The 72,089-nt window shown below is 40.2% G+C and overlaps 1 long non-coding RNA gene across 1 annotated transcript; it reads right to left on the reverse strand.

Moving 5' to 3' along the window:
• Positions 1–660: 660 nt before the first annotated feature.
• Positions 661–21,200, reverse strand: LOC125361590. Its single transcript, XR_007212964.1, has 5 exons — positions 21,078–21,200; positions 18,851–18,959; positions 18,433–18,496; positions 2,404–3,724; positions 661–2,195 (listed from the first exon to the last, which is right to left on the reverse strand). It is a non-coding gene; the product is annotated as an uncharacterized LOC125361590 (long non-coding RNA).
• Between the last annotated feature and the right edge of the window lie 50,889 nt (positions 21,201–72,089).

Raw genomic sequence — 72,089 nt, forward strand, 5'->3', positions numbered from 1 at the left:
CAGCCAATCTTTTTTTTTAAGTTTTTATTATAAAACTGATGTACAGAGAGGTTACAGTTTCATACGTTAGGCATTGGATACATTTCTTGTACTGTTTTTTACCTTGTCCCTCATACCCCCCTCCCCCCTCCCCCTTTCCCCCCCTGCGGTGTTCAGTTCACTTACACCAGTTTTGCAAGTATTGCTTTTGTTGTTGTTTCTTTTATTTTACCCTTTGTCTCTCAATTTTGGTATTCCCTTTGAATTTCCTAATTCTAATACCAGTACACCCTGTTTCCCATACACTCAGATAAGATTACAGAGATAGTGTAGATACAATCACAAGAAGGTGATACACGAACATCATCAATAGTAGAAACTACAGATACACATGAATCCCAGCCAATCTTGATAGAATCATTCTTTTTTTTCTTTTTTTTTTTTGCCAGTGCTGGGGCTTGGGACTCAGAGTCTGAGCACTGTCCCTGGCTTGTTTTGCTCACGACTAGTATTCTACCATTTGAGCCACAGCGCCACTTCTGACTTTTGAGGAATTGAACCCAGGGCTTCGTGTATGTAAGGCAAGCACTCTACCACTAAGACACATTCCCAGCCCCTAGAATCACTCTTGTTCAGTCAGCTGAGATGGTAAAAGCGTCCTCTTCCCAGATTTGGCAGGATGTGGGGAAGAAAGAAATTTAACAGTAACTTCTGTTTCTGATGCAAAGGATGCAGATGCTAAACAGAAGCAGGGTCACTAGCCAGTACTGAGGGCACAGCTGGCAAATGTCTTTGTCCCCCAATTTACTTTCAGTCACCTTCACTTCACATCAAGGAGGGACTTGTAGGCTACGCTATATCAGGCTTTCCCCAGGCTAATGTAAGTGAGCTCAATTTTTCACCTGGCTGAGCTAGAAAACAAGTCATTCTTTGTCAGACATCAAGTTCTTGCTTTCTTATACACTGAAAGGGAATAAGACAAAGCCTGGGACTTGTCAGTCGACCTATATAGCTCAAGTCTGAAGCTTTATTTGATGGAAATGCTAAAGTATTTATGAGTTTGTAGCTCATTAAATTGTTTTTATGTATGCTATATTTTGATAGAGAATGTTTTATTTGCAGAGTAAATGCACACCTGCTTCTAATAATCCTCACGATAAAAATAAGTCCTTGCCCGTATCCTTCAGCTATGAAAGAACCCATTCTAGTCAGAGAAGCTCAACTGCACATCCAGGAAAAAAGAGGTTGGCTACCTTCACATTTTTCTGAGTTAGTTTACTGATTGTTTATATTCAAAACCCCCAAACTGTGAAAATTACCTTTGTACGGATCCAAGGTTTCTTTTCAAGAGAAAAAAAAAAAAACCCTTGAAAGAATAAGCAGCACTTAAATTTCAAGAAACTTCTAATGAAGGTGAAACCAGCCATTCTGGCATTTAGAGGAAAATGGATTGGAACATTTAGTAACGTCCTTAGAATTGTATAAGTGCAATGAGCCCTGGGGCACTGAGTGACACATTTTGAGGACAACTTCTGACAAATAGTGAAGAAGTTAGAGGGAGTGTACTCCACAGCAACACAAAGATTGCAAGAGCTTGGCACAGACCGGAGTTTGTTTCTCCTGAGGCCCCAATTCACGATTTTGCAGCTCTAAGTGGAAGCTCAGTGGCAGTCTAAAGCCTGCCGCTTCTTCTGCGTTCCTAAGGCAATGTCGCCATCTAGTGGTTTCACCTGAAAATTAACTGAAAGCTTTTATTAAACACACACAGAAAAACTTTGTGAAAATAACAACAATGGAGTTTTCTTGGTTTGCCTGGCAGAGATCTTCCTTCTGAACACACTGAATTCTGCTTCACCATGATTTTGCCATCCACTTTCTCTACTCATGTGAGGTCTCGTATCTAGTGGTTGTCTGGATAAAGAAAAATGTGAGTCCCAATCACCAAAAAGAAAAAAGAAAGCTGAGTGCATACATGTGCAAGTGTACACACGTGTGCATGCACATTGAGTTGGATAGTGGTTTAGTGGTTGAGTAGAAAGAATAATGAATATTGGTAAGAGGAAACATGAGTAAGATCAACTGGAGAATAAATGTATGTTTTTCAATGAACTTGCAAGAAAAAGACAGCTTCTAAGGACCAGGAGAAGAACATGACCAAAAATGAAACAAATCTCATGGGGATATACATATAGTCCTAAACTACTGACCTCAGCTCTCTTTTTTTTTTCTGCCAGTCCTGGGGCTTGGACTCAGGGCCTGAGCACTGTCCCTGGCTTCTTCTTGCTCAAGGCTAGCACTCTGCCACTTGAGCCACAGCGCCACTTCTGGCCATTTTCTGTATATGTGGTGCTGGGGAATCGAACCCAGGGCCTTGTGTATACGAGGCAAGCACTCTTGCCATTAGGCCATATCCCCAGCCCTGACCTCAGCTCTCTTGTTCTTGCCTGCATGTGACTTAGAACAAGTCCTATTCCATTTGAAGTTTGATGGTTTATTCTTGTTTTGTTTGGGGTGGAGTTTTTGTGGAGGGGGTGTGGTACTGGGATTGGAACTCAGAGCCTCATGCTTGCTGTGCTGCCACAGCACACCCCTAAGCCACAGCTCCAGCCCTGATGGCTGTTCATCATTGTATCTTAAAAGGATTTGGGGCTTCCATACCCTTCTGCAGCTCTGATGAGTGCTATGGATTTTGTCTCCCCACTCCCTCCATTTATGTATAACTGCTTACATCATTTTGATGAGTTACGAAGAGCCCCAAACCCATGCTTGATTTTGAAATTCCCTACTGTGTAGGAAACAGCCTGGAGACACTGCATTGATGGCATGGTCCCCCTTCTCCAGTGCTCTTTTGCTTCCACTTTTAAATGATTTCCAATGTCTTCTTAGTGTGTTTGCACACATCATCCAGAGCCACTGGCTTTCTGCTTTCCTTATGTGTTTATTTTTTTTTCTAAATTCTTCCATTATTAATCGGATCTTTTCTCCCCTTCTATCTACACATTCTCTTTACTTGGTGTCTCCTTTCACCCATGCTGAGAACCAAGTTTAATGGAAATCTTTATGCCCAGCAAAAGAACATTTAAAAATAAATTAATTTAATTAAATTTGAAAAAAAAACAAGCATGAAAGAAAGCAGAAGAGTGCCTGTGGTTCAGAAAGAAATGGGAAGAATCCAGGCAGGACAAAATTCAAGGGAAGTAAAGAAAGTAACCAGATGAAAAACTATTTGATTGTAGGGCAGCAGCTGTGAATTTTTTGTGTATTTACACACATTTTCAACTGCTGGAAACATTGGTAACATAAAAGTATTTGGGGCAGAACTTTTTCCCCATAGATAACCAAAACAGTCCCTCTCAGTCCACAAACTTGACTTGGCATTCCACTCACAGAAAGGTAAATCATGTCCTTCCCCTCCCCCCACTTGAATTCACATGATCCATGTCTCATTTATAGCCTACAGATAGCAGCTGAAGTAAATTCCAAAGATAGTCAGAAAGGGTAAAATCCATTTGCCTTGTCCAATAGAAGGCCTGCATGAGGACCTTTAGTTACCACGTAAGCAGTTCAAATGCTCTGAGATCTCCATGTTGTGAGAAAGCCGTACTAGTTCATGGGAGTATACCACAGAGACATGGCCTGATATATATGCAGGAGAAATATGAGGGATATTTGTTGGTCACGAGCTATGGCCATCAGTGTCTAAAAGATTCCAGTACCATCATCAGTCTCTCCTCGCTTTAGTAATCTGCAGCAAACAAGAGAGAAAATAAAACAATTATTGTCACTATCAAATACTTAGATTTGGGACAATTCATTATAAGGAAATAGTTGGAATACAATGAAAGACTTACAAGTTAGGAATCATTAGAACATAAATACATTTTGTCTCCCATTGAAATCTTCCATGATTTCCTTTCCCAGGATTCTTTTGGAGGAGAATAATGGAACGCAGATGAAAGCTTTCACTTGATTCCCCTACCTTCATGTCACTATCGTATTCAGTGCCCTGAAATAGCTCTCTGTCCATCTCAATTCAATGATTCATTTACACATATCTGATAAACTTAATCAGATCTGCTAAACCTGGTGGCTTACTGGAACTCATCTCAGTTTCTCATACTCTTCTGCAAAGAAATGAATCAGGACTTCTTGAAAAAAATGTCTGAGTTGGGATCCGAAAAATACAAGATAAGGTGGGGCATCTTTCAATTCCAGAAAGTAAGAAATTACTAAATATTTAAAAGACTACAATTTAAAAGAGTTTTCAATAGTCCTATCTGAGACAATTTGACCTAAAGTGTACATAAATGTTCATGACTGCCTCTTTCATATATAATAGCTGCACAAAAATGACAGTTAACAATAACTTCTTACATATCTCACTTTCCATATGATGATTCTTCTCTAAACACTTGGTATACATTAGTTTAATTCTTATAGCATCTTATAAGATAGACACTATTATTCTCATTTTACAGATGCAGAACACCAAGTGTGTTGTAACAAGTTACAAAAATAAAAGGATGTCATTTTCACAACACCTCATTGGTACTGGGTGGCCTAAGAAACCTTCAAAGGGCTTGGTGCTGGCCCGTTTCAGTCTTATCCAACTACCCAAGAGTTGAATGTATTAGTGAACTGTTTTAAGGCACAGAAGCTCTGATACTTTCCTCAATATCCCATAATCATGAATCCAAATTTTTCCATCACCAAAATTTGACTTTGGAGCTCTCTCTGACCAAAAGTCTAAATAGTACAGCCCAGCCCTATAAATGGCTATGTTAAAATTATTCAATCATATCAAGTTGCAATATACAGTCTCAGAACTTTAAAGACTTTTTTGATGTCCTGAGAAAAATGTACTTTTAACCAGTTAAGCAAAAAAACAAATCACATACCTACCCAAGCAAGAGACCCAGGAGCAACCAGCTCAATGTAGAGCTACAGCAAAACCTCTGAAGCAGAACTCAGTAACCTGAACTGTTTGTTCCGAGAATTTTAGCTGAGTTCCACTTCTAGGAAAAGAAACGCACGAGGGAACAAGGTGACCTAAAGCTAAAATCACAACAACATCCTGAAGTTCTCTGGGGTCAGAACAAACTCAAAGTCCAGCCTCCCCCGCACCCTCCTGCCACCCATTATTAGAACAAAGATTATTGGCACCATGAGAGAGCAGAGAGACAGTGGACAGCGGCAGAATTTTCACTACCATGCACCTGCTATGTACTAAGAACTGAAGAGACAACCTTCCAGCATCACTTCCACACTTTTTCATATCATTTGAGGGAAGTATTACTCTCTGCCTTTCACAAGGCTCAGAGAGGCAAAAAAACCTATCTAGAGTCACTTAATAAATAACAATGACATTTTACTCTAACTGTGGCTGGCTCCAAAGCCCGTGAATCTTTTTTTTTTTAATTAAAACCATAAACTAAAGTAGTTATGGATGAAGGAAGACCCCTGAGCTCAAGTGAAGGCTGAAGACAGATTAGAAAAGATTTTATGATATCACAGAGCCCTAGTCCATGTTTTTTTGTTATTGTTTTTGCCATTCCTGGGGCTTGAACTCAGGGCCTGAGCCCTGTCCCTGGCTTCTTTTTGCTCAAGGCTAGCACTCTACCACCTGAGCTACAGCACCATTCCAGCTTTTTCCATTTGTGTGGTGCTGAGGAATCAAACTCAGAGCTTCATGCATTCTAGGCAAGTTCTCCCCTTGCAAAGCCACATTTCCAACCCCATACTCCAGTTGGCTTCCATCAAAAAATAAATAAATAAATAAATAGCACATTTTTTCTAAGAAGAGATGAACAAAACAGTAGGAAACTGGTAAATAGAAATACCTCAGGATATCAATCACAGAGGTGTAAGCGATACAGACAAGGCCACTTATGAAGCAGAGAAGCCTTCCTGGGGCTTCCTAAGGAAGAGAATGAGTTTCCCCCAATAATAAGCTAATCTTTATGGAGCTCTGTTATGGTATGAATGTAGCCCCAAAGACTGATGTCTTGGAAACAATTCCTAATACAATTCTGGAGGGTCTTTAGGGAGATGTTTAGGTAATGGAGACCCTCCCCTTATAAATGCATAATGTTGCTGTGAAAAGAGACAGTAATCTTTCTTTCTTCTCCTCTTCTACCATGTGAGGATACATTATTCCTTCCTTCTAGAAGACCCAGCAACAAGTATCGTAGAACCAGAGCCATTTTGTTTCGATGTTTTATTTTGTTGTTATTTGTCAAATAGTCCAAGTTGGCCTCAAATTCAAGGCCTTCCTCCCTCAGCCTCCTATGAGTTGGGATTACAGGTATGCATCACCACATGTGGCTGGGATACCCCCAACCAATATCATGAGACCTCTGGTACACACATTGTTAACACCAAAGCATCTCTGACACTGAAACTCATCTGAAAATCACTAGACCAGGCAACAGTTATGCTCACTAGTTGGCTTTTCATGTGCCAATGCAACAAGGTCCAAAACTACCAGAATAGGTAAGTGTTAGCAGAGAAGAAAGTCCAAGTAACAACAATGGACTGCCCTCTTCGCCCCCTAAGAACCAAATCATTTCGCATTTCCTGAGTAGTCAAAAGTAAGTAAATTCCACAGGCTTAAGAGCCCAGTGCCAGTAATTTTCCACAAATTTGCTTAGGAACTGCTGCTTCTTGAACGTTCTCAACAGGGTTATGTGAAAATATATGATGTCAAATGCCTCTGAATTTTTAAGTATTTAAAAATAACTGAGCCTAAAAGAATTTTTAGTAGTACTGAAAGCAAAATTATTTCACAATTATTATTATACTTATTTTATTATCATTGGTAGCATGCTATGTAATCCATTATATGTGTACTTTGGTATTTTTTAAATGGTCTTTGAAAATTCAAGTCAAAACAACATTGAGATTCCACCTCACCCCAGTAAGAATGGCCATTTATCAAGCAAACTAATAGCAACAGATGCTGGCAGGGATGTGTCCAAAAGGAAACACTACTACACTTGGTTTAGTAACTTGTTCAACCACTCTGGAAAGCAGTGTGGAAGCTCCTCAAAAGGCTAAATATAGAGCTCCCCTATGACCTGACCCAGCAACCCCTCTTTTGGGCATCTACCCAAAGCAAGAACACACTAAACTACCAACACAACTATGTTCAGCAGAGCACAATTTATCATTGCTAAAATATGGGATCAACCCAGATGCTTCTCAGTAGATGAGTGGATCAAGAAAACATGGTATATATACACAATGAAATTCTATGCTTCTGTCAGAAAAAAAATGCCATCACCATACTATTAAGGAAATGGAAAGACTTGGAAAAAAGCATATTAAGTGAAGTGAATCAGAATCAAAGAAACATAGACTCTATGATTTCCCTCGCTAGTAATAATTAAGACATGTCTAGGATAGCCCTAGCAGAAGATCACAATAGCTCAATAGGTAGTACATATGAACACATAACACGATGCTAAGCAAAATGAACTCCAAGTTATGGAAACAAGTGGTTTATCATTGTTGTTATTTTCAATGTACCTCGTGAAATTATGCCTTTTTCTTTTGTCTTTCTTCCCCATGGTTTTACCTCTGATGTCACTGTAATTGATTTTGGTACCCTGGGTATTGTATATACATTTATCAGAACTAGGGAAGGGAGAGGGAACATCAAAATGGAGAGAGAAAGGATAAATGATGAACCAGTGCAACAGCAACACTTTGAAGACAATATGCTGCAAACCAGCTACACAACTGGGGGGAAGAGAATTGGGGAGGTGGGAAGATGGTAGAAAAATGAGGGAGGAGGTAACAAGTTTCATAAGAAATGCACTCACTGTCTTATGTATGAAACTGTAACCCTTCTGTACATTACTTTGACAATAAATAAATAAATAAATAAATAAATAAATAAATAAATAAATAAATAAATTTAAATGGTCTTTGAGAACTCAAACAGTGTAATTCCTTAGAAAGGCAAAGTGTAAGTTCAACAAAACAAGCATTAGGAAGTAGGTACTTGAAAGAGGTAGATTGGGTTCAAGGGGAAAGAGATATATGAATAAAAAGGAGAAGGGAGGGAGAATTCAGTCAAGAATTCAACATATATGCTTCAAAATTAAGAAAAGTGAAGGGAGGGATGTTTTGTGAGGGATAGGCAAGAATATTGAAAGGGGTGACATTGATCATGATGCATTGTATTTGTAAACTGCTTTGTTAAATGGCAACTCTATTGTACAACTATTTAAAGATAATTTTTAATGTTCTTTGAGAAAATATAAAAATCCTAAGTGACAAGAAAATCTGCTTATAGTTTAACTGGAAATCTTTTGTTTTGGTTTTTCATTTCTTCTGAGTGTGTATGAATTAAGGCATATATCTTAAAACAGTGCTGTCTATAAGTAGAATCATTACAGTAGGACAAACTGATTCTCGTGATCTCTCTGATGTTCTGTTCTCCTTCATAGGGCACTTTCCTCTCTCCTTCCAACTGGTTAAATACTACCTGTCTGCTGGCTTTTGACTTAGTTATCACTATTAAGACTGGTTCTTAAACCAGGAATTCATGGCTCATGCCTGTAATCCCTGCTAGTCAGGAGGCTGAGTTCTGATGATCACAGTTCAAAGCCAGCCTGGGTATAAAAGTCCAGGAGACTCTTGTCTCCAATTAGCCAGCAAAAAGCTCAAAGCAGAGGTGTGGCTCAAGTCTTTGAGTTCTAGCCTTGGATACAAAAGCCAAACAAGAGAGCAAGATTCTGTGTTCATCTGTTCAAGCCCCAATATCAGAATGAAAGTAAAAAATAAAAAGGAAGGGGAGAAAGACAAAGAAAGAAGGAAAGAGGGAGAGGGAGAGAGAGGGAGAGAAAGAATGTGTTTCTTCAAATCATGAGTTTCTCCTGCTTTGTACTTACACAACATCCCATATACTCAACTATCATAAAATTACCCTTGACTGTAACTGCTTGTTTAATTTTCTGTCTCCCTCACAGGTGCTCACAGGCTATAAACTCCTTGAAAACAAGGAACTTGTTTGCTTTGATTACATCATGCCTGGCACAGTTGGCTCAGTAAATACCTACTCACCTAGAAATAAATTAATGGAATAAAAGTCTCCAAGGCCTACATATAAATAAGCTCATTCAACTGAAAATGGCAACACATAATAATAATTTTTTTCTTACAGACAAGTCAACTAAAGGTCCCGTGTAATAGTGGTGATATTTCATATTTATTCAGCACTGAATAGGTGTCTATACCATTCGCAGCTTGGTACATGGACATTCTCAATCATTACGTTATTACTAGATCCTGGTTTTTATGAAGTGATGCATCTTAGATACAAACCCAGGCAAATTCTAGAGTCTATAGCTTCACAATCACATCATGGCAGATGCTGATAAGTTAAGTCCAGATAGTTAGCAATAGTAAATCTTAATAGTTATTAGCAGATCATTTGTTAGGAATCTGTTTTCAGCCAGGAGCTGGTGGCTCATGCTTGTAATCCTAGCTTACTCAAGAGGCTGAGATATGAAGACTGCAGTTTGAAGGCGGCCCACGCAAGAAAGCCCATGGGACTCTAATCTCCAATTAACAAGCAAGAAGCCAGAACTGGAGGGTGTGCTTCAAGTAGTATAGTGCTATCCTTGAGTGGAAAAAGTACTCTGCATTCAAGCCCTTTACCAACACACACACACACACACACACACACACACACGTACCTCATTTATCCAAAAGATTACAAATCAGGATACAATAAGGCCAGAGGCACAATCATGTTCATTGCACTACTATTCACCAAAGCCACAGTATAGAATCAGTCCAGATGCCCCTCAGTGAACAATGGATGAAGAAAATATGGTATGTATGCACAATGTAATTTCACTTATCCATTAAGAAGAATGATACTGTAGTTTGGGGGGGGGGTTTTGTGTTGTTTTTATTGTTGTTGGTGGTAGTGGTGGTGGTATTTTTTGGCCAGTCCTGGGCCTTCAACTCAGGGCCTGAGTACTGCCCCTGGCTTCTTTTTGCTCAAGGATAGCACTCTGCCACTTGAGTCACAGTGCCACTTCTGGCCGTTTCCTATATATGTGGTGCTGAGGAATCAAACCCAGGGCTTCGTGTATAGGAGGCAAGCACTCTTGCCACTAGGCCATATTCCCAGTCCGATGCTATAGTTTTGTAAAGAAATGAGAAGACATGGAAAAGATTATGCTAAGTGAAGTAAGTCAGACCTAGAGAGACAAAGGATCCATATTTCCTCTAATATGTGGAAACTAGATTTAACTTACAAACTCATAAGTAAATATGTTGGGTGGTATGCAAATGTATAAAAATATATTAACGGAAAAATTGTAGATTCAAGGGAGAGCTCAATTAGTGAAAAATCCCTTAGAAAAACAAAGTTCAACAAAATAATTATCAAGAATGGAGTACTTGAAAGGGGTGGGTTGGGGTTAAGGGAGAAGGGATAGATGAATAAAGAGAAAAAAAAGAGGAAACTTTTAGTCAAGAATTCAATGTATATCCTACAAAATTAAGAAAAATGAGGAAAGGAGAGGCTAAGAGAGGGATGGTTGAGAATGCTGAGAGGGATGAGACTGATCAAGATGTATTGTATTAATAAACTGCTTTTTAAATGGCACTACTTTGTTCAGCTTCTGAAACATAATTTCTAAAGTTTCAAAAAAAAAAAAAGAGAATGTATTTCCAAGATGATCCAAGACAAAAAAAATAGTTTCATTTGCTGGTTATTGACATAAACAACAACAACAAAAACAAAGCCACGAATAGAATTCAGATCAATATGGTTGAAACAGTACAATCATAGCAATTAAAAAGCCAGTATCTGTATCATCCTAAGTGAATAATTTTACTTCCCTAAGCCTCAATTTCATTACTAATTAAAAAAGATGTGAGGTCATGCAGAAGAAATCTTAAAACCCTTTGATAGTCTCTGTCACTTTGTCACCAAGCAATTAACAGGTACACCAAGTGGGGGGAAAATACCTATGCCAAATATTGAATTTGAGGATGTAACTTAAACTCCAGTGTTTGTTTTACAAAATTCAAATAATGTTTGGCAAGGCAAAGGGCTCTTGATCCTCCACCTAAAAGTATAGGTTTTTGTTGTGTTGGTTTTTTTTCCCAATCCCAGCCATCAACATTTTTCCTTTCACTATGTTGACAGTATTTACCTTTCTGGGGAGAGGGAAGCCCAGACTTGTGTTGACAGAATTTGACTGTTGGAGAAAAGTACATACCTGGAGGGGGAATGGTGTTTAACAAGAAGGAGGCATCAGTCTGCACCTGACTCATTCTGAGCTGGGCCTCCTTCTGCCATTGCTTTGTTCCAACACCAGATCAGAGGCTCATGTGTCAACTTGCTGAAGTCAAACACTACCATAAAAAAAAAAAATAACTCTAGCACAGCTATAGTAGGGAGCAAAACAAGATACTTGCCAGATGAATGAAAGAGTCCAAGCTACAGAGAAGAGCTGGATGATTCCAGGCAGTGATTATCCCAGCCCTTGTCCCTGTTTCTCATTTTCAGAGTCATGGGGCTACTGCAACTATTCTTATTTATCCAAATTTTTGCAGGATTGTTTTTCTAATAGGCGATAGTCCACGTTTTGTCTTCTTGGCTTTGAAGGGACTAAAAGGTATATGTTAGTCCTATTCTGGGCCTCCAAAGCTATTTCCCCCATTGCAAGGCATCACATATTTTCAGTCTTCATGATTGTATTTAGAACTAGATAAAGGTAGGTAATTAGCTCCACTTCTTCAAAGTTAATTCCTCGCATTTGTAAAATGAAAATAATAATCCATGCTTGATGATTCCATAAAGCAACAAGAATATACACCACATGTTCTTCCATGATTCCTTTCATGAAATTCATCTCAAGTTGATCATTTTAGACCTTCAACAACCAACAAATGTCAGGGGGATGTTCTTAATCTAGCACATTGTCTGCAAGATTGATTTTTGTGCATTTTAGAGCAGTTCTTCAAGTAATTAGGATTTTAAAAAGATGTTAATAGATGGATCCTAAACAGACACATTGCAGCCTCAGTGGTGTATGCATTTTATTCAGCAAATGTTTTTAAACACTAGATTTTAAATGTAGTTTTTTAAAAGGCACAGCACTTTTCACAGCACTTTCAATTTCCAGTGTTATTTTTATTCTCATAAACATTCATTTATTTGACAGGAGAGATTAGGAAGAAGATGAATAGTGATAGCTGAGGAGCATAGGCGGAGTCCTCACAGCTGTATCACTTCTCATCTGTGGGAGTGAGGATCATATGAGCAACACAGTGAGCTCTGTAACAGTATAGTCCTTGGTATCCAGCCTGGGTTAGAGACCTGGCTATTTTACCACCTGCATCTTGAGAAAATTACCTTGTCATATCTCATTTTTCTCATCCCTGTTATAGAAATGGTATTTTTATCTCACAGAGTTACTGAAAAGACTAAACTATAGAAGGCCTTATATGGTACATACTACATGTATGAACAGTTAATTTGATATTACAGTTAGTGATCATCAGAATCATTGGCAACTTTAATTAAAATCATAGAGCTTAAAATAAAAGAATAGGGACTAAATCTTTTGTTTACTCACTTCTAGCACAATAGTTTCTATTATTCTAATTGGTTTCAAATGTTTGAAAGCTTACAAATCCCTCTTTAAGGAAGTTGTTTGTTTGTTTATAGACAGGTCTTTTCCATGGATCACAGTAGCCCAAGCTGACAATAAACTTGCTGTACTCTAGGGGTACAGTAGTATATCACCATGCCCACCTAGGAAGCAACATATCAACATGATGCATTAGTACCTAACACAAGAACATGGCTCTTATTCTTGGAGGACCTACAGAGCTCCCTGCTCACCTTGCTTCCCACAGCCACAGAAAAAATGTCTTCCCATATCCTCATTTCCACTTACTACAACTACCATAGCCTGAGATTCACCAGGGACTAGATTTCAACAAGCTAAGAAAATAGTAGGACAACAACACTTCCATTTCTCTTGCTGTTTATGCCTGTTCTACTCATTTTTCCAGGATCCTTAGTTCCAAAAAAAAAATCTATTCGTATTTTGAGCAGTCACCATTTCTGGTTCATAAACTCCATTGAAGTTATCTGTTCCTTCCTGTGGTTTAGAACCTGGTTCACGGAAGTTCACCATACTTCTCATCTACTGCTGCCTGTAGATGAAAAAAAGTCCCAACCCTTCTTGAGGCCGTGCAAATTTCTGCTAGCTCCACCAAAATCTCCCTCCTCTTAAAAATAGTGTTGCTGGGGCTGAGAATATGGCCTAGTGGCAAGAGTGCTTGCCTCATATACATGAAGCCCTGGGTTTGATTCCCTAGCACCACATATTTAGAAAACAGCCAGAAGTGGCACTGTGGCTCAAGTGGCAGAGTGCTAGCCTTGAGCAAAAAGAAGCCAGGGACAGTGCTCAGGCCCTGAGTTCAAGGCCCAGGACTGGCAAAAAATAAAATAAAATAGTGTTGCCGATGTGATCAACGAAAATTATTAATCATTTGTCATGTCACATTTTCTTTAGGGCAAGATCACTGTGTGTTAAAGGTACAAATCCATCTGTTATATAATCTTTCCCCATATGAGCAGGATTCTAAAACCAGGCAAATCCACATCATATTCCCATATACATGCTTGAACAAGGTGGGGTTTTCCTCCCTATACAGTTGAGCTGATTAGAAAGGTTTTGATTCTAGTTCTAAAGTAAGGAGTTAAGATGGCTAGCACCATCTTGGCCATATGTGATGAATTAGAGGATCTGGCATCTTGTCTTCATAGTTCTGCCTGAATTCCTAGAAGAAGCGAAGTCCTACTCCTAGGTGATGGGTATTCCTGAATCCCTGCAGACAGGGTGGGCATTTTGCCTATAGGTTACTGAACCTGTCAGTCTAGTGCCTGAGATTGGGAGCTTCCTGTGACCCTGCCTCCTGACCTGACCCTATTTAGGGTCAGACCAGCTCAGGTGCCATCATACCATGCCGCATGTCTTTTATGCCCTGTCTCCTGACTTGTGTCCAGTCACCATGGCGTCCCACTTCAGCTCTCCATTGGAGCTGAATTGGTTTGTTGGTATTGTTTTTGTTCTATCTTTCCTCTCTGCCATGTTTCCTGACCGTGTTAAGGGTATCTGTGTGCTGAAGGACTTTGTAATAACTGGCTGCCTGCAGACTACTAATGCTCTAATAAAGACTCCAAGATTCCATCCTTCAAAATGTGGTTTCTCTGATAATTTACCTTACAACCATTCTTTCAATTACACTTTTATCTTTAAGTAGTTGTACAAAAGGGCTACCTTTCAACAAATCAGTTTATAAGTACATTGTATCTTGTTTGATATCATCCCTGTCATCTTTCTCCCATGTCCCTCTGAACCCAAACTCTTCCCTTAGTTTTCCTAGTTACATGGGATATGCATTAAAAATACCCAACTCAGTCTTCAGTCTTATTAAAACTTTCCTCAGAATTCTTCACTGGATATTATTGAGCACTCCTAAGTGTATTTAGAGTCTCATTTCACTTCTTATCCTTAACTCTATTCCTTGCTTTTACAGGCTTCTAAACATAAAACATAGGGAAAAATTCCATCTCAGTTCTCAACATTTTTTCAAACTTTCTTCTTTATGGCTGGTTTCCTTTACTATGATCCCAGCTGGTCCCAGGTCACTTGATGTATGGTTAGCTGCTTGTGAACTAGAACACTGAAGAGAGGTCCACAATCCTCGGACCCCTCAAGCACACAAATTCCCCTTGCCTTCGGTTCTCCCACTGTTCTTCAAACCCTGCCATCAATCTTTTCTCCCCTGAAGGCTTCCATTATGACTGATAGGAGCTCATACAGCTCCTAATTTTTCATTCTGTTATGGTGCTTACTTCACTCTGCCTCATATTCCAATAGGTTGTTTAAAGTGTCTCCCATGATAGTGGAAGCAACTTAAATAGAGAGAACTTTGTTTATTCACTGCTGATTCCCCACTACCCTCATAATAACCAGCCTCCAGCATGTTGCTAAGCAAACCATGGTACACCGTAGATGCATTTCTTGGGTTAAATTGTTCAAAGAAGCCAGGAGTAGAGATTCCTAGTGCCTAAGACACCTTGTAGACATTGTGGAAGATGAATGGAAAGCCCTTTGCCACGAGCAGGAATGTTCTCCTCAAAGTACCATTATCTTTGGCCTGCCTGTGAGTTCACTTGTTTTCTTGTTTGCCTCTGTTTTGTTTTCTAGATTTTTTTGCCTCTCATGTTTAATCACAATTGAGATGCCTCATGTGTTGCTTTTTCTGTTACTATGAGCTTTAAGTGTTGATCTGATTATTGAGGTGGGAAGTATTAGTCAGAAAGTCTCCAAGCCTACTGAAAGATCCCAACATTTTTTATCAACAATTGGATTTCAGGACATATTCCTGTTTCTGTCGCAAAAGCTGATGGAGGGCAGTGGGTAGATCAAAAAGAAGGAAGCCTGAAAGTTCCACTCAATTTAGCCAAGCTCATGAGCCCTGGAGCACATTGATGAACTTCTCTGAACCTCAGTTTCCTCATCTGTAAATCGAGACCAGTGAGTCTTGCATGAGTTTATATAAACAGGAAAGAAGAATGTATTGTTTAAGACTTCAAATCTCTGGAAAATAAGGTGCTGTCTCATGAATCAGAAAGCTTGGCCACTAATGAGATAAATTTATCTGTTCCAGGAGAAGAAACATATTCTCTCTGCCAGGTCCCAGTTTTTGGTGCAAGATAAGTAAAGGCTACTAATGAAGACTGGGGAGATTAGCTATGGTCTCCTCCCTCAAAGAGTTCATCACAGACATGAGCACTTGGTGACAAGCATTTATGTGCTCTTATAAATAGGCTTCTGCTTTCTTCGCAGTCTACTCCAAGTCTCTTATTATGAGGTTGGCCAAAAAGATAGAAACTCCAGTTGAAAAGGAGTCCTGTCTCTGGATACTTCTGGAGAGACTGTCATGCCACTAGCTGGGCTGCCCTGCCAAGGATATTGTGTCAAGTTCAGCTAAGGAAGCCCCAGACAATGAGACTGTGTTAGCACCCAGCATCTTCTCCCTTGCCAGATGAAGGCAGGCCCACAGAGCCAGCAGCCAGCAGCTGTGTTTACAGTTTCCCATTGTCCTCATTAATTAATGAATTCATTCTGGGCCTGTTGCTCCCTTGAGTAGGCTTCGGAATCAGAGGATGGCTTAGGGAGAGCCACACTGCTTCTGGGCATTGTCCTTGATTGGGAGCAGTTCAGTCCATGTCCGGGGGATATGAGAAAGAGGGACTATGAAAGTATAAAGTAAGAACTATGCATGAGGCCAGCCTATTCTATAGGCCCTCATCAAGTTCAAAGAGGCTCTCAGTTTTAATATCCATGACCTCGAAGATATTATGTCCCAAATTACCAATGTCTGGCATATGTCAGATCAAATGCCACACAAAGCATCTATGAAGATGCAAATTAAAATCATATCTTCTTCCACTGAATTATTTATTCTCTGAATTACAAAAATGTCCCAATATACCTGATAAAAAGGGCATAAAGAAGCAACTACCATATCTCATGGCAATTCCAAAGGAGAAAAGAAGCCTGTTTTAATTTCTAATATCCTACCTTATAATAGACTTTGTCCTAAGAAAGCTCTGAAATGGGAATCAGATAAATTGGGTTTGGAACAGCTTCAATCTTTATAGCTTTACTCTCTGGAAACAAGTTGTCTGTTTGTTTGATGGCAAATGAATTAGAACCTCAAACCAGAGTGGTCTGAGTGACTGATGTCTCACACAAAAAATAACCTACAGGAAGAAAATCATTATCAAAATGAGTCCTAAAAATTACTTTTATTCTGTTTTTCTAAGAGACTATTCCGGATTTTGGAATTCAGTAGATCTAAACAAAAGTTCTATGGCTACCAAATAAAGAAAAAAACTACAGTTTCTGCAATACAGGATGTTTAGAGAGCATAACAGAACTCAAATTTACATTGTAATTTAAATGCATCTTCAACCAGCTGTGTAACCTTGGCTGTTCTCCTCCCCCTAGTCCTTTTCTCATTTGCAATATGATAATTAGGATAAAAATCTGGCCTCTCTAGTTTCCCAAGGCTGTCAATTTCTAATGGAGGAGGGATGGTAAATTTATAATGAATGATTTATAATGAATGAGAAGGTTAAATACAATGGTGAAGATTACATTCCAGAGTAGAGGTTTTGAAATTTTTATTGTTATTTTTCATCTTATAAAGAGCTCTTTGTTTCAAAGTATACTTTTTAAAAATATGTGCCACTGGGTGTATTTGGGAGGACTGGAGAAAATATTTAAAAGTTCAAGTATGATTTACAAAGATAGTTAAAGAATACTATTTTTCAAAAATGTTAGTTAGGCCAAGCAACATACTGACTCATGTCTATAATCCTAACTACTCAGGAGGCTGAGATCTGAGGGTCATAGTTTGAAGCTATCCCAAGCAGGAAAGTGCATGACAATTAACCATCAAAGTAGAACTATGACTCATGTGGTAGAGCTTTATCCTTGTGCATAAAGCTCAGAGACAGAGTCCCAGCCCTGAGTTCAAGTCCCAGAACAGGCACACACAAAAAATATGTATTTACCAGGAGTTGGTGACTCATAACTATAATTCTAGCTACTCGGGATATAGAGAAATAGGTAGAGAAAATACAAAAACAACTCAGTTGGACACCAGAACAAGTGTCTGGGAATTAAACTCAGTACGAAACTCAGTTCATTCCTAAATAGCATAAACACCATTGAGGAAATATATTGACACAGTCCTAGAATAATTTAGACACAACATTTATGTGAGTAAACGCATACGCTTCCTATAGAGTCACAGAATTTTGCTATGTCCTTCTAGCTAGAAAATGATGAATGAAATATACTATTAAAACTTCAAACCCAGTTAGGAATGGCATTGTACTAAAAGCTAATCTAAACATGTGGCCCACTGTTTGTATGGCTCCATTCATACAATACAGTGATAGATCAGTGGTCAACAGAAGTTAAACATGGGGTACAGATGTCTGTGGAAGGTTTGGTTTGGTGTTCCAGGAATTCAATGAAGGGTCACTGATCTGTGTTGGGGGTCACTGGTTGTGACAGTGGCTATCCAAATATATATGCATGTTAAAACTCAGTGAAATATGCATCTAAAAAATGAGCTCTACTATATGGTAATTTTGAAATAAAATTAACAAAATGGAAAAAAAGAAAATTAATCACACCATTGAATTACATGCAACACATTTCAGTCTTGTTCTCCGAAGTGCCAAAATTATTTCTAGAAACCTGCATGGTACCTAGGACAGATTGGGGAAGGAGACTCAAAGTGAGGAGCACAGGCGATCTGAGTCTCTTACACATCCATGCATTAAAAGGGTTAAATGGGTTCTACAAAAAGACAGAACCTTACCTGGCACACTCCTCAGAGAGCTGGAGTGTTTTTCTATTATTCTCTTTTCTGTATAGTCTATATTCTCCAAAAAAGTTATATCTCGTCAGTAAAAAAAAAAAAAAAAACCAATAATCTTTCAACTGCACTTTTCTAACTTTAGTAGATATACAATCACTTGGAGCTTTCTTTGTAATGATTGTTATTCAATAGACCTGAAGTAAAAACCTGAACTTCTGCACTTCTACAAACCTTCCAGCAATGGCCTTGAAAAGTCCAAGTGCTGCCGGGTAAACCTAAAGTATGGTATTAATCTCATCATTCTCATTACAAATAAACCCTCTTAGAAAACTAGTGTTTGTAGTTTTCCATCTCAAGAACGCTGTGTATCCTGGGGATGGAGGGGAGGAATGCACAGTTAATAAGAGATATATCTTACCTTCCAGCACAGGTACACTGGTCTGTTGTTCTGATTCAGCTTGTAAAGGACTTGAAGGCAGGAACTTCCTTTAGTTACTCTCTTCTTGTTACTTTGAGTTTCTGTTTCTCTAACTATAAGAAAATGACAATAATCCTATCGTCTAAGGTTTTTGTGAGGATTAATAAGATAATAGGTATGAAGGACCAATTCCTTGTGTACAAGAAAACTCAGTAATTGGTAACTATTCTTCCAACAATAACTTGCCAAGCGCCACTCTGGCAGATATTCAATCACTGTTACTCAGAAGAAAGGAACATAATGGACCATGAATCTAATTGGGAACCAAAAAGTCAAAGTCAGAGTATTGGCCTTGTCCCTCCACAATTCTGAACTTTCATTTTCTTCAGCACAATTTTAAAAGTCAGATACACTATTTTTAAAATTAATCTAAGCTTGGACATCCTCAAATACTGATAACATAGATAGCATGCTGTGAAGAAACCCAGCTATATTTAAAAATATAGAGAGAGAGTCCTGAATATTTAGTGGAAGACAAAAGAAAGTAATTGTAATATTTCTGAGGGCCAGTGTAGACATTGTTCTTTGTGATCACCTGCGTTTCTACCTTTCTACCACTGGAGGGCACGGGAGACTTGGTTGTAAAGTTGTCTTTAAGACCTTGGCTCTCTTGCTCATAACTCCAGTTTTTATCAACTGATTCAGACTCAGAGAATGGAAAGTCATCATCTCTACTTAGCAGAGTCAATAAATGAAGAACTGTATATGTGAGAGAAGTGTGTGTCAGTTAGACAAGCAGAGTCAACAAAGAAAATATGACTTCATCTGCCCAATGCCATTTCTACTACCTTTATTTTTTATTATTAGCCCCATTCAGACTTTCATGCCACAGCCTCTCATAAATTGATCTGTCCTTTTTCCCCTACATAGCACTTGTCCAGGTTTTCTTGTCCTTTTCACAAACTTGAAGCAGAAAGCATGGTCTGAAATATCAGATGACTGTTGGCAGGGGAAACAAAATAGGTGTTCTATTCCTGGTAAAGGCTTAAACCAGAGATGCGGCCAAACCATCACAAATGCACAGTACAGGCCTGCACAACACAGAATTGTCCTGCCCAAACTGAAAATAGTTCAAACCCTGTTCTAGAAGATATTCAGTGAAAAATGACTAAATTATAAGTGTGTCTGGCTTCAAGTATGTAAGATAGCATCAAACAGCCAAAGTGACGACACCAATTTAAACCAGTAATATAAATGTATCATTATTCCACATCTTACTTAATTTTTAATACAATACTGGTCAATGTGGTTGAAATAAAATATGTGAACTACAGCACAATGAATAGTACCATTGCCATGTATTTCTTCCCTTCTATGAATTGCCTATTCCCATTGTTCATGTTTCTTCTAGCCATTTTTATTTTCATTTGATTGGCTTGCTTGCATTTTTCTCATAGACTTTTAGGGATAATTCATGTGTTTTGAACACTAATCATAATTACTTAGGTCACAAAAATCTTCTCTCAATTTGAAAATCACCTTTTTTAAAAATGGCACCTTTTAAAGAAGTCCATTTTAATTGTGGTTTGGACTGATTTCTTTTAAATATTTTGTGAGACTTATTGAATAATTTCTTTCCTACCTATATATGTCATATGAATCTTCTTCCTTGTTTTCTTCTACAACTTTCTAAGGTTCTGTCTTTCACGTATAATGCCATCTGGAACTGATAAAGATGATGATCTGAGTTGCCTGGAAGCTTTCAGAGCTGTTCTTAGAGCTCCATTCGTCTAGGAAAATTGAAAGTTCCTTCTCTGGGAAAGAAAAGCCTGTTGACCATGGCCTGACCCTAAGGATATCTGGGTAAGAAAAGTCTAAGTGGCACCCTCCCCTATTCTGATGAAAGCACACACTCAAGAAGCATTGTAAGAAATAAGCATACTGACTCCAGACTATCTCTACAGCACTCCTGTGCCTGTGTTACTACTGCCTTGGTCTTCTCTAGACAAACCAGCTCCAGACCACTCTCTCTCCAGTTTAGGAAATGGGCCCACCTGAAAGTGCTAGAAAGTTATCTCCCTCAACCACAGGCTCCCACTTCCTAAAAGCGTACTCAAGAAACAGAAGGGTAAAACTCTAGGCATTGATCAGGGCAGTGGAGGTTTTTAAGCCAATCAGAAAGAATAGCAAGGAACTGCCTACTTCTAAAGACATAGGCCCAGCTCACCATGTGTTCTATGGCTATAGGAGAGAATATGAAAATCCAACCTGATTCCATTTCATTGCTTCTAAGGACTCTAGCAGTTAGTAGAGTAGGCAGACCCAGCAGTGGACATTGTCAGTGGTGTATAGGAGCTGGTAGGATCATCTGTAAGGGGCCAATTATATGCATCCCATCCTTATTTCCTGTCACTTTGACTGTTTTCAGCCACCCAGTGTGTGCTACAAATGTAGCACAGAACTGGCAAATACCACAGATGCAGCCTTCTCCCCTCACCCAGAGTCCTCTGTTAAACATTGACCAGCACACCCCTCAAAGCACTGCAGCCCTCCCCAGGTCTACATTTGCCTTGATTATCTCTGATCCTGGGACAATCAATCTCAAGTCCAAATCAATGTGCAGCTCCTCTTATTTAACCTTTAAACCTTATAGACAAAAGCAAAGCCATACTTTTTCCTCTTGGCAGGTAAAACCAACTTTCAGGTCATGTTTTGTCGGTAAGGAGGGGCATTACTATTTGATTCTGGCCTGATTTTGTCTCCTTTAGCTCTGAAATACCATGAATGAGCTTGGAATAATTACCTCTGGAGGTATGCCCTTCCCCGGTGAATCTTTATTATATTACAATAAGGGTGGGCTAATTTTTTCTTGTTTTCAAAGAGCCTTATTCAAATATCTATATCTATATATAACAGAGACTATTCTCATTCCTAACCACTAATTCCCTCTACAGCCTTAAAATCCCTCTCTGTCTTTGTGCCTCCATCTTTAAAAAAATTTCAAGTGAGAGATTCATTTCAATAAATAGTTTCACACCAAACTAGGCAGTAAATTCTCAATCATAAAATACAAAAGAAACCAATGGTAGTATAAAGTTGAATTAAATGGTATGAGAGGAAATGAAAAAGACTTACTGAAAACATGGAGATTGTAAACACTACCTTTAAGAGATGTCTTTTCCATAGTTCTTTCTAGAAATTTCACATGCTACTAGAAGGAACAGCACAAGCATATCAGGGGACAAAGAAAAGCTCTCCTTCACACATCATGGGCTCTGTTCCAGTGTGCACAAATGACTGACAATTGCTTGTCTACTTTCTAAATTTCCTGGGGCCCACGACACAGAGTTTTCTTGACTATTTCAGTTTGCACATGTGAGCCAGAGCTGACCTGCTTATGATAACATTGAAGAGGCTAAACAGTGTGTCCACACTTGTTAGCCTCTCTCTCTCCTCACAAAGGCATGGCTCTCCCTTATCTCTGAATGGTCAAAATCAATAAACAAATATGTTTTCTTGAAGATTTGTAACATTATGAACCTGTCTAAAACACAGTACCCTTTAACCGAGCCTTGGTAGAAAGGAGGAAAGAGAAGTACAAACCTTTACCTGTTAGGCCTCCTCTGCTCTGAGCAGCCCTCTGTGCTTCTTCTCAATCCAAGGCCTTCACACTAACCAGGTTGAAAATGGTAACTTATCCTCCAGCTCAAGTTTTCTATTGTGGCTGCTCCCTAGCCTAAGCCACCATCATCTTGTTCACATCTGGACCACTATTGAAGCTTTCTGATATATCACCATTTCCATGCCTACATTCACTCTTTCTGTCCTTCACTGCATTCTCCTCATTTTCTTCCATGTATTCTTTTAATCTAGATAAAAATCTGGTGGGGGGAACACTTCTAGGGTTTAAACTCTGGGCCTGGGTACTGACCCTGAGCTTCTTTTGCTCAGTGCTAGCGCTCCAACACTTGAGCCACAGCACCACTTTTGCCTTTTTCTGATTCGTTTATTGAAGATAAGAGTCTCCAGGAGTTTCCTTCCCCAGACTGCCTTCGAACTGCAATCCTCAGATCTCAACCTCTGAATGGCTACAGATGTGAGCTACCGGCGCCTAGCAAGATAAAAACATTCTTCTGTTTAAATTGCCAAGGGCTTCCTACTTCACTTTGAACAAAATCCAAGACCCCCCTATTCCTGGCCATCATGTGCCTACTCACTGTTTATATCTCAAAACCCCAGTTTGGACTCTTCTCTTCCCTGTCCCTAAGTTCCTGCTGCATGAACTTTCTATTGTCAGACTCACAGCTTTGTGAGTCCAGTCCAATCCACCCCACTCCCACCCCATGTCTGTTGGTGGCTGGCTCCTTCTTATCTCAGTACAAAAGTCATCTTCCTGAAAGGCTTCCTTGACTACCAGGAAAATTCCACCAAACCCCACACCCCTGCCAGGCATTTTCTATCAAGAACTCCCTTTAATTTTCTTCCTGTTCCTTATCACTAACTGAAATTATACTAGGTTTCTTTTTTTTTTTTAATCACTTGTTTATTCTGTTTTCTTCCAAGGTCTAAGTGCCCTCAGGTCAGGACTCTGTCTGCTATATTCTCCATCAACCTGCCCAAAGCTTGGCCCATGGAAGACAGTAAGAATTCCTTGAAGAAAAAAATGGATTGGATATTGTTGATACAGTATTTGGATGCTAATGCAGGAAACCTAGGGCCCAGTCTCAACTCAGGGAGACAGATAGATAGATAGATTATAGATGGATAGATAGATAGATGATAGATAGCTAGATAGAATGAAATTAAATTATACTATACTTGCAAATGAAAACATCCGTGTTCTGAGTGATTTGCTTCTCAAGTTCATTTTTGTCCAATTTATAAGATAATAAGAAAAGTCTGAGACCTAATCAGAGAAACATGAATAAAGACACTTCTGTCAGCAAAGTTCCAAAATATGGTCTCTTCCCACAAAACATTCTTCCATTTCAGTGTGGCAAGCCTCTCTCTCTATTTGACATGTACCTCCTCCTCCTCCTCCTCCTCCTTCTTCTTCTTCTTCTTCTTCTTCTTCTTCTTCTTCTTCTTCTTCTTCTTCTTCTTCTTCTTCTTCTTCTTCTCCTCCTCCTCCTCCTCCTCCACCTTCTCCTCCTCCTCCTCCTCCTCCTCCTCCTCCTCCTCCTCCTCCTCCTCCTCCTCCTCCTCCTCCTCCTTCTCCCTCTCCCTCTCCTTCTTCTTCTTCTTCTTCTCCTCCTCCTCCTCCTCCTGCTTCTCCTCCTCCTCCTCCTCCTCCTTCTTCTTCTTCGTCTTCGTCATCGTCTTCGTCTTCGTCTTCTTCTTCGTCTCCTCCTACTCCTCCTCTTCCTCCTCCTCCTCCTTCTTCTTCCTCTCTCTCTGCTTCTCACACTGGGTACATGTGTCCCTGTTGTCAGAAATCTCCAAGGCCTAACATATGAAACTGTAACTTCTCTGTATATCACTTTGACAATAAATAAGAAAAATAAATAAACTTTTAAAAAATCAAAAACAGGGCTGGGAATGTGGCCTAGTGGTAAAGTGCTCACCTAGTATACATGAAGCCATGGGTTTGATTCCTCAGTACCACATATATAGAAAAAAAAATAAAGAGCCAGAAGTGCCACTGTGGCTCAAGTGGTAGAGTGCTAGCCTTGAGCAAAATGAAGCCAGCAACAATGCCCAGGCCCTGAGTCCAAGCCCCAGGACTGGCAACAAAAACAAAAACTCAAAAGCAGTCTCTTAATTTGGGAGGGGGAGGGTGTCAACTCTTGTCTATTTTATTCCACAGGTTTTTCCTCCCTCTCTTAAAATGAGCACAAATTGACAAGACCAATTTGGTCATTTGTTTTCAAATTACCTAAAGGGAAAGCTTAGGGTGCCATATTAAAAGGTGTCATTCTTCCTTTATTACTTCTATAGAGAATCCCAGTTCCTGGTCTCATCCCTAAAGCAAAATCTGATCATTAAAACTCAGTGTAACCTTTGGCACCCTCAGCATCTTCTTATGAATCTACTCTTCAGAAAAATTGTTAAATCCCTCACAATTGCTCACAATGGCTCACAATTGGAATCCTAACTACTCCAGAGGCTGACATCTGAGCATTGCGGTTCAAAGCCAGCACACGCAGGAAGGTCCATGAGACTCTTTTCTCCAATTAACTCCCAGAAAACTAGAAGTGGAGCTGTGGCTCATAGTAGTAGAGCACTAACCTTGAACAAAAAAGCTCAGGGACAGTGCACATACCCTGAATCCAAGTCCCAGGACCAGGACAAAAAGAAGAAGAAGAAAGGTTTTGATAGGAAAGTTGTGTTTTGTATAAATTTCTCTAAAGAAGTCCACTAAAGAATTTCAACTAGATGAGAGCTCTAGCTTTTCCTGAGCTTGTACCTATCACACTAATAACACAGCTAGATTAAAAGTTCTACAGACTAACATTAAACCCTTAGTATTTGTGTAAAACATGTTCTGAAACATTCACAAATCCTTAATTTTGAAACTCCCCATAGGACATAACATTTGGTAGAAAATAATCTTAAAAATCCTTAATTTTGAAACTACCCATAGGATATAACATTTGGTAGAAAATAATCCAGTAAACTTTGCAATACAAAACTCACCTTTACTTGATCCCAACTGATAGAATGGCCCACTTCCTCCTTTCTGAAGTATTCTTCCTTTGATTTCCATGTTGGTTGCTACCTCTCTGTTTTCTTTATGGGCTTTATGTCCTCCCCACAATTGCTAAATAATGAAATCTTCATGGCATAATGCTAAGCACTTTTGTCTTCTCATTTGACATTTGAATCTCAAAAAGTCTTCTCAGTTCCAAAGTTTCAGAAACCTTCCATCTACCAATGGCTGCACATTTACAGTGTAACACTGTTCCAAATAGCTCTTTTGACCTCTTAGTCAATACCTCCATCTGCTCGATGTATGCCTAGGTTTGGATAGCTGCTTAACATATCCATAATTGAACTCCTTATTATCTTTTACAGCCTTCTCTTCTGTCCACCTTCTTTCTCTCAACAAGTGTTATCATTTTCTATCTAGTTGCTGAAGACAGGAACGTTGAATTCTCCATTCTTTCTACTATGCTCACATTCAATTTATCATCAAGTCTTATCATTCCTGCTTCCAAAATGTACCTCAAATCCATTCCTTCTCTCCAATTTCATTGCTAACATCTAAGTCCAGGTCATCCTGGCCTCAATTGTACTCTTCCAAACCACTAATCACACCAGGACAGCCACTCTGAGTTCTTGAATGCTTCTCTTTGCACTGTAGTTACAACCTTTATTCAGCCTACAAAATACATGATAATCTTGTCCTGCTCCCTCTCCAGCATCATCTGTCACTCTCCAGGCTTCACTCTTTCTTTCCATTCCTTAAAATGTACCAGATAAATACAGGAAACTCGAAGAACTGGAAGGCTCTGGTTAATTGAGGAGTAAGCAAAATATGCTTGATGTTTCCACTGTGTTTGCTTGAAACCCTTCCTAGAGTTTCCAGTATGAATTCACTAAGTTGCACTGGCAGTCAAAGTCAACAAACATGTTAGCAATGTTCTCTATAAACTGAAATCCTGCCAGGACCTGGGAACCATTTTTTACCAATAACAAGTCATTTTTTTACTTGTCAGGAAAATGACAAAGAAAACAAAGACCAGATTTCAAAGATTGACTTTTTGTAATGACTATAATTGCAATTGTTTTCAGGAAAACTGGACTATTTACTAATATGTCCCTTCTCTGGATGGTGGGTGTGGAGAAAAATTCTCATTTATTTATCAATTCCATGTAATCAAGATAACCTCTCCTTCATATTTATGCATGTGTGTTTGTATACACAGTTAGGTGTTGGTTATTTAGCTTCGCTGACCCATAGTTTTCTCATCTAAATATTTTTGTGAAGCATTTGGAATAGTAAGCCCTTGAGTTGACTGTTATTATTACTAACAGGGAAGGAAGATTCTTTTATATTTCACCTACTTTCTCCACATCCAAAAATGATGTCACATACTATTAACAATGGTTAACATTTTAGGACCATAAGTACTATGTAAGTTTCCTTTTTCCCGTTGTATCTTTATTCTTTCCAAACGACATATTCAGGATTGGGCCATGGTTAAAACTCTCTTGTCTGTGTCATTATGGTCATGCTTTAGCACATTGATAAATTCTTCATTCTGGATAGAAAAGTTTTAAAAATACTATGTTGTTATCTTTCAGCTTGGCCCTTTGGTTTTAGATAAGCAAGAACTTTCTATTAGTCTCTATTTTGCTCATGATAAACATCACCCCACTCAGAGTGAGCCCTGTCTCTTGTGCAATGCTCCGCACAAGTCAGATTCTCCAACAGAAGAGCCCTAATGCTGCCATGAAGAAGGATGGCACTAGGAGGGTTGTTTTTGTTGTTATATCAGAAAGCCAAAGAAAGGGTCAACTTGAGCAACTTAGGTCCTCCATCCATCATTTCATCCAGGACATGATCATCAATTTCTTACATCTTAAGAAAAACCTATGATGACCGTATTAGAGGCCGAGCCAATGGCCTTGGATATGCCAACATTCTTTCCATACTAGGTTAGCCTCAAATAAGATACTGTGGACCTATCCAAAGCCAGTAAGATGTAAGGAAAGTAGGGAGTTTCCAGCTGTCCCTAGAAAACAACTTCTCTACAGTATGAGAGATAAAAATGCAGAGGAGAGGTAAGTCTCCTTGAGAAAATTTATTAACATTTGTTAAGGAGTAAAGGTTGCGAGGCTCAAATGTCTCAGGCACAAGCTTAGGGCCAAAAATCCCCTGGTTTTTCTCTATGTTCCATCATTAACTGATGCTGCAGAAACATGTAATGAAGGTAAAGAATGACTCTTCCATTTTTAACAAACTAAGAGATTTATACTCTCAGCTAATACTCCAGTGACAATCTGCAAGGTTGCTCCCTATTAGAAATTATTGAGTGTAACAATTATATCACCCTTGTTTTTATTATTGATATTTACACAACTAAGTTGACAAAATTCATGGTTGCTATGTAAGACACTGAAAAGCTAAATGGTAAAAATTATCTGAACCAATAAAGTGAAACTAACCAGTAAACCTGGTTGCAGTTATCAAGGGTAAGGAATGCACACAAGTATAGTATGTAGATCTGGGAGAACTGAAACTAAAAATACTTAAGAACAACCAGTTTTGTCTATATTGGCATAATGTATAGAACTGGAGATTCACTCTGGGGTGGGAACAATGTGAGAAACCTGGCATCTGTCCTGACAACAGGCATGAAGTCTTGTATGTGTGCTCATGTGCTCTGTCAAATTCACCTGAAGAAAGGAATCTTAGTTGTTAAAGGCTTCAATTTGTAAGAAATGTTTTAGCTTTCACACATCTTCATGTCTGTTATTTTAAATCATCTCCTCTCCAGGGCCCACAAGTAGACCTCCTTGTCAAAATTGAGTGTGGCGCTTGATTTCCCATGGGCCCAAATGTCACATGTCAGGGTCTGATTTTTATGGCCCTTGAGATGTCTTCTGCAGGATACCAGAAAAGAGAAGACAAAGCTACAGATACCAGCAATCTATGCAACTAATAGATTGATATAAATTCCATTTGGTTTCTCAGGGAAATAGAAATTATTCTCTAAATATTTTGAATCCTAATGTACATATAACCTAAATCATGTAACTGTAATACCTCTGTATATCACCTTTACAATTTTTTTTATATTTTAAATTATTTTGAATTCTAAGGAAAAGCACTTCTCAAATATTCTGAAGCTATGAGCCTTTGCTTCAGAAAATGTCTTGACAAATTTGTATTCATGCATTCCATTTCCCTGCTTTCTTCTCTCATCTCTCTTTCTTCCTTTCGCCCTTTCTTTTTTCTTTCTTTCTTCCCTTCTTTCCTTCCTCCCTTCCTCTCTTTCTCTTTTACTTTTCATCTTGTTTGTTGATATGCTGTTTCTTGTATAGTATTTAAATCCCTAACTTGTTATGCTTTCAATTATATAATTCTTTGTAGAAATGTACTCATTAGCTTTAAACAAGGCAATGTATAACACTAATTTTTAACATGAAGTGACATTATTATTCATTTAATACTTTAAAATGATTTCTGGTATGACAATTTTAAAAAACTGATTTTTTTAAACCTATTTTTCCAAAAGTCAAAGCAACAACAACAATAAAAATAAAGTTCTATTAATTTGGTCATGAAGTAGTCAGTATTATTGTTAGTCTCCATTTTGTTCTTAAACTGCATTCTATTTCCATATCAACATCCACACAAGCAACAAGAATCTCTACTCTCACCTTTTCATTTCCAGAAGTAAACGATGCATGCAAGCACAAGCATCCATACCTTCTCTCTGCCCCTGTCCCTGCTCCCCAAAGGAATCAGAAGCAAGCAGATCATGAAGAACACAGTGACCAAGATGAGTAGAGGTCGGAAGGTTTTCAAAACCTCACATGGTTTCACAACATTCCCTTTTCAAAAGCTGTTTCCCACAACCAACCCCTTAGGTGAGAATGAGTAAAAGGAATACACACCCTTCCTCCTTTCCCTGTGTCGCAGAAAAACACAGGGTCTGAGTGTCTATAAAAAAAAAAAATGAAACTCCTAGAAATTATTCTCGTTGATTTTCTTAACATAGTAAAAAGCTTTAGAAAGATGATGAACTTCATTTTAAGAAGGAAAAAAAAAACGTAGTTTATATATCGCCACCCAAGCTTTAAAACAAATGTGTGCTAGTCATTGAAAAAGTCTAAAAGAACGTGATGATTTTTTTTCATGACTTGAGTGACTGAGAAAGTTGGGGGAAGTGTGTGTTTGTTTTTAAAAATAATCCTGCAAAGTGAAGTAAACACTGGATCTTCAAAGGAACATGTCCAACGGCCCTGACATGCCTCCCCTCTTGGAGCAAAGCAATCAGGGTAAAAGTCTGGTGGCTTAAGGTATCAAAGTTTGCGAGCCACTTAACAGTCTCAGTCCTGTGTGTGTGCCACAACCCACACAGATGGCAGGCGCTTTCCCCAGTGCAAAGCCGAGATATTCCCATTACCCAAGCAATAATTGTTCTTACATCAGCCAATGAGTTTTTAAAAGAACACGATATTTTATTGCTTTTCCTTCCCCCTAACTTTCTTCCTCCACCCATCTATCTTACTCACCCACGAACTCAGCATCGCCACTTCATCAAGGGCATGGAGCCCTTTTCCTACATCGCATCACTCTCTCTCGTGAGAACTGCGATAGCTACAAAACCCAGTCATCAATCAGAAAAAATAAAAAATAAATTAAAAAACCCCACCGAGAAAGATAAACAGAAAACTTAATTAGATTTTCTTAAACATGTCAACCCCCCAGTGGGCTTTCCAATTCCATTTTAGGTCATTATTGGGTGACTCCGCTGATTGACTCCTCACCAGTCACCCCCATGGTTTGAAAGAGCTCTGGGTCTGTGAGGATGAAGATTTTTATCGCACAGAGAAGGTGAAGGGCCTGGAAGACAGCTGGTTGCTTTTACAGGGACTGACGTATCTGGAAGGAAAATCAGCCGGGCTTCTGAATATAAACAGGAATTAGTAAAGGAGAAGTAGAACAAATAAGCACAGTGATTGAAAGACCTTTCCCGAAAGAGCACGCTCCTACTATGGAGGAAATAGAGAAGACCGGAGGCGCAGGCAGGCCCCGGCTTCCTACCAGACTCAAGAGTGCTGAGAGGGACAAGCTATAGAGCTGACACACCTTCCAGAATACTGGTTTGGCCACCTCATAATGGCACATGTTAGGCAAATTACAAAACTCAGTTTTCCCACCAAGAGAACAGGTACAATAAAACTTACCTCACAGGGCTGCAGGGGAGTAATTAGAGCCCATACTGGAAGTCACAAGGCCTAGCCCACATGGTACTAATTCAATGGCGAGCAATGAGGTGGTATCTAAGGAATTGGGGGGGGGGCAGTTTTGGGTTGAATTTTGTGCATGTGTCATTTGGTGATTTGGTGGTGGAATTGGATTTATTTTGCTTTGTTTCAGTATGGCTGGTTGGGTTTATTATTTTAATTTTGGCAGTGTTGGGGACCAAAGTTACATCCCCAGTCCTATGCAATGATTTTAAGGAAAAAAATTCCAGATTTATCTCCAGAACATCATCCAGCATTCATAATCAAAGTACAAGACACCAGCTGAACTGACATTGCCACAACAACCCTAAGTCTTTTTGCGAAAAAAGCAAGATCCTCATTCTGTAATTTCTGTCTCCTGTCTCTGTCTCTCTCTGTCTCTCTGTCTCTGTCTCTGTCTCTGTCTCTCTCTGTCTCTCTGTCTCTGTCTCTCTCTCTCTCTCTCTCTCTCTCTCTCTCTCTCTCTCTCTCTCTCTCTCTCTCTCTCTCTCTCTGTCTGTCTCATAATTACCTGCAGGAGGGGTTCACCATCATGGGTGTCTCTATGTCATCAGAAAATTTCCATCAACCCCTCACTCATGGCTACGGCTTGAGGAATTTGGAAACACAGATTTCAAAAGCAAAGGAAGGAAAGAGATTAAAGCGAACAAGAATTACTAGTTAAAACTGGCATTCTTCACGGATAGTGCATTTGAGTTATTGGAGTTTAATCATAAACCCATCGTTTGCAAATGCAAAACTCATTGATGTTTGGGGGTTTGACAATTTTCTACTGACCCTGTTCTCACCAAATAAGACCTCCCTGGCTGCAGGGAGGCAAGTAGGGAAACCAAGGTTTTGTGCAGAGTCCTCCTTGGGTCATTTCCCATCACCTTGCATAGAAATGTACTCTCTCCACCTCCTCCTTACTCTCCACTCCTTTCTTCCTTCACCCTTCCTCCTCCCTCTCTGTCTCTCTCTCTGCTTTGCACACACACACACTTATACATGCACATACACAGCCACAATTCCCTGTAAGAATGATTAAAGCAATAGCTAACACAAAATGACAAACAGGCTTTCTGAAGCAAAAGGCTCACTGGCCTGGAAGGAATCACAGACATCATGTCCCCTAACTGTCTGATAAGATTTCATCTAAAATCCTTCCTGGCTGAGTGGAGACCAGGCTAGTCTAAGAGTTCACCAGAAAGTCGATCCCCATCTACTCATTCATTTATCCACCCCAACAACAACTAAGTCTTACCTGCTAATGGCAAGAACAAAAGCCTTCATATATCATGCTCTTACTTTCCACCAAGTGTAATGGTGAACCAAAAGGACCAGGTGTACAGAACTAGGGACTTTGCATAGAAGAAGAGTATTAATTACCAATAAAAATACATACTATATCCTCCAACAAGTGCCATGGAGGAGAGATTCAGAGTTCTGTCAGTGTCCCACAAGGAGACCTAACTGCATCAAAAGAAGAGCTTGGATGTTCAAGGAATTAAATTAGGCCAGTGTACTTACCAAGGCAGAGCAAGAGGTGAGCAGAGCTGAACTACACAGGCCTCCCTGAGCATAGAAAAGATGTTGTCTTTCTCCTAAGAGGAGTGGGAAGGTTATCCATGGTATTAAATCTTAAAATAAGTAAAGGCACCAAAGACTGTCTATTCACATTCACCAGAGTAGAAGCCTCTGGAGCTCAAGACAGCAGTTCAGTCTCTCTTAAAGCTAAACATGGCCAGAGAAAGATGGATTCTATATATTCCCCTGGCCAGCCATTCTTTCTCTTAGGCTGCTGAGAGCTATAACCATTTGAATCTGATGCATTTTATTGAGTCTCCTCTACTTCCACCCATGCCAGATGTTGTGTTGGCAACTGGGGAGAGGCAAATAGTCAAGCGAAACACAGGTCAATAATAACCAAATCTTAGGCAAAATAATACATATACTATGAAGAGGTACTGAGAATATTGCAGGGTTTGACTGAGCTAGGCCTCGGTAAGTTGTTGCTGTGCCTCTTCTTATTAGCTGTGAGGTTGGGAGAATGGCTCTGCAAATCTACCTTTTCTTGAGGGCTGAGAATGCTTGTTGTACACTGAAAGGACCATGGGGAAATGTATCTAGGATCTCTTTAACTTAATAATCAATATATTGAAATAATAAGTTTGAAAGAAAAATTTCTCCTTGGGTGAGTTCATCTTACAAATCTTTCTATCAGTAAAACAAGTATTAATTCTTCTTTTTTCGTAAGTCACTTTTGAAGGACCTTTTCCCAACAACTGGTTCCATTTGCAAGCTTAGAAAATGAAACTATTTCAAATAGTTTAAACTGTATTTAGAAATTCAATTTCATTTTAAAGGCATTATTTTCCTTGATCAACAAGTATTCCCAAACATTTTATCTAATAAATTACATTTATAAATATGATTAATATAAAATTTCACTGAAAGTTGTATCTTTTGTCAGCTATATATTTTTTATTTTAAATAGCACTTTAATAAATCAAGTTCTCTTAAAGCATATAGAAATACCAAATAGGGCCTGACTCATATTACAAAAATGTGACAGCCATGATTATTTTAAACATTTATGTATGCACTCTAAAATTTCCAGGAGACTGAAAATGGTTGCTTAGCAAATAAGACAATCCATTTCCATGTTAATAGAAATTACTTTGCAAAATTACTGAGTTGGACATAAATTTTGAATATTCAAGTTTCCTGAATGATACTCTTTATAAGAATAAAAAACAAACACTCTATCATCTCAGCATGCCTGGTGTTTCAAATTATTAGAGATTTGGGTGGGTGGGATGTCAATGATTCTGCAACTTAGGCATTTTCTTTAACTCCTAAAAATTCTTTATATAGCATCTATTTCATATTATAGTCTCACTTCAGATTATGGCATAACTCTAAATAACTTTTGGCTAATAGATCCAACCATTAGAATACTAAACTTTGGGTCGCTCACATAACTTTGATTTATAGTCACAATTTATAAAGTCAGTCTCAATACAAATTTCTGTGTCTTTGTGTCTCAACCTGTAGTATCATGATGATGGCAACTGGATCAGAAAATGTGCATGGAAGTCACTTATGAACCATAAATCACTACACAACAGTAGTGCCTAACAGAGTAAAGTACACATTAGATATTTAGATAGATGACAGAGATAGAGAGAGAGAGAGAGAGAGAGAGAGAGAGAGAGAGAGAGGAGAGAGAGGAGAGGGGGGGAGGGAAAGAAAGAAAGAGAGGGGGGAGGGAGAGAGAAAGGGAGGGAAGGGAGGAACGGGGGAGGGCTGGAGATGCTGAGAGAGAGAGAGAAAGAGACTGTGATTTGACCATGAGAACTCATACAAATGAGTGATTACTTCCAGCTGGGCATCTAACAAGGCTTCACAGAAAATAGGGCATTTAGAGGGACCTTGATGAATGAGTAGGATTTAACTGACTGACAGTGATGTTGTGGAAGCCTGAAAAGATCCATTTGGAAATATTTACAAAAAACATTCAGCATAAAGCCAGTATTAAGTTTCAGGGAAAAAGTTTCTAGATTTCTTCTAACCATGAAATATTCTTAACACTTACCACCTTTCTGACCCTGCTACACTTTCCATTTCCTCCATTTCAGTACTTTTATTTTCATGTTGTTCTTGTCCAGGACCTCTTATTATGTAGAGAAAACTTAAAGAGAGTTCAGAGGGATACCTTGAGCTTTCGCTTGGCTTAGCTGACAGCATTTGTCCAAGCTGTTATCTCTGTCCCACATGAACAGGTCCCATGACTTTAAATACAAAGACTTCTTTTGAATTAGAAGCTAGGAAATATTCATATGCAAGTGGTACTAGCCATGAGAAAGAGAAATAACTGAAATACTTGTTGAAATATACAATGATGCTCTGGAGTATTCCAGTCCAGATGACTCAGCCATTGCAGTTACTTTTGTTTTTTTAAGAGTCATAGAAAATTACAGCATATATGTCAAAAGAGTTTTAAAAATCAAAATGTAACAACCAACCCTGAGCCCTGCATTCAGCAGTTACTTATTTACCATTATAACCCAATGAGCAATTTTTGTTCTATATTAAGTTCTTTTTGGACTGGTGGGATTTCTCTGTGAACCACTTTGATTCACTCGGATTGAACAGGGATACCCTCTATCCAATAACCAGGGGTCAATGGAATCTGGAGAGCCTGAAAGTAAATTTAGGAGGGTAAGTTAGAGATAGTGAAGAGAATAGAGTAAAATGGATGGAGGGATGAAGATTTTGGCTTAGTTTCGGTGAAGTGGAAAGGTGGAGACGAGGAGAATCAGTAGAAAGAATGAGGTTGAAATAATAGACAATGGAGAGTCAGCAGAAAAGAGTAAAGGTGTTAGTCAAAGGAAAGTAATTTTAAAGAAAAAAAATGTGAAAAGAGAAACAAAGAAAAAATACAGGAAAACACACACTAAAAAAAAAAAAATTACCCCCCAAAAAACCAATAAAACAAATAAAAATGGAAAAAATAGCCTCAAAAAACATAAAATACCTAGGAATAACCTGAACCAAAGAAGTAAAAGACCTCTATGATGAGAGCTTTAAAAACATGAAAAACAAAATTAAGACAGAACTAAGGAAATGGAAAAACCTCCCATACTCCTGGATTGGAAGGGTCAATATAGTCAATATGGCAATATTGCAAAGGCTATCTACAAATTCAATACAATACCCATTAATATCTCAACACCATTTTTTAATGAAATAGAGGAAGCAATCCAGAAATTCATATGGAACAATAATAGACCACAAATAGCAAAAACAATCCTAAGCAGAAAGAACAGTGCTGGAGGAATTACAATACCAAACTTCAAGCTGTATTGTAAAGCTATAGTAATAAAAACAGCTTGGTATTGGCACAGGAACAGGCTTGAAGAACAATGGAACTGATGATCCTTTTGTATCCCCTTCCTGTGGTTCTACCTATGCTATCACTGTATCTCATCTGAGTATACTTGGTACTGTATATACTGGTATTAGAACTAGGGAAGTGAAAGGGAATATCAAAATCGAAAGACAAACGACTCCAAAAGCAATACTTGCAAAACCATTTGGTGTAAACCAACTGAACAACTCATGGGGGGGGGAGATGGAAAGAGGGAGGAGAGAGGGGCAATGAGGGAGGAGGTAACAAACAGTACAAGAAATGTACCCAAGGCCTAACGTATGAAACTGTAACCACTCTGTACATCACTTTGACAGTAAATAAGTATAAAAAATCAAAATGTATGTTAATATTTTACATTTAACAAAGTTATTCTTTGAATGTTCACAATTAAACTACTGTGTATTACCCAAAGGTAATTGTAAGATTTACATAATATTAATTCACAGTAAACTATAGGCCAACAAAGCCTGAGGTTTAATTGTCCATAGTGAACACCTTCATCTTTCAATTTGAGCTTTGCTTTTTACATAATGCCAAAGGCCTAACGGTGAAAAGTTTGGGATTCTATGAGGCTCAACGCTACATGTCCTTCCTGACTCCCAAGATTTCCCTGATTCTGACAGGCTCCAAGCAAGACTGTCATAAGTCGCCAATTTACTAGATGGAAATATTCTGTTATTCATTTACACTGAAAGTGTTATTCAGATGTCTAGCGAAGTTTAGTTGTCCGTATTTACAAAGAGGCAATCAATGGCAGCCTAGGAGCTCTGTGCACTCTGGCAAGTCTGGGTAAAGGAGCCCTCTCCTTTAGGTTTATCAGGCAAGAAGGCACTATCACACTGGGGCATCTCAAAATTTCTTACCATGCTCCTGAGTAGCTAGGATTATAGGTGTGACCACGGTGCCAGCTATGGCCTGCATTTTAATGTTTATTCCATTAGTTAGAACTAAGATCCAAACTCAGATACACTAGAGAAGTGTTGACTAAAATCAGGAGACAAATAATAAGCACATGACAAAAGACAGCTGGAATCCAAGATGACAATCTTGTTGCAGCAAATGACAACAATAGAAAGAATCCACTATAACACTAGTGAAGGGGGTCAGGGCCACTGTATAAATACAAATAGAACTTTAGAGTGGAAGATACAAATTCCAAGTTCACCAGATTGAAAGATGAAATAATACCAATAACATTTCTACAGACAGGAATTGTCTGTGCGGTGCTGGATGTTAGTATTTCTCCCACCTCAGGTCCTCTGCTCTTCCCATTAGCCCCCAGCTCCACCCATACCTGAACTCCCGGTCCTAGAGCTATAATTGGACACTCCCACTTGCCACTCAGACCTACCTGCTTCCCCTCTAGCCCTAGAGTTACACTAGTGACCACCTGGACGAAGGTGCAGAGGCCATATTGCTCCCTCTCCTGTAGGAGACATGGCCCCACTAATAAAGCTTATAAACCTTCTCCTGTCTGTGACTATCTCCACGTGGTCCCTGGAATGGCTGGAACGGATTCTTTCACTGGCTAGCACATCATTTCATTGTGTCAGCAGCAGCAATATTAAGGTTCAAATTTGCCTCATGAATTAGCTGAGCTTGCCTGGACAAAACCGGTAAGAGAAGGAATAGTGGTGCTATGGTCTGCCTCTAAAACATGGCCTTTATCTCCTGGTTACTCTGGATGTTGGGTATAGTACAAATCTCTCTTATGCCCAGGAACCAGCTGGATGCTCATGTTGTATTCAGAGGCAAAGACTGGAAGCCTGGCCCTCCTCTTTGACAATGGCAATGAGCTAGATTTGTACTTATTTAGTATGCATAAGCTTCCTTTACTCTGCAGGAACGCAGCTCATTTCATATTTTTCCCTATTTTAAACATTCAATTGCATCTGACTTGTAAGTTCTCCTCCAACCAAATAAGCTGATCTGACATTTACTCTCTACTTTTTTCAACAATAATCCACTCTCCCATAAGGTTCTCAGCGTCTTGAAGGCATCTCCCCCTCAAGAAATGTCTCCCTGCACTGGGTATTGTATATATGCCTACCTGATCTAGGGAAGGGAAAGAAAAACAAGGGTGTAAGATATCACAAGAAATGTACTCACTGCCCTATTATGTAACTGTACCCCTTTTGCACAACACCTTGTCAACAAAATTTAATTAATAAAATAAATAAATTAAAAAAAAATTCTTACCATGGAAGGCATTGGTTTAGAGCTAGCCAGTTTTCTTAGAGAACAACACTTCAGTTGGCTTACTTTGGGGACAGATGACCAGCTCCAAGGAGTTTCATCTCAAGGCAGGGGCCGTGAACAAAGTGCATTAATGCCTTAGTTTTCCATACCATCTTCAATCCCTTCCCCATTCTTTCCATCCCCTCTCCTCCTCCTCTGCTCTCCCTCTCCTTCTTCCTTCTCCTCCTCCTTCTCTTCCTTCCTCTTTTCCTTCTCCTCTTCCTTTTTCCCTCCCCCTTTTCACTTTGCCCAGATTCTAGGGGAAAATAAGAGTCTCTTCTTTGTCTGAAGTGTCTAGGCTATGGTTTCCTTCCTCTTTTATCTTCAACCTACCTTCTACAGTCTAGAAAAGAGTTCTATTCTGCTCAAAGATTTCATATTTGGTGATTTCTTAGCTTAGCTATGACTATCACAAACTTTCCCTGCCTTTATGGCTTTCCATCCCAACCCTTCCTCCTTTCCCCCATCTTCTGCTCTCCAATGGCATTTGCCATTGTCAATTACATTTTTACTGTATTTATACCCTTAACAGAGTTCAAGTTTTAGGAGAGCACAAATCTTGTCTAGCAAGTTCTACATTGTGTCATCAGACTTTAGGCACCGGGCAAAATAGAGGGCATTTGATAATATTGGTTAAGTGAACACAATCATTTCTTCATTCAACAACTACTGAGAGGGCCAAGAATTATATCTTAAAGAAGAATTTCTCTACTAGTTTTTGCCCCCACCACCCAATTTGCACACATAAACACATATTTACATGCACACACACATGTCCACACATGCACTGTAAAAATAACACATTCTTTTCCATGTGATTGCAAAGCATTCTGAGTAATTTTAGATCTCCAAAAACCAAAACAATAAACTAGCTGTATAGTCTTAAATCCCAGATGTGCAAGCTGGCTCTGTCTTTGTTGCCTTTTGGCTATTCCAAAGAAGTGAAACCCAAAGACAAAGTGACCCTGTACCCATGACAAGTGCAATCCAGACAAGACCCTGGCTCCTGGCCACACAATGGAAGCAGAATGTTTCTTAGTTTCCAGACTAGTAAATATTCAGCTATTCATAAAAGTCATGGTCCAGTGAGCAATTAGAGAAAGAGGCCCAGGTGTCGCTGGAGAAGAGAGGGTGGTTCTTATTAACAAGAACACATGGGTCCTGGCAAGAGGGCGACTTTCCTTCCAACCTTGACCATATCACAGCAAACAGGCCTGACCAAATCTTTCCTCCAGACACTTGCAGCTGGCTGGAAAATGAGCATGATAGTAAACACATGTTGCTTCATTTGTGACTTGACAAATCAGATTACCTGCTTCAGACACACACACACAGGGGCTTCAGAATGAAGCAATTTGGGTATTAAGTTCTTGGTATAACTGGTTTATTGTCTTTGTCAGGGTCAAAAATTACTCAGAATGCCTTGCAGTCACATAGAAGAGAGTATTTTTTTAATTGTCCATTGTAGCAAAGAAACAAACACTAGCCTTATTTCTGTCAAGGAGCCCAAACATTATCATTCAAGGGTTGTATTTACAAATGGAGTGGGGATGGCCATAAAACTGATGACCTTGCTGCTTCTGGAATCTCATAAAAAGTTTCCAAGCTGCTCCTCCCCAGAGCAAATAAGGGTGTTGCAGTTGTTAGTCCTCTGGCAGCATTCCAGCTGGGGCTATTACATCCCTCCCTCATAAACTTTCCTCTAAGCTTCAAACACAGATTTATCTGCTTGTCCTGGTGCTTAACTCTGGAGGTGCTACAGTGTTTGCAACATTTAAACCCAAAGGTAGGGGCAACATGGAATAAAAAGAGAGGGGGAGGGGAAAAGAAAGAGGCAACCTGCCAGTCACCAGCGCAAAAGGTTTCTCATCGATATTCTTACTGAAGCTTTATAAGTTAGCCACAGATCCACTCTTAATGAGCTCTAACTCCATTTCCATGTTTCCAAGGGCAGGAGCCACGTGCCAGCTAAGGCACGCATTCTTGCTGGGGTCACATTGGCATAGTTTATCATTGAGCATGTGCAATATGTGTGTGTGTGTGTGTGTGTGTGTGTGTGTGTGTGCTGTGTTTCCCATCTCATAGTAGAGATGCCAGGTAATACAAATGAGCCAGATGACGTGCAATTGGCCATGAGTGTAGATAAGTAGGGCTTCTGATGATCTGTTGTTTAACTGATTAAAGAAAAAAGGATCAGGTTAGCTGGTAGTTGTCTTTTGTACTTTGCCCTTCTCTTGAATGAGGAGTAGAGCTACGAGACATTACTCATCTTATTCTCAAAAGTTCAAAAATGTGACATTGACCAAGATGCATCTTACTCTTAACCTGACTTCTGGAAATGGAATCTCCTTGTACAACTATTTAATAATGATTTAAGTGTCATGAATGTAGGAAGGATGGCCAAGGCTAACACATGGAAAGTGTCATGGAGATGCTTCCTCAACCCCAAACTGCCTATGCTTAGGCTCCATTCTAAGCGAGTCTCCATGAACCTCATCTTCTGTCTTTTTGGGACACATAAAGACATGGCCCCACTTAATTGGAATATGAGTGGAACCCAAGACTTGCTTCTCACTCTAGAAATGGCCAAGATGATGGACTCTCACTGCTGTGATAATGTTACATTGTATAAGGCTTCTTCTGAGAGCAAATTCCCTCTAGAGATTTTCTTTACTGACTTGACAAAGTGAGCAGCCTTGTGGGCCAGACACCTGTCCTTGTGGGGAATGCTCACATGATATGGAACTGTGGGAAGCTTCTACAAATTGAGAGCAGCTTCTAGGAACTGACGTTGGCCTCCAATTAGCAAGAAGTCGGGGCTGTCACTCCCACAGGTGCAAGGAAATGTGTTCTGCCAACAACTTGAACAGGCTTAGGAATGGATTCTTCCCTAGCCATGCCTCCAGATGAGATGCAGCCCAGCTGACACTTTCATTGCTGCCTTGTGAGACACTAAGCAATAGGGCTAATATACTCACTCGCATTTCTTTTCCACAGAAATTTTGAGACAATTGCAGCGCATGTTGTTTTAATTCACTAAGCCTGGTAACTTGTTATGCAATAGTAAGTCATTAGTACCTTCCTTTATATCACTCTGGTCATCTTCCATTAGGTATATTAGGATTCCTAGAGGGGTTGCCAAAGAGAATTGAGGCCTAGGCATTGACACTCAGAGAAGGTAGAAGGTCAAAGATGGTTAGCAATTGAAGAGAAAGTTGAGTTCTTAGTTATTTCTCCAAATAGAACAGGTTGTTAGGTACTTCCCCACATATCATAGCATATTAAGGACTAGAAAAAGTCCTTACTCAGGCAGGATAGCAGATTGTATAGTCCTCTTTTTAAAGTTTTTAGCTTGCTTGGAAATAGTTTTGTAAATTATCTCTTGAGAACTCAACTAAATGCAAAATGCTTCATCAGGTTCTTCCTTTGGGTTGTCTTTCTGAGCTCACATTCATCATACAAGGTCTGATGATTACTCCACCATGACCTATGAGAAAGCTGAGATTCAGAGAAGTTAAACAGGAAGCCAGTAGAGTGCATGAACCAAAGGCAGAAGTATGACTCCAAACCCAAGGAATTTAAATATGAATTCTAGTCATTCAGCTGTAAAAGATGGAACACAGAGGGAAACATGGGTGTAGGAAGTGGGGAGGAAGTCCTTTTCTAGATTTCAAACACCTGCAGGAAAAACCTACAAATAACTTTTTGATATATTTCCTACCAAAAGAAAGATTTGTCCTATCCTGTCTTGTTTGTTTGTTTTTCAGTTAACACGATACAAATAGTTCCTTGCGTCATTCGTGTCCTTGAAAGCACTGCTACTGCTACACATCCCCTCATATGGCATAGCACCATTTTTCAAGCACCTCCCAGTTAAAGTTATTACATATAAAGAAGTATTCCACATTTTTATGCATAACATTTTCCCATCCATGTTTCGAGTTTCCATGTTAGGAAAGAACCCCCCCTCCCCTCAGGGTGTATGCTTGAATCAGAAAGGAGGCTTACACTTCTGGGTACTGACACCACATAGTCTGGTTGGCTCTTAAAGTTCTCCAAGAGCAAAAAAGGCCTTTTCATGAGGATGAATGGTCCCTCCCAAGAACATGTCTGTGGATTTGTTTCTCCAAAAGTGACATGGGGGCTATTTACCTTTAGAAGCCTGGATTTTTTTTTATTGCCATCTGGAATACAGTCCTTCTTTCAGAAGCCATAAAATTCGACTCAAATATTTGGTAAACTTCCTGAGTGTTTGTTTCATAAACTGTCTCACAGCTGTAGCCTCAGACCTTTTTATGTGTTCCTAAATAAACACCAGGGCCTGCTTCCCCTGCAAGCAGACTGCTGCTACCGCACAGCCCCTTGGTTCTTATTGGTACCTGCCATATTCCACATTTTTCCCACATGCTCAAAAGAGAAACAACAACAGCAATAACAACAACAACAAAAGGCTATTAATCCTATACACACACAATTGTAGTTTGGTCTTTAAGCAAAATAATTGAACCTTAAAAGGTAATCATTATGATGCTGACTGCCCCAGTAAAACAAAACAAAACAAAAAAAATCGCAGTTCTAATTTCATCTTCTGCTGTTCTGTTTTAAATTAGAATGACAGAGTCAGGTATTCAAATGGAAAGGAGCCTTAGGGCATCTAAGGATGAAAATATCCAGCATTCACTGAACAATTACCATGAACCAAGCACTGAGCCAAGTAGTGCTCATAGATTATTTCCCATAACCTCAGCACAACACTATTGGGTTGATGGAGCTGGGTTCAGTAGCCACCATTTTACAAGTGGGGAAGTAGAGGGATGGAAAGATCAACCATGTTTCAAAGTCATACAGCTGAGAAGCTCCGAAAGTCTTTAAATTCAGCTCCACAACTCTAAAGACCATTGTGGGGATAAAGGTTGTCCACAAATCTAAAACCAAGAGAAAAGAGAAAAGCTGCTACATTCAAACCATCTTCTCCCTGTGGTAGAGAGAGGAATGATGCCCCAAAATTTATCCACTTTCTAACTCCAAGTAGTATGTAGAATACATTCATTTACAGGGCGAAATGAACTTTGAAAATGTGCTTCACTTGAGGGTCTTGAGATCGTGAAATACCCAAAATTACCCAAATCAGTCCAATCTAATCACACAGCTCTACAAATGTGAAATGCACCCAATATGATTGTATACACTTGTAGTCTCAGCAACTCAGGAGGCTAAGGCAGAATTGCTTGAGCCCAGGAGTTCAAAGTTAGCCCGGGCAACATCGTAAGACCCTGTCTTAAAAGAGTAAAAATGAACCCTTCCCAGTGGTGATCCAAAGGAGGTGTGACTACAGAATGATTAGAGATGCAACAGTGCTACCTCTGAACATAGGAGAAGGCCTAGGAGATAAAATCTGTGAGCTCTAGAAGTTGGTAATGACAAGGAAGAATAGAGTCACAATAGTCTCCAGAGAGGAATATGGCCCTGACAATATCTTAATGTTCACCCATGGAAACCCATTTGACTACTAACCTATAAAACTATAATTCAATAACTTTATTTTGTTTTTAAGCCACTAAAACTGATGGTGATTGGATAAGACAGTGATAACACCTACTACACATCTACTTTTAGCCATACTATTATGTTTTTGTGAATGTGATATTTTATTTTAAAAAGACAACAATCCAGGTGCCAGTATCTCACAACTATAATCCTAGCTACTTATGAGGCTGAGATCTGAAGACTGTGGTTTAAAACCAACTTGGGCAGGAAAATCCATGAGACTCTGATCCCCAATTAAACAGCAAAAAGACTGAAATGAAGTTGTGGCTCAAGTGGGTGACAGCTTTGAAAGAGAGAGAGAAAAAAAAGGAAGGAACAATTCCCAGTCCCTGAATTCAAACCCCAGTATTGACACACAAAATTTTTTAAGAAGAAAAAGAAAACAGGGAGGGGACAATGAGGGAGGAGGTAACAAACAGTACAAGAAATGTATCCAATGCCTAACGTATGAAACTGCAACCTCTCTGTACATCACTTTGACAATAAATAAGAAAACAAAAAAAGAAAGAAAAATAAAACAAAGAGGACTTTTTCCTGATTTAGTGACAGAAAAATAGTAAGTAAGCATAGGTCATGACAGCATTTTGACACAATAGATACCTGTTGATTCAGAATTCAGCATAATGATTCATAATCAAAGTGTGTGCTAAACGCAATAGGAGAAAGAACCAGTCATCCATGCCTAGTTCACAAAGCAAATGCAATGGGCCTGGGCCTTGAAGGGTAAGCATAGCAATCAGCATATTCCATGATTAATTTTTCTCTGTCTTCAATCTTCTGCTAGCATACACTGATGGCCTTTTGACCAATAATATTCTGATGGATGGAGGTCTGCAGATATGACATAAGAATAAGATATAGATGTAAGAGAATGTCAGTTGGGAAGACTACTAGGACACTTTTATTCTTTCAGTGAGGAAATGATACCATCCATCATTCCAGGACAAGGACTCTTTGCAATTCTACATGCCCACCATCACCTTTCTATTGAATGTGACTCTGATATTGGCAGATATCTTGCACTTATGGGAAACCAGCAGAATCAAAGACTTATATAAACATGGAGAACAGAAAAATGCTTGACAACCCAATGAAACACTGGTAAGCTGCTGTTCTCAGTTTAGATTATTTGTCTTCAGATTTTCCATTACATAACATAAACCTCTTCAGTCCACTATTAGGTTTTTTTCTGGTTTTAGTAGCTTAATAAATCATAAATTATATAGATATTCCCAAAGAGGATAAATTTTTTTCTTCCCATCAGAATTTCAGAATTGTGAAGCTCTAAGCCTCTTAACAACTAGCCACACGAAGATCCAAAACAATGTTCTCTCAATCTCAGAAGCATAATTTTTTTTCTTTTCTCAACAACAGCTTTTCTTGTGATGACAGAAGATATTCACTTCTTTGAATCCCTGTCCCCAATTGTCACCCATTGTTTTTGGCCTGGTCTTCATTCTTGGTGGTCTTGCTCAAGGGTCAGCCTGGTTAGGAAAGTTGAACTTGTCAAAAATCACTCCATTTCTCCTTGGCAACTGAGAAGGTAAGCTGTCACCAGCCCTGTCAACAGTCACAGCAGAAAGTAACCTATTTATTCATCTAAGGCCTTCATGAGTCACAGTCTAAACATTCTGCACACCCTCCCCTGGCAAGTCGTGCCCTGCCCCAGTCTCTGGGGAGAGTGCTCCCCACCCAGCACCACTTCAACACAACAGACTCTTGGCTTGTGGCTGTCTAATCATTGGGCTACACAAGTGGTCATGTTATTAATGACTCTGAGTCATCGGTTAGGGCATTCCACTGTGTGCATATAGAAGATGGAGGTCTCACTGCCATAAACACAAAACAAAGATTTTTTTTTAAGCATAAAGGATAAGGTAGTGTAAAGAAAAATGAATATCTGACTGGTCTTCCAATTTCAATTTGGGAAGAAAAAAAAACTAAGCTCATTCTAGAACCTGCAGGCCTCTGAGCCATCTGAGCCTTCTCTCCCACACTTGTCATCTGCATGTCACACCTGGAGATAGAAATTCTGCAGTGCAGGCCGATGGCCTCTGCTGGGACAGCCAGAAGTGAAGCTTTGCTGCCTATGCTCCTTCCTTCCTTCCTTCCTTCCTGACTGCTCATCTTTCAAAAGAGAACCCACACCTTGCACAACAAGGGCTCATGTCTCTCCACCTATGGGTGACCCCTTCTTCTGCTACACTCCTGTTCCTCATTGTCATTCAGGATGCAAAGATCTGCACCATGTTCAAATGAATCTACTAATATGAGGAAGATGGAAGTGGGCAGAACAGAGTAGGCATTTTAAGAACCTACCTGTTAAGAAGCAACAATGGTTATAAACAAAACTTTCTGACTTATCAGATCACAAAAGCCTTCTAGGATACCATCAGAAGAAAGGAAAAGGGATATGGAAATAAGAAGCTTAGAGGTTCAGCAAAATATGCCAAATCAAGCATAACTGTTTCAACCCGCTTGCTTTTTGGCAACTTGACCAGTAGTCAATCCATATGACTGAACCCCAAATTCTTCATCACTAAAATGAAAAAAGTAGAGATCATTCTTTTAAAAACTCACTATAGAGACTAAAGGAGACTGCATGCTCAATTTCTGAACCACGATGAAGGCATGCAATTATTAGTCAATCACAAGCTAAGTAGAAGCTAAGGACAAGCTAGTTTTCCTTTCTGGATCATGTAACCTTCTTACCAACAATCTAGTGTGGTCAGAAAATTCTGCATTTTATCTAGCTGTCTTCTAATGCCTGAAATACCACCTTTTCTTTTTTCTTTTCTTTTTTTTATTTTTTTATTTTTTTTTTTGCCAGTCCTGGGCCTTGGACTTAGGGCCTGAGCACTGTCCCTGGCTTCTTTTTGCTCAAGACTAGCAACCTGCCACTTGAGCCACAGCACCACTTCTGGCCATTTTCTATATATGTGGTGCTGGGGAATCAAACCCAGGGCTTCATGTATACAAAGCAAGCACTCTTGCCACTAGGCCATATTCCCAGTCCATCCACCTAACTTTTAAAACATTTGGCACTCTCATATACTCTGCTCTACAAATTTGGGTGCTAGGTATCTACCAACAGTATCCAGAACTCAGATCTTAGAGATCCAATCCAGCTTTACTATTTTTATCTATGAACTCAATCTCTCTTGGGCTTCATGTACCACCCCACTGGAACTGAGAGGGTTTGTCCTCAAGAATTCCAGAATTCCTGCTTCCTTCATAGGAATTTCTAATCATGTCTGAGCACATGAATTTGAGAGTTCCCAAGTGAGGCCATTTAATCCCCTGGTTTCATACAGGCAGCACAAAATTGGTGCTCGGGGCAGTATGTGGTATCCAGTAGCTTCATGTTCATGGCCATTTCAGCTCATCGGGAACGGAGCAGGGAAATGGTCATTGGACTCAGAATAAAGGACAAGAAAACCAACTTACATAGTAGCAGACACTTTATGCTGAAAAACATTGTCCACATAAAATGCATCCTGTCTGATAACCCAGAGAATGAACATATCCTAAACTAGTTTCACAATGTGACTGACATCAAACTAAGTTATTTTCTTAGGTCCATAATAAAAAAGGGAGAGAAAAGTGTGTTGAGTAACATAACATAGGCTAGTCATCTTCTAAAGTAATCAACACAATACTGTCACATTGTGACTGTCATTCACATTTCTCAGGTGAGTGATAAAACTCTGATTAGATTAGTAATTTATCCTAACAGTTACACACAACACATATCCGACACCATCACTCTCTCCAAGTTCAGAGTCCTTGCCTTTTCAGTTTCCAATGCTAACCCTAAAAATATGTTTTAGCTGGGTGCATTTGACTCATGCCTAGAATCCTAGCTAGTCAGGAAGCTGAGATCTGAGGATCACAGTTTGAAACCAGCCTGGAAATAAAATTCCATGAAAAAGCTGGAAATGGAACTGTGGCTCAAGTTGTAGAGTTCTAGCTTTGAGTGAAAACCCTAGGAGTTCAAGCCCCAGTACCAGCACTCAAATGTCTTATTTTTCTGGAGTTACAGTTGCCATAAAGACATGTCATTCCTTGTCAGCCTCTCTACCTTTCTTCTTCTTCCCAATGAAAATGCTCTGTTGAGATTCTGGACAGCCACCAAGCAACTAGGCTTTTTTCCTTAAGCCCTTACACACACACACACACACACACACACACACACACACACACACACACACACACTATACACAACACACTCCCCTTCTACTAAAATTGTATATGAGGCAATGGAGAATACCACACTTATTAAATCTGGTTGCAAATCCTGACTCTGCCATTTCCCAGCTCTATGACTTCAGCTAGATGTTTAGATTCTCTGTGCCTCAGTTTTTCTAAGTGGCTATGAAGATTACAGAGTTCATAGAGGGTAGACACATAGTAATAGTTCCGTATGCTTTCACTGTGCAACTATATTTTTAAACTATTTAACAAGGCTTTTTCAATCTCATGAAGGAGTTGATACAGAGAATGCTAACATCTTGTTCATGACCATACTTCTCATCAAAAGCAAGGCCAGGATTAGAAGAAAAAAGCCTTCCAACTCCTCACCCAGGCTCTCTTGCCTCCCGTTTACTAATCCAGGAGGCAGAAGAAGCAATTAAGCTGTTGGTACAAGGCATAATCTCTTCTCCCTGCAGTTTGCCCTGTCACATGAACCACAGAGAAGTCACCACAAGCCCATTTATTTATAAACCTACAACATTAACCTCTTCACTTAAAAGCCACTTGGAAACTTGCTGGCTAAAAGCATTTCAAATGCTGTCAGAGAAACAAGTTCACACTGACATCTTGTCTCTCTGGAGGCCTTTGAAAATCTGTTCAGAGTCCCCTAATCCCCGCTGGAGGATTGCTCCTCTGCACCCCATTCTTCTAAGGTTTTCGACATTGGGTGTGGGTATTCTCTGAAAGTGCTCTCTTTTGAAAAATTCTCATGCTTTGAATCATGCCAAAAATCAGAGGGAAAGGAATGCTGCCAAAAGTTTCAACATTTACATAAGCTCTTAATCAGCCCTCCGGTTCATTACATTGAGACCTATCAGTTACACCCAATGTCCAGGCAAAGACTGAGATCTCAAAGGCTGCTGCTTTGCCTTGGAGAAAGCAGAGAGGCACTGGAAAAATCTGTTTGTCATTTGATTGATAGGAACAGGTTCCAGCTCCTCCACCTAGCCCCCTGACTTTTATTTTGGTTTTCCTCCTCCTCCTCCTCCTCCTCCTCCTCCTCCTCCTCCTCCTCCTCCTCCTCCTCCTCCTCCTCCTCCTCCTCCTCCTCCTCCTCCTCCTCCTCCTCCTCCTCCTCCTCCTCCTCCTCCTCCTCCTCCTCCTCCTCCTCCTCCTCCTCCTCCTCCTCCTCCTCCTCCTCCTCCTCCTCCTCCTCCTCCTCCTCCTCCTCCTCCTCCTCCTCCTCCTCCTCCTCCTCCTCCTCCTCCTCCTCCTCCTCCTCCTCCTCCTCCTCCTCCTCCTCCTCCTCCTCCTCCTCCTCCTCCTCCTCCTCCTCCTCCTCCTCCTCCTCCTCCTCCTCCTCCTCCTCCTCCTCTCCTCCTCCTCCTCCTCCTTCCAGTACTAGGGCTTGACTTCAGGCCCTTGCATTTTCACTTAGCTCTTCCACTCAAGGCTAGCACCTTACCACTTGATCCACACCTCCACTATCAGCTCTTTGCTGGTTAATGGGGGATAAGAGTCTTATGGACTTTCCTAGCAAGGTCAGCTTTGAACCATGGCCTTTAGATGTCAGCCTATGGAGTAACTAGAATTACAGGCAAGAGGCCCTGTGCTGAGCTACTGCTGACACTTCTACCTCTCTTACTACGTGTGAAGTATAGTTGCAAGATGCCATCCATCTTAGTTCATGTCAAATCATTACCACAGCATGTGAGGTCACTAATAGCTCCATGTTCTTCATTCTGTGAAAACTGAGATACAGGAGGATTATATATCCTTGATTGAGGACACACTGAACTAAAAGGCCTAGCAGAATCTAACCTAGGCATGCTCAACTCCAGAGGATTATTAGTCCTAAGATATAGCCTCATGGGCTTGCTTTTATTTGTTTCTTTAAAAAGCTATGCCTTCTTTTTCACTGCCAGCCTTCATAATGGCTAACATCTCTTCCTATATATTCTCCTACTGAAGCAGCTAACCTAATCTTCAAGGATGCTTGGTGAGGGCCAGCTGCCCCTTCTGTGTGTGTCCCATGAGTCCCTTCCCAGCATTCCACATAGAAACCATCTCTTTCACCTGCTGGTTCATGTCAGTCTCTCATACTTGAACTTGAAGTGGCACAGGGTGGGGCCCAAGCTTCCCAGGCAAATGTCACATGGTGATGACTGGAATGTGACAGGGTGCTATCATTATGAAATGAATAGAAAAACACTGAAATGAGTAAATGAATATTTTTGTAGCCCAATATATGGGGCACAGGACAAGGCCTTGATTAATGCTGCCGAATGAATACAAGAGTATTTTCCAGAATGTTTTTTGTTTTTTTTCATTTTGGGGCTGGCAGTAAAAAGAAAAGAAAAGAAAAGAAAATCCTTCCCTTTTTGTTTTCAAAACCCACAGAGGGCATGTTGGTGCACATCTGTAATCTTAGCCACTTTGGCTGTGAAGTCAGAAGGATCTCAGTTGGAGGCGAGTTTCCACATACCTCCTCCACACCCACCCCCCCAACAAAATTAGCAGGAGATTCTATCTGGGAAACAAACAAAACACAGAAGTATCTGTGTGGGGCAAGTGGTAGGTAATGGCTAGCAAGAACGAGGCCCTGTCTTCAGTCCTCACCACCAGAAACACAAAACAAAGAATCTTTTCACCATAAAGAATAAGGTAGCATAAAGAAAAATGAACAAAAAGAAGCCAGGGACAGTGTTCAGGCCCTAAGTTCAAGTCCCAGGACTGGCAAAAAAAAAAAAAAAGGAAGAAAGAAAGAAAAAGGAATATCCAGATTGTTGTTCTAATCTCAATTTGAAGGGGAAAAAAGAAAAACATACACTAAGGTCATTCTAGAACCTGCAGGCCTCTGTGCCACCTGAGCCTCCTCTCCCACACTTGTCATCTGCCTATCACTCCTGGAGTTCGAATTAGGTAGCACAGGCCCAGGGCCTCCGCTGAGAATGCAGGAGGCTCTAAGTAGAGCATAACACGGAAGCTGGTGCAGTGTGTGATTGTTCCTGAGCTGTGGGGACAGTGGCTGATCTGGGCACTTCAGGAAGTACTTGCTCCAAGAGGCCCTTCCAGCAATTGTTAAGGCACAGCATGCTGGGCTGCCACCAGCACAGGCTGCCCTCTCCAGGCCAAAGGTCTGTCCAGGGCACAGGCTACAGGAAGGTGAAGAGGCTGGGTGGTGGAGGCAAGGGAAATACTTGAACCAAGAAGGAATCTTGAGCTTAGGCTTCTCTTTGTTTTTCACCTATTAATGTCAGAAGCGTGTGTGTGTGTGTGTGTGTGTGTGTGTGACTAGGATTTGTACTTGGGACCTTGCACTCCCTGGCGGGCACTATAACACTCAAGCCCTGCCCTCTCCTATTTACACTTCTTTCATAGCTGGAATAATAAACTAATAAACACAGACTACTGCACCTGGATTTTTATTGGTTGAGATTGAGTTTTGCAAATTTTTTACCTGGGCTGGTCTTGAATCACAAACCTCATATCCACCTTCTAAGCAGCTAGGATTACAAGCATGACCCAGCACATCTGGTGAATATTTCATTGATTTAAGGGATTGTGTGTGTGCTTGTGCATACACAAATACCAGTAAGTTTTTAACTCAAAGCAATGCAAGGCAGATACCCTATTACTTGTGCCCCCCACCCACTCAAAGTTTATTTCTATCTCCTCTGACCTTGCATTGCATTGATTAATGACAAGTCGATGCCACTGGTGATGACTGGCTGTAGCAGATAGAATTATCCACAGTCTTGAAAGGAGCTATGACTTTGGAATCCAAGACCCTGAGCTTGAATGCTGGCATGGCCTCTGTCTGTGCCCTTGGGCACTGCTGAATCTCCTCATCCTCTTCCTCTTCCTCTTCCATAAAGAGAAATGATAACCAGCTTGCAAGGTTATAAGGAAGAGATAAGCAAAGATTGATGAACCTGTCAGGTACACAATGGCAGTGGGAAAATGCTAGCTTCCTCCCTACTGCAGAGCAGCTGGACAAGGGAGGGCAAGTGGGAAGGTGCTTGGGTAACAGATGTCACATTTCCCTGTGTTCCTGGCCTATTACAAGCTGCATGGCTTGGGTATTGAGCCTGCCCCAGACTGAATTCTCCTGACAGCTGTTTGGCTTCTTTGCATGGCCTTGCTCATGACTCTTGGTTGAACCAAAAAGCAACAACAAAAACCCTTTGATTTGCTTTGCTTTAGTAAAATAATAATAATGACAAGAATGATGCAAGGCCACCAGCAACAGAGCAAGGCTAGGCTTATGATAGTTACTGCAAATCCATCCGCAATTGCAAGCCAATCTCTCCCATGAATCCTTGGCAACTTCAGCATGGCCTTTCCTCCTGGCTACAACTCTGTCACTCCCTGTCTTGTGACTCAGGCCACTAACCTTGACACCATAAATTTAGCCTGGGGTTAGGGGACAATTCCTGAGTATTGTGTCTTTGCAAACTGGTTTGTTTATTTTCTTTGTGCTGGGATGAGGGTTTGAACTCAGTGCTTGGGCTCTGTCCCTTAGTTTCCTTAGTTATTTGGATCAAGGCTAACACTCTACTATTAGAGACACAGATCCACTTTTGGCTTCTAGTGTTTAGTTGGAGATAAGAGTCTCACAGACTTTCCTGCCTGGGTTGGCTTTGAACTACAACTCTTACACCTCAGCCTCTTGGGTAGCTAGGATTACAGATGTGAGCCACAGGCACCTGGCTGCAAACTGATCTTTTATAATAATAATAAGTGGTTGCTCAGCATAAGGTACCAAGTGCCATCCTGAACTTTTAATGCATCTAAATTTCCATAGGTGTCTTCAGGGATGTTCTATTCATATCCCCATTTTACAAAGGAAGAAGCTGAGTTTCAGAGTGTTCAGTCATTAGAGCAATTGCACAGAATTTCTAAGTTGTAGATAGAACTTGAAAGTATTTTTAACCCACCAGGTTGTTTGTTTTGTTGTTATTTGGTTGGTTTGGTTTCGTTTTGTATCATACAACTGGCTCACAGATCAACCGAGATACCTGAATTTTTTCAGTGAGATGCCTCAAAATAGAACTTCCCATAACAAACCCAGTACAGAAAACCCCAAACTAGGTTTGAACCCCTAACTAGGAGAGACGATTCTTCAACTGTTAGGGCTGACTTGAAAACAGGATAAACTAAATATAAGTTTTAGTGTTAAGATTATAACAGCTTCTAAACCCTGGTGATGACTCCATGATAGAGGACTGCACCCCCACCCGTGAGATTAGTTTTTTATAGTTTGACATTTAAAAATGTAGGGAGCCCTTGTTCCCCTCTGTACCTGGGTAACAACCATGGTAACAGACAGTAAAAAAATGATCATAGTCATAGACTATAGAAATAACCATAATAGTAGTAGAAATGCCATGGTAACTGTTGGGTTGGTTTACTTATGATTGAGTACTGGATTGTTATAGCCCACTCAAGCTTGCTTAGTGGTAATGGGAAAACATGGTCACAATTGTTAAAATAAAGTTGGTACTCGGTCAGCCTGACAGCAATATTCTGCTTCTGTAAATGGCTTGCTTAACCGATTTGTGACTTGCTCTACCCCCTGCATTAACCCCCTGCATCATGACCACCTGTTGTCAATTCCTGATATCGAGGCCAGTTCCCAATATCAAAGCCAAAATAGATAACTGAAAGGGTAGATAGCCAATAGAAATAGGACAAGACTTGCTTGCTAAATGCCATCCAATCAAGTATCTGCCATGTTGGAAATACCCTGCCCCTGTTTTAATCACAATAAAAACCCTGCCTATCTGAGGGTCGGGGCTCTCAATCCAGAGCCCCTGTGTCGGTGACGATTGGGAGTCCAGGCTCCAGCTTGCAATGAAGACTCTCATGCGTTTGCATCGGTATTGGCTCCTTGGTGGTCTTTGGGGACCGGAAATCTGGCATAACACAACGTATCCCTGTTGAGCACCACGAATGTGATCCAGACTCATCTGTGTCCCTCTCTAGTCCTCAAGTTTCACATTTGAAAAAGGAGAAGATTTCGAAAAACATAAAAATTTGGCTTCAGACATGAAACCCTGCCACCCTCGCATTCCAGATCCAATGGAATGGCTACCATTTGTAAAGCACTTCCTCTGTGCCAAGTACTGTGCTATGTATTTACATAAACACAACCATATTTTAGGAGCAGTGACTATTAGCCACACTCTGCTCTAATTACACTTTACCTGCATTATCTCACTTAGAACAGCACTAAGGAAAAAAGTGTTTTGTCCCTTCTCCCTCTAGGAATCTAAGGCTCAAAATGTCATTATAATTTCATTCAAAGCCACCTCTTTAGTAAGTCACGCTGTTGGGTCTTAAATACAGATTTTTCTGACTCCATAGTGCATCACCCTTCCACTTGCAATGTCTTCTCAATGTCCGGCAAGGACATATTGGTCTTCACTTACCCACTGGCTGTCTATCCACAATTGTCCTCTCTCTCTCTCTCTCTTTCTCTCTCTCTCTCTCTTTCTCTCTCTCTCTCTCTCTCTCTCTCTCTCTCTCTCTCTCTCTCTCTCTCTCTCTCTCTCTCTCTCTCTCTCTCGTCCCCAGCTGCCAGGCCTGACTGCAGCAGCCCTGTTGCTCACAATCCTTCTTGTCGGTTTCATCATAATATCAGGAAAAGTCCTATCTTTAAAAATAAAGTATTTGCTTGAGGTTGGGCCCCTTGTTTATTCAGTCATAGCCTTCAATGCTAACCTGGTAGCCTGGCAGCTCTGAATACTTTCTCTGAGCTAGAAAGCCAAGTTCAAGTGCTTAGGGTGAACAGGTTGGGAAACCTGAGAATGACACGGACATCAGGGAAAATTCCATGAGTGGTTTGTTGCCTGTAGTGCAAAAAACAGCTGTTCCCCCTTCCCTTCTATCTCCTACTCCAAGGGAGTTGAGACTTCTTAGGAAGCACTCTGGCCTAAAGGGGCTGGCTCCTCTAGAAAGTAGGCAAGCAGAAAGGCAAATTGGAACCAAAGCTGTATGTCCCAGGGGTTCAGCAGCACACCAGAGCAGATCTGCCTGGCTTGGGCCCAAATCCCACTAATCCTGAGATGGACATCTTCCCACTCAGAGAAAAGGTATCCAACAGGATTGTCAGGAATTGTTATTGGAGCTTAATTCTCAAAGGAGTCATCCAGAAGCTGGTGGCTTGAACTGAAAAGAAAGTTCCCATAAAAAAATGCCTTTCTATGAGATCATTCACTACGCATTCACCACAGGGCACATTCAATCGCTGGAAACAATTTCTGACATTCATTCAGAAACCTCTTCAACTCTATCGATTGAAATTTAAAAGGAAAACAGTGATTTCTAAAACAAAACCACAACTATCCTCATTTTAGAAAATGGTGCAGGCATACCAAGAATTACATTTGTTTCCCATAGGAGGACTAGTCTTGACTCCTATGTTATTTTGGACATTAGTCACTAAGTTTTCCCCAATTGTCCTGTAACATACCCATTCATCACTTGAATAGGTTTGCTACCCTCAGTCCTACTGGTAATGGTTTTATCTCTGGAACCAGAGGGAATGTGAAGGAGTCACGGGGTCTGATTTCAAACCCAAGCTCAGCCATGTTATTTCTTCAAGGTCCTAAACTTATGTTTCCTGGGCCTTGACCAACCTGTCTACAAAATAATGCTTGTCCTAGTATTTATCACAAAATGTTGTTAGGAGACTCCCAAGAGGTAGTGGCTACAGAAATTTCTAGCATACAACATGGGTTCTAGAAACTTCTTTCCATAACTTCTCACATAAGGTGAAGGAAATGCTACAATAATGGAAGATGGAACACACAACAAACAAAAAGACCAACTCATTGCCCATACCTCAGTTCACACAAGGTAATCCTACCTTTGTTTCCTAAGCTTAGCACCTGTGCCCCAAACCCCAACACTGTTCCCCTGTCCTAAGAAAATGTCTATAGCTTCCCCCTTTGCAGGACCTAGCAAAGAATGTTCCCAGGCTTCCCTAAGGAAAAGGTTGGGCCCCACGCAGTGTGCCCAGCCCACACAAGTGCTTTAGCCCATCTGACATTCCAATGACATCTTCACTCTTGGCTTTGCAATGCTGCCCTCATCCCTGTATGACACTGCAATTTCTATCAGCATCTCTCTCTAGATGACCAGTTCATTATCTCTCAAAGGTCATCCTGTCTTTTTGTGCCTGTCTACATGTCCTAATAGAGAAAAGGTTTTAATACCATGGAGAATGGTATCTTTTAGCACAAGTGGTGAGAATTCAGGCTGTCAAATAAAAGTAACTTCATTTTGAATTGTGGCTTAATGAGGATCCATCCATTTGAAATTATTTAGGATAAGCCAGGAGCTGATGGCATTTGTGTGAAATTCTATCTACTCAGGAGACTGGGTTCTGAAGATTGAGATTTGACACCAGCCTAGGCAGGAGAGTCCAGGAGGCTTTATCTCCAATTAACAAGCAATAAGACTGGAAAGCTGAGGCTCAAGTGCTAAAAGCCACCCTTGAGTGAAAAAACCTGGCAAAAGGGAGAGGCCTTGAGTTCAAGTCTCAGTAATGGTACCTACACACAAAAATTATTTAGCATAGCACTACATTATAGTAAACGCATAATATACAATTGTTTTTAGTCCTGGCCATAAAAGAGTTGTAGATCATTAGCATTCCTAAAAGAAAACAGATTTTTGCAAACTTTCCATCAACACACAAAAAGGATAAAAAAAAATGGAAGAGTTAAAGGAGACATGGGTAATAAATTTAGAAGGGAAACTTTCCTAACATTGTTTAAAATGCAAAGCATATGGATTGTTCAGATTGTGTTCTATGTACATAAATTTTATTCAGCTCGCATCATATCCTTTGGTGCAAATACTTTCTACACAGGAGAGAACAAGAATAATCAGGAGCAGACTACAAGAATCTGAACCCCAATTTTTCCATTGGCTGAACTGTGCAACTTGAGACAAGGAGCTCAACCACTCTGAGCAAATTTCTTTGTTCAATAAAATGAGAATAATAGTTCTGATCATCTAATCACAAAGATTATAAAGTTAATATGTACAAAGCAGTGTGAAAGGTGTAATGTAGGTAGTAAACTCTGAACACACAATGATACTATTAACTTTCATAGAAAGCCAAATGAAGGTTCAAAGAGGTTAATTCATCCATGCTCAAGGGCTGGCTGGCAAGGGACAGGAGCAGAATTTAAATCCAAGTCAATCTGACTCCAAAGCTAGCTCAGTGTTTATTACATTACTCTTTCTCACATACCTGGTAGGGAAATATGCAGAGTTTCTTTTCCTAGGCAGAAAAGAGAAGTTCAGGCATTTAATACAAATGCTGGTCTTTGTGGTCTGAATTTAGGAAGACAAAGGAAACTGGCTTGGGGAGAAAGGTGGTCAGTTCCATGATGCCATCAGATGCTAACTCTACAAATGAAATAACAGTGTTTTAGGTCATATGGCTGCCTATGAATACAGCTGGCATTCACACTAGCTTGAAAACCCCTTTGGGAAGCTTGCCAGACATGCTGTTTAAATTCTGACTTTGAGATGATGGCGGGGGAGGGAGTCATGGTCGCTGTGTGTTTTTGCAAAGCTGGTTTCCCTATGTACAGACCCTCCCTTGGCTCTAGCCCTGAGAGAGGCATCATTCCAAAACACTAAAGCAAACATCCCCATGCTTCTTGTTACCAGGCCCAGAGCCCTTCCATACACACAAAGTGAAACCCTGAACACCGGGAACAATGCACACCAGTGAAAGGCAGTGCATGTGGGCAGCTGGGAAGGCGAGGGTATTTATTTAAAGACTATGACACTCATCAGCTGGGGTTAGTTATGACGCCATTTTTCTCTTTAGTGTTTGGTTGAGCATATATTACTTTGGTAATTAGATGTTTTTGAAACCCAATAGCTTAAAGATATTATAAGTGACTTGTCTTATTACCTTGTTCTTCTATGTGTTTCCTATTTTATTATGTTTTCTGCTTCTGAACATGTCATGCATGGAGGTTTGTAGGGGGAAAAACAGACAAACATGAAAACACAGACAAGAATGATTTCACGTGAAGGTGCATGTTAAGTCCCTTGGCCTCTCAGGTCCTGTCACAACACATTGAAGGTAGAATTAGGTAATGCCGCCCCCCTGCCCCCTGCTTGGCAAAGAGCAAAGCCTGCTAGGAAGGGGTGGCTACTCTCCCAGGAGTCTTAACACAGGTAATTCATTCAATCAGCACTGCAAAATTGAGAAGCCAGGCAATTTTTTTGTTTTAATTATCATTGTTTTTCAACTCACTACCAAATAGAAGGGGAAAATGTGTTTCCACCTGATCCACATTTATATGTGCCAATTAACTCCATCCTTGAAACCAGGAAGGAAATGGTCATGTTCCCTAGAGAAACCTTCAAGGGCTATTGATTCAAATGTGAACATGTATGAGCTCCTCCGGGGATAATTTCTGCCAGGAAAGAATAAACTGGACCAGTCAATGGTTTCGTGTGTGTGTGCGCACGCGTGCATTCTATAAATAAAAAGGAATGGCTGTATCTTTTTTAAATTAGTTTATTTTTTATTGTCAAAGTAATATACAGAAGGGTTACAGTTACATATGTAAGGCAGTGAATATATTTCTTATCAAACATTTTACCTTCTCCTTCATTTGTCTCCCACCTTCCCTCCTCCCCAGTTCCCCCAACCCCCCGAGATGTACTGTTGGTATAAGTATATTGTCTTGTAAGTATTTCTGTTGCATTGGTTCACCTTTTACCCTTCATCTCTCCATTTTGGTTGTTTCTATCTTTTTGAGAGAAGAAAGGGGTTGGGGAGCCAGGGATATGAGTTGTAAAAATCTAAAAGAACAGAATTTACAACAAGCATGTTCTGTCTGATAATATCTAGCACAGAAAAAGCCCCCCAAAATGGATCTTTCCACCCCACTCATTTTCCAAATGAGAAAGGAAGGCCCAGACAAGTAATGTGTATAAAGCCAACAGTCCAACCTAAACGCTCCAATTTGTATTTGTCCTCCATTTTGTGCAGATTCCTGCCTAAACTTGCTTTTTTTCAGACCAAGCTAGCAATCTCTCTCTTTCTCTCTCTCTTTCTCTCTCTCTCTTTCTCTCTCTCTCTCTCTCTCTCGCTCTCTCTCTCTCTCTCTCCCTCTCTCTCTGAGAAATCACTGTATCCAGAAATTCTGAAGACACAAAGAGATGCCTATGGGACAAACCACACCTTGATCGATATGCTGAGTCAGTCAGGGATACATACCCTATCACCTGCCAAAAGGACCAATAACTACCCATTCTACTCCCCAACCAAGGTTTTTTTCAATCCCTGCCTTACAACAACCCTTCAAAATACACCCCAATTACCCCAACAGTGCTAATATATCCCACCAGTGTCTAACCCTTTTCCCCTCTTGGAAAGAGACAACAAGCTTAGAAGTTTGGTCTCCCAGTTCTGAGCCTGGTCCACTTTCAGTGCTCTATCTACTCTACCTTCAGGTGCAAGGAAGTAGGTAGGTCTTGCCCAGATTGTTACAAAAACCTTGACATTTAAAGTAATAAACATTTAAGGAACGCTTTGGGGAAATACTCCTTCAAATATAGTACTCTCAAATGAGGTGAATCAAAGAAGGCTGCTGGTCGTCTTCGTAATGGATACAGGGTTCTGTATCAGTTACAGTACTTCCGACTGCCAGCGACACAGAAACTGACTCCAGCTGGCTTAACTTAGAAATTGGATGCTGTTGAGGATGGAGACACTTGTTCTTAGCAACTGGATAAAATCTCCAGGGATCTCATTTCTCCCCATCTTCCTGCTCTACCTTGTCCCATAGCTACCTCCTCTTGTAGTCCTGTCTTAGAAACACTCAGAACCCAACCTTCTTCTATCCTGGACTTCAGTTCTTGGACCTATAAAATAAAACAGCTATAGTCACTCAATAAAAGAGCTAACCCACCTGTGACAGTGTGTGTCGAATGGTGGCCCACAGCCTGTTGTACTAAAATGGCTATCCATAATATCTGTTAAAGCACACTCCTACAGCATCATCGAAACAAATCCATCCAACATACCTGTGCTTATTGAAGTTTGATAAACATATAATTTTAAGACCAGAGTCCAGAGAGAACATGGTGACTGACAAGCTAAATCCTACCTGAGTTAAGAATCATTTTTTATACTTTTAAAGGGTTGCCTAAACAAAGAAAACCCCACAAAACAATAACCTCATACAAAGTAGACTATGAAACAGTGATCTTACAAGATCCACAAAGCCAAGCATGTTTGTTTTTTTAAAATCAGGTTCTTTTTTTTAAATTTTTTTATTGAACATAAATTTTTTTACAAGGTGTTGTGCAAAAAGGGTGCAGTTACATAGTAGGGCAGTGTGTACATTTCTTGTGATATCTTACGACCTGTTTTTCTATCCTTTGTCTAGGTCAGGTAGACATATATGCAATATACAATATACAGTATTCACAGACTTGGTCTCTACTGTCTCTCCGCCTCCCTTTGTTAACAGTCATATATCAGGGAGATCATGCCCCTTTGTTTTCTGTGTTCTAGGCTTGTCTCACTCAACATTATTTGTTCGAGTTCTGACCATTTCCCTGCGAATAACAATATTTCACCATTCCTAATCGCTATGTAGTATTCCATTGTGTATAAGTACCATATTTTTTGGATCCATTCGTCTGTGGAGGGGCATCTGGGTTGTTTCCATATTTTGGCTATTGTGAATTGTGCCACGGAAAATCAGGTTCTTTGCAGAAAAAGTTTATCAATCTCTTGCCTAGAAAAATGAGGTCATTGGATGAGGTCATTGGAAGAAAAGCCAGGGGTTGATCTGAACAATTTATACGACTAATGAGGCTGAGAATTCCTGGGTACAGGAGTTTTTCAGTGTTTTCTGTGTTTTATAAGATCCATGGAGGACTGAACAAATAAAAATATAAAATGTTCTCAAATCTTGGAATTAGTTTAAAAAACCATGTTTTCCAAGGGACCGCTTGAGGTCTCTAGCAAGTTCACCCAATATCTAACATTAACATAAAAGCTAAGGGTGACACTGCCAACTCAGAAATGGTAGGTCACAATGGTCAGCTCCCAATTTTTTTTGCCTTGAAAGCCACCAGTGAGCTTTTATGCATGCCACAGGGAACTCTAAAGCCAGGAGATCATTAATCATAAGTATTTATGAGAATTTGTGTGCATGCTATCTGTAAAAACCATTTACTGAGCAACTTTTATGTGCCAGGTTTTGTGTTAACCATTTTACCTGCCCTATCCCCTTTCCTCCAAATAGAGTAATCAACTAAAGATTGGGCACTCAAAGTACCACTCTGGGTCTAAGGATAAATTTCCCAAAGGATTTGACCCCGAAGAGATTATAGTCCTTTCCAGATAATAGGTAAGAAAAAGAAAGAGTGGGCAAGACCAAAAATTTGGGCATTAGAACTAAAGTCCAATTCTACCTCCCTAACTCCTTAATCTCTGGCATTAAATTTGCCCTGTGCACAAGGTAGGCACTAGCCCCACATCAGAGTTCATATTCAAATTCATCAAAGTTATATGTAATTTTAAATTCAGTTCCCCATCACACTAGACACAAAAGCTTACTCACGAGTCAACCTACCAGTGACACATGGCTGACAGCCTTCCCATCAGCTCATACGGGGAAGCACATTCCACTAGCATAGAAAAGCCTCTGGAACGATTCATCCTCTGACTTTTCGTCCACTCCCAATGTCCCCATTATTCTAACTTCCAGTGCCTTGGGAATGCACAGTTATTAAACTTCAAACTAAGCCTCAATTTTCTCATTTGGAAAAATGGGCATAATAATGTATCTGTGTTGTTACAAGCATTAGATCATGTGAGCTAGGTTAGGTAAAATAGTGAGCACAAAACTTGGCACATAAGCCAAGTGCCAGTGGCTCATGCCTGTAATCATAGCTACTCAGGAGGCTGAGATCTGAGGATCGAGGTTCACAGCCAGCATGGGCCGAAAAGTCCATGAAACTCTCATCTCCAATAATCCACTAAGAAAACTGGAAGTGGTGCTGGTAGAGCTCTAGCTTTGAGCTGAAGAGCTCAGGGACAGCATCCAGATCCAGAGTTCAAGCCCCACGACCGACAAAAACAAACATGGAACTTGGCACATAAATGTTGTTTGGTAAGCAATTCTTTTTTGTTTGTTTGTTGTTTTTCTGCCAGTCCTGGGCCTTGGACTCAGGGCCTGAGCACTGTCCCTGCTTCTTTTTGCTCAAGGCTAGCACTCTGCCACTTGAGCCACAGCACCACTTCTGGCCATTTTCTGTATACATGGTGCTGGGGAATCGATCCCAGGGCTTCATGTATACAAGGCAAGCACTCTTGCCACTAGGCCATATCCCCAGCCCCTGGTAAGCAATTCTTAATGGGTATTGTGCATGAAATCTCCCTCTCAATTACTGATGCTCTTTGGCTTCCTCTAGACACATTGGTTCTCAAACTCTAGCCAGGAGGACTTGTTAAATTTCCATGTTCTGAGGCTTACTTCCACCATTAGATCATAAAGGAAAGCCTGATAATTTACATTTTACAGATTCCCCAGCACATTAAGAATCCCGTTTTGAAAACTGCTTCTCTAGACAATTTCTTCCTAAGACACAGCTGTCTTTTCCTGGGAGGAATTATTTCTTTCATGTATATGGTCCCTTCCTGAATAGCTCATGTCAATTATTCATCCCCCACTCCCACCTCCCAAAAAGCTACTCTCTCTACCCTCAAGAGCCTTCATTACCTGCCAGTTTTCCAGCCCTAAGTCTGGAACCCACTGCCTCAAGGCCTCTTTCCAACCCTATACCTGAGATGCCATCCCCTTTCTTTATGTTGCCTCTGATGTTTGGCTTGTTGTTGGTTTGCTTGTAGCATAGCAGTTGTTTGTTTCTATGTCATTAGGTGTTTTCCAAATTGTAGGCGGTATCACATTGGTGGTACCTGAGGCAAATTTTTGTGGTACATTAATAATTTTCAGTGGTACTCAGAGAGACAAACAACATCAAACCACACAGTAAGGAAGTTATTATTTTCATTTCTCTCTGAACTTCACTGATTATATCAGGAAAAAAAGTCTCACCCTGGATGTGATGGGTCTTCCTCTCCCTCAGCTCAGATCTTGAGACAGTTAATTCCGTTATGTTATCATTATCATCATAATTATTATAAGAACAAAGCAACTTAAACTCCATGGTGTTTTCTGTGAGTCTAGCAGTGTTCTTAACACTTCACGGTCATTAACATACATTAATTCACTCAACCCTCAGAATCATATTAATGAATGAATCATTATTACCAGTTCACAGGTGAAGAAACTGAGGCACGGAAAGGTTCTGTGGCTTATGATCACATAGCTGGAGGTGGGAGAATCAGAATTCCACCCTTCTAGCATGGATGTTCTTAATCCAATGACACTGAGCTAGAGTTCAAAAATACTATTTTGTTTTTAGTTGATCTGGTTTCCCTTGTCTTGCAGTTTTAGTCAGTGCCTTAGTCCATCGGACTGCTTTTTAAAAAATAAAATAAAATAAAAACGCACCAACTAAGTAGCTATAGATAAAAGAAATATTATTCTCATAGTACTGAAGGCTGAGAAATCCAAGTTAAAGGCATTGAAACCATTAGTGTCTGGAGAGCACTCCCCTGTTGGCTCATGGATGATCCCTTCTCTTTGTGTCTTTACACAGTGGAAGAGATGAACAGACCAAGTACTCTCTGGGGCTTCTTTCAAAAGGTCACAAATCTGGACAATGAACAGTCTACCCTCATGACCCAATCCTCTCTCAGAGACCCTTCCTGCTAATGGCATCAGCTTTTTACCGTTCCTTTCTTTTTCCTTTGTTTCTCTTCTTTTTCTCTTCTTCTCCTGCTTCTTGCCTTCCTCCTCCTCTTTCTCCTTCTCCTTCTTCCTTTATGTGTGCATGTTTGTTTGTGTATATGTCTGTGTATGTATGCATGTATGCATGTTTATATGTATTAATGTGTATGTATGTACGTGTATGTATGTGTATATGTATGAATGTGTGTGTGTTGTATACACACTGGATTTTGAACTCAGGGCCTCATGTGTACTAGGCAGATGCTCCACTACTTGGTTGTTTTTTTTAAAAAAAATTCTTTTTTTACATCTTTTGTTTTTTTCAGTTGTGGGGCTTGAACTCTGGGTCTGGGCACTGTCCCTGAGCTCTTCAGCTCAAGGCTAGCACTCTACCACTTGAGCTACAGGGCAACTTCTGTTTTCTGGTGGTTAGTTGGAGATAAGAGTCTCGTGGACTTTCCTGCCTGGTCTGGCCGAACCGCAGTCCTCAGATCTCAGCCTCCTGAGTAGCTAAGATTATAGCCATGAGCCATGAGTGCCCATCTTACATCTTACTTTAAAATGAGGCAAGTTAAACGGAATGCATAATACTACGAGAGCCTATTCTTGGACTAGACAGTGAAGAATATGTGCCTAATACTTGGAACAACTAGTCTAGGAATACCAGAAACTTCTAGATTTGTCAGTCAAGATCCAGCCAGGGAACAAATGGCACATACAAAGGCTTAACTGCAAAAAGCAAATGTAGGGAAGACAGAATTTTCCAAAGCTAAGGAGGCTTGATAGGAAAGGACCAAGTAGTGACTTACTGCGGACTAGATACAGAGGAGGCTGCCACCACTCCAAGGAAGAAAGTGAGAAAATGATATTGCCATGTTATGATTGAGGAGAGCCACTGCCAGCAAAATAGTGGACAAGGGGACACTCAGCAAAAGCTGCAGCGATTCTGACCAGTTAGGAAGAGGAAGACCCAAGCCTGCTTCTTCTCTAGTCTCCTACTCTCCTTCCTGAGAGGAACTCGCCATAGGCAGAATCTGACTGGAGGCCGGAAGGTAAGGGCCTGGGATGGTATAGATCTGCATACACATCAGCCTCAGAGCAACCAGGAAGCAACCAGCCTCATTACTTGACAGCATGGTACACAAAGCAAAGCTTCTAGTAAGAGCTCAACGCACATATGTTACCTTACATTGCACTGAACCAAATGGAGAAATGGCTGTGAGTAAAGTGCTGTGTGGTCAGGACAACTGGTCCCAGCTCTGTGCCTCTAGGGTTTCATTTCCAGCTTATCTGGGCAAGTGACTCATCAGATTTCACAGCCCTCTCAGGGCTTGAGTCACGTATGTGCTAGAGGAGCTGCATGGCGGGTGCCTGCAAAAATGGTTCAAGCTGTAATTACATCCTCCACCTCCTCAGAATGTCTAGACTAGATTTCAAGAGCTAAGCAAAACAAAAATTAAGACTGCAGTTTTCCATGGTCTTCAAGCTTGTGGGAGTTCCTTGGTGGGGGCCCTTTCCCCAAGGGTACACAGGCACAAAGGCTCAGAAGCAGGGGGAGCCTTGGCTCCGAAGATGAAGGTGAAAAAGGAATAGAGGGATCTCCTTGATAAGTGTCCATAGGAAGAAGCTTTGCCAACACTGGCAATAGGAATATAGAGGAACCCTGCTGGTGATCTCTGGGAAACGTTTTTAAATATTTTACCATTAGCTACACTAATCACATTTCATCTTTACTGTAATACATCCCCAATGCTGAATTAAGCATTTGACACACTTTATTGTGTTTATTGATCTGTGAGATATCAATAATCCTAAAGGTAGGTGTGTGTGTGTGTGTGTGTGTGTGTGTGTGTGTGTGTGTGTATACTGGTCCTGATACTTGAACGCAGGTCCTAAGCACTCTCCCTGAGCTTCTTTTGCTAAGAGTTAGCACTATACCACTTGAGCCACAGCTCCACTTGCTTTTTTTTTTTTTTCAGTAGTTTATTAGAGATAAGAGGCTCATGGACTTTCCTGCCTGGATGTGCGTCGAACCAAGCTCCTCACATTGTGGCCTTCTGAGTAGCTTACAGGTGTGAGCCACTAGTGCCTGGCTCAGCTTGTTTTTGAGATAGGGTTTTGCTAACTTTTGCCAAGACTGGCCTCAAATCCCAGTCCTTTTGTCTCTGCCTCCCAAGTTTCTGGGATTACAAATGTAGACTACCATACCCAACCTTGTTTTGATATGTATGTTTGTGTGCATGTCAAAAAAAGTTTAATAAAATAAACATTCTTTTCTAACAATGTATCTATATAAAGATAAGTATTCTTCTTAACCATGAGGAAAACAACATATGGCAGCATATTGATTTCCAAAAAAATTATGAGAATTTGTCTTCTATTAAGTTGTGTATTAAGATTTGTTACTTTTATTACTTTTTTGGAAAATGTAGTTATTTGACATAAAAAATGTTAATTATGTAACATGTAGTCAGGTTTTTGGGTTTTGGTTTTGATTAGTTTTTGGTAAGTAAAGATAATTGTTTTTTTTAACTTCTTAGTTGAAACTTCTGGAAAAACAAATCCATACCAATGGATATGACACACATTTTAAAATAAAAGCAACAAAAATCTTTACCTTCTCAAGAGCAATTTTTTGTGTGTTGGTACTGCAGCTTAAACTCAAGGCCTTGACCTTGTCTTTCTTGCTCATGTGGGGTGCTCTATCATTTGAGCAATGCCTCCAGCTGGCATTTTGCTGGTTAATTGAAGATAGAGTCTTGCAGACATTTTTGCCTGGGCTATCTTTAAACTGCGATCCTCCAGGTCTCAGCCTTGGAGTTGAGTCACTGGTGCTTGGCAAGCTTCTAGGTAATTTTCAATAGAATAAGAGGGCCATAGGGCTAAAATCTTTTAAAAATCACATTGCATCAGACTCTCAGCAACACAGTGAAATTCCAGTGCTAAAAGCATTTAAAGGCTTTAGAAAATGCATTAAACTCACATAGAAAAATAGTAGTTGGCTCCAAAACTACAAAAGAAATCAATAAAAATTAAAATGAATAAATGTAATTAGCTGTCTACCAAAAGGCACCAATATACCAACTTCATTAAGTGGCCAAGCTCGCGTTCATAATTTACAGGTTTAACTTTCTCACTTTACAGAGTCCTCTAAATACATCGAGTGAGTATCAGGAGTACACTGCCAAAACAGAAGTTACATGCAGCCAAGTGCTTTCTAAAACACAAAAAAATCCTCATCAACATTTTTTAAATAAAAAAGTCTGTGTTTGTTATGTCATGCAATGGGACCACCAAAAGTCAGGATGTATTATTGCAAGGCTTTAAACACAGTGTCTCATTTCCTCTAAATTACACCCCTCCAATGACCTATCTTCACCAAGGTAAGGAGATGTCATCAGCATGAGTCCTGACCTTTGACCCAACTTAGGAAAGACAAAAATACAGAAAATCACAAGGGAGAGAGAAAGCAGATGCTGTTTGGGGTCTTGGTAATGGCACAGCCACCCAGGCCTGGGTCTTCTGGCTTTTAGCACAGTTCCAAAACACAGACTCACACCATGATGCATAAAAATACAGACTGATAGCCACAAAGAACAGGGAACATCGCAGAGAAAGTTTGAAAGAAAAGCCTAGCTGTGCTTTCAAAGGTATGATGGCTGAGGTCGAGCTAGCCAGTCGTCCTTCGCACCTGTTTGGCAGCTCTTGGTCTCTCTGGTACCTTAGGCCTGTGCTTCCTGGCCAGAGAGCAGTGACCAAGGCTCCAGAGTTATCTCCTGAGTCTTTCACTTGAGAAAGCATTTAGTTATCTTTCTCAAATCTCCTCAGCCTCACTGACAAGAGCAAATCAATGATGGCTCCTCATCTCTCTTCCTGGTGTCATGACACTGAGCCCTTAGCAGACATCTCTAGGAATGGGACTTCCCAGTGTTATAGCAACTTAGTTTCCTCCTCATGTGACTTCTCCGTAGTTTCTGCTAGAAATCCTTTCACGTTAAGTATTTTTTAATATAGGATATGAGTAAAGTCATTGGCTTATATCTTTGATACATAATAGTAAATTCCATTATTTGGCAAAGATTTGCACTCCGCTCTAACTTTTCCTACATTAAAATCAGGAGACCTCTGCTGTCCAAAGAGGACATAATCACTCCCATTTTCTGGAGTTGCTTTGTTAACTAAGTAAATGAAAATAGAAAATGGAAAAATAGGACTGGGAATAAAGTGATAAAGTACTCACCTTGTATACATGAAGCCATGGGTTCGATTCCTCAGCACCACATATATAGAAAAAGCCAGAAGTGACACTGTGGCTCAAGTGGTAGATTGCTAGCCTTGAGCAAAAAGAAGCCAGGGACAGTGCTCAGGCCCTGAGTTCAAGCCCCAGGACTGGCAAAAAACAAAACAAAAAAAAGAAAATGGAAAAATAGTATTACCATAAATATCCAATGTATTTGAAGCATTTCATTTAACAAATCAGTGGTGTAAGTCCACATACATATGCAATAAATTGCACAATTAATTATATGATTTTAAAATTAACAAAAGACAGATAACTCATTGTAAACACATTGTGCAGGTAATGATCACCTGGCAAGGTGATTAAAAAAATTATTCTCTAAGTTGTAGAGAAGTATTCTTTCAATAATTCTATGAAGCTCTGAGATCAATGGTATCATTGATGGTATCATAAAACAAAACTAGAGTTGGGTTTTAAAGGCAAATTCAAGAGACTCCTCTTCCTTTGCTCCCACCAACAAGTACTGATTTCACTGTTTGCCTTTGCTCCATGTGTTAATACCAGCATTTTCCCTTGCAAGTGCTAGAGCTTCCCAGCGTAAGTAATAGGACGTATATTCTGTGAGGGCTTCTTACTATCATAAGAACACTAATTGAGTTGCTGGTTCTTGTTGACTATCAAGTTATTGTGCTTTTAATAAATGCTAGCAGCTATGAAGGAGTGGCTCATGCCTGTCATCCTCACTATACAGGAGGCTGAGAACTGAGGATCACAATTCAAAGCTAACTGGGGCAGGAAAGTCCATGAGACACTTAACCCCAATTAACCACCCCAAAAGCCAGAAGTGAAGCTGTGACTCAAGGAGCAGAGTGCTATCTATGAGTGAAAAATCTCCAGTACTAGTACAAAATAAAATAAAAAGTAAATAAAATAATAACAAAAATGTAATCCATTTTACCACAAATTCAAGCTTTTTCCTTCCTGTCCATATATTTATCTCCTAGATATCCCCCAAGCCCTCACTATCATATTGAAGGAAGAACTCTCACATCAATCTACTTGCTTGGCTTTGTGTCCAAATCCTTTTGAGTAAGAATTCTCTTCTCTACTCCTACACTCTCAGAAGGCAAACATTACTTTCTTGGCAACTGGTGCTTTCATCCCTTCTGGGACAGACATACCTCCTTGCCTTGTTATTTCAGTTGATCCAGCTGTGACTAAGGCTTCAGCTGCACTTTCTCTGAACATTTAACCTCTGATCACAGAAAAGCAAGACATTTGGATGATGTCTCTGGCAAGACTCCTCTCTCATCTGCTTCTAGTTCATAGCTGGCCTCGGACAGCCCTGCATCTCACATCATGGCTCTAAATGGGTATGGAAACTGTTTGGGTCTCTAGCAAATCAGGGAGGTCCAAGGACAGCTATTTATTTTTCTGAGTAAGAATGAAAAGGGATCTTGTGTCTCTGCCTCATATCAACTCAAACTTATCACCAGTATTTCCAGAACAAGTGTGTCTCATTGGATATAGAAGGAGCTCTGTTATCAGGCACAAAGGCTTTTTAAGTTATGGTTTTTCTCCAACAGTAGTTTTTAAGATAGAAGTAGCTGATGGCAGATGTCCTCAGAGGATATCATTTTTTTAAAAAGCTATCCCAGCCTGGCCATTTCTTCATTCCCCACTCCCTTCAGTGGAGGCCTACACTTCTGGCCTAGGAAACTGTAGTTCCCTAATTGGCCTCCTTTCCTCCTTCTTTGCCCCTTGCTCTCTTATGACTACTGGTTTCTGGAGTGATCTTTTTGAAAAATAGAGCTGAGTGGGATCCTTACCCTGGCTCAGAAATCTAGAATAGCTCCTTATTTTGCAAAAGAGAAAACACAAGTTCCTTAGGGAAGACAGGGGATCTCCAGGACCATGCTTATCTACCCAGCCTCACCCTCTCTATGTCCTTCTAACAAAGTATTGGACTCTGCCCTCTTATCCATGTGGTAAATACTACAGAGATAAAGCAGGTAACAAGATCTAAAGGAGATCAAACAGTAAGAAGTGGTGAAGTCTGGAAACCAAGTTTTCACTCCCACCTCCACTCCAGCCAACCAGATTGCATAGTACATACTTGGTTTATGTTGCCATTTGAAACTTTCTCTAGGTTTTCACACTTGCTACTCCCAGCTGCTGGATTGGGCCTCCTGTGTTCCTCAACACTCCTCCCCCTTCACTCCTCTTAAAGAGCTGTAAACCCAATGCTTTTTCCTGCAGAAATCATTTCCTAGTAGTGCATCTGGCTTAGGTGTCCTCCTCCAGCTCTCAAACCTATCTCTGGTTCCTCTGTGACAGAAGTGAGTACATGGATACTTACCTGACACTGTAGCTTGCCCAACTTCACCATCAGACCAGGACTTTTTACTCCTCTGAGTAACTGTATAAGATAAATGCCTGCTGTACACAAGACTTCCTCCTCTCCTTCCTTTTTTTTTGAACTTAGAGAGCCACACTTTCCCTTGGCTCACTTTCATTTGTCTTTCACTTTTCCTCCCATTTTTTGTTCAAGGCTAGCACTTTACCACTTCCAGCCACAACTCTACTTCTGGAATTTTGCTACTTAATGGAGATAAAAGTCACTTGGACTTTTTGCTCAGGCTAGCTTTTAACCAAAGACTGCAGATCTCAGCCTTTTTGACTAGGTAGGATCAACGGCATAAACCATCAGCACCCAGCTCTTCTCCTCGTTCTCATCCTCATCCTCTCCCTCATCCTCCTCTTCTTCATCTTCCTCTTCATCTTCTTCACTTCTTTTTAAGTAGCAGCTGTTAACTTCCTTTAAGGAACTGTTCTTCCTTTTCTCATTGTAGTTCAGGCAAAGCTGCTAAGCCAGACTACCCCCATCCCATCTAGGGAAGGCATCTCTCTCAAGATGCATGAAACAAATTCTTATACTTAGGAATGAGCAAGGCTCAGAAAGAATGAAAGGCAACCACAGCTATAGCATCAAGCAGAAGATTTTTAGAGAAGCTACAAGTAGTCTTGTTTCTAGATTCCATTCTTAAAGTTTTTATACTAAATGAGCTTTTGTCTCAGCACCAATAAAATCCAAACCTTGGTATCCAATTATTTATCTCAAAATTCTAAGAGTCAGAAATTTGGGCTTGGTTAAGCTGAGCATTTCTCCTGGTCTTAGGGAGACTTGTAGAGACAACTACAAATGGCAAATGGTGAACCAAAGGCTCTGGCCGTGATTGTTGTTAGCTGGGTTGTATGATTTCTTTGATTCATTTGTTTTTGTCTTTGTTTTCTTGTGCCAGTCCTGGGGCTTGAACTCAGGACTTGGATGTTGTCCTTGAGTTTTTTTGCTCAAAGCTAGCACTCTACCATTTGAGCCACAGCTCCACTAGCTTTTGAGTGATTAATTAGAGATAAGTGTCTCATGAACTTTCCTTTTTTTTTGAAGCCAGCCCGGGCTGGCTTCAAACCTGGATCCTCAGATCTTAGCCTCCTGAGTGGCTACAATCATAGGCATGAGCCACTGGTACCTGAAACTTTGTGGTGTCTTATCTTGCAGAATGCTAGCCTGAGATTTTGCACATGCTGCTAAGCTAGAAAAAGGACTAGAAACACACAGGACCATTGAGGCCCAGGCACAGCTTTGGTTACATTATCATTGTCACAGAATTCAACTGGCCATAGCTCATCATAAGATAAGGCCATATTCAAGGTAGTGGGACCCAAGTTATCCTCCTAGATAGACAGCTACAGAGTTTTACTGCACAGGGTATGGACACAGAGTGGAGTGGGAAAACACAGTTAGGTATGCAAATATTCACAGATTTGTTATGCAGAATATGTGTCTCTTAATGAAATGCAGCTTCTGTTGCTCCTAATTTAAAAACTATAACTTAGAACTGGTTGGAAATAAATGAAAGAATAAGGAAATAGGCAGATGAATTAGAATGTGATCCAATGAGGCAAACCTCATTGAAAGGAAAGTGTTGAAGGGAGTACAATCAAAGATGAAGGAGATGTATATTGTACTATATGCTGACTACCTGCATGCATCTTAGATGTTAGAAAATAGCTCTTTTCCATCCTTCTTCTAGACTCACTCCATTGTTTCAGCCTCTAATAGCTTGAAATTGCTTTTAAAAGCCAAGCATGGAATAAAAAGCCATTAAATTTTCATTTCTCTCCCATCACTACTTAAATTGAATTTGAGATCCTGGCAGGGTGTTTATATTAGGTGTCTATCCTCAGGTGAGTATTACAAATGTAGCTACATACTATGCTTCAGATGGGCTTAAACATGAATGTATTTTACTTTATTTTTAGAGA

The sequence above is a fragment of the Perognathus longimembris genome, chromosome 13 (assembly GCF_023159225.1).
Source record: "Perognathus longimembris pacificus isolate PPM17 chromosome 13, ASM2315922v1, whole genome shotgun sequence".
NCBI classification, from domain to species: domain Eukaryota; kingdom Metazoa; phylum Chordata; class Mammalia; order Rodentia; family Heteromyidae; genus Perognathus; species Perognathus longimembris.